This window comes from Crocodylus siamensis, chromosome 6 (genome assembly GCF_052110815.1).
Source record: "Crocodylus siamensis isolate JL-2025a chromosome 6, ASM5211081v1, whole genome shotgun sequence".
Lineage (NCBI taxonomy): Eukaryota > Metazoa > Chordata > Crocodylia > Crocodylidae > Crocodylus > Crocodylus siamensis.
Genome location: NC_143400.1, coordinates 40,869,038 through 40,941,126, shown reverse-complemented (window position 1 = coordinate 40,941,126; position 72,089 = coordinate 40,869,038). Strand labels below are relative to the sequence as shown.

General features: G+C 45.2%; 1 protein-coding gene across 2 annotated transcripts; it reads right to left on the bottom strand.

The window, feature by feature from the left end:
- Positions 1-25,627: 25,627 nt before the first annotated feature.
- On the bottom strand, positions 25,628-58,662 carry LOC149862376 (uncharacterized). Of its 2 annotated transcripts, none has more exons than XR_016443024.1 (2): positions 48,763-58,662; positions 25,628-26,655 (listed from the first exon to the last, which is right to left on the bottom strand). XR_016443024.1 is itself a non-coding variant. In XM_090052241.1 (2 exons), the coding sequence occupies exons 1-2, from the start codon at positions 49,024-49,026 to the stop codon at positions 44,222-44,224; spliced, it is 381 nt and encodes a 126-aa protein (XP_089908367.1). In that variant the 5' UTR covers positions 49,027-56,648; the 3' UTR covers positions 40,826-44,221. The 2 variants fall into 2 exon arrangements, 1 of the variants encoding a protein (XP_089908367.1); XM_090052241.1 differs by lacking the exon at positions 25,628-26,655 and adding an exon at positions 40,826-44,338 and having other exon boundaries at positions 48,763-56,648.
- Between the last annotated feature and the right edge of the window lie 13,427 nt (positions 58,663-72,089).

Below are 72,089 nucleotides of genomic sequence, written 5' to 3'. Positions count from 1 at the left end.
CAAAATCAATCCCAAAGGATGAGCTCTTCCCAAGACAGTTCGATCAGCTTGGAGACAGTAGCAGACTACTAACTCCTTTGCTGGTCTAGTAATGAAAAGGCTGCCTAGACATACTGGGACCAATGTGTTAGATGTTTTGCTGCCTCCTGCTTACAGCCTTCCCTGAATCTTGGTGACCCCTGTTCCATGCACCCTTCTTGACTTTGTGTCAGTGTGGCTGGTGAAGACAACATCCATCCCGGGAGGGGGCCAGCATAAACATTTGAATGACAGCAAGCACTTCTTGGCTATAGATGCAGCTCAGGGCCTGCCCGAATGCATATCAGAGAATGCATATTGTAACATACAGCTGAGATTTCACACAGACCTAATTGAACAAGGCAAAAATGAGAAGCCCTCATGCTGTCTTGCTGCTGGCCATGTTGTTTTGCTGGACTGTTATGCCTGGTTAATATAGAGCAGCCTTAAGTGGCTGATACAGCAGTCCTCCCTCCTGGCATGCAAGGCAGACACCAGGTGACTAATCTTACCATCATGCACTTTGAATCTCCTAAAGATGCCCCGCATTCATTTACATAATACATAGGGTGCATTGACATGTGTGGAGCTGCCTAATTAGCAAAACCAGTAAAACAAAACCATCTACACTAGCGGTTTGCAAAATAGGTGGTACTCGTTTCGGTTTTGGCTTCTTCATGAATCAGGGGGCAGTGATTCAATTAATTGATTCAGATCCCTGTCCCCATTCGATTCAGCCGAATCCTAATCTGAAGATTCAATGCTGATTTGGAGACTCAGTGGTTTGGCCATAGACACAGCTTTAAATGTTTTTTCTACATACCTTGTACCAGGTGTGGCTCATGAACACTGCAGTGGTAGGGCGGGTGAAGCATCCCATGGGAGCAATGTTCCCTCTAAGGAGTAGTCTTGGAGCTGGAGATGAGAGGCTGGGGGCCGGAGGCTGGAGCCAAGAAGCTGGGGGTCAGAGGCTGGAGCTGGAGGCTGGGGCCAGGGGCCAGGGGCTGGAGCCAGGAGCGGGGGGTCAGGGGCTGGAGCTGGGGCTGGTGCGGGCTGTGCCAGCTCTGGGGAAGTGCTCCACTCCCATGCATTAGGGCCAGGGAGTGGAGCACTTGCTTGGAGCTGGCAGAGCCCACACCAGCCCCCCACCCCAGCCTTCATCCCTGCCTTGCCTCACCTCAGGGAGGAGCAGCTACCTGCCCAAGTGAGGCTCTGCCAGCTCCAGGACACTGATCTGCTCCCCAGCCCTGACACCACATGCCTTCTCACTTCCTGAGGCCATGGGGAGCAGATCAGTGTCCTGGAGCTGGCGGAGCCTCACTCGGGGCAGGCAGGAGCTCATCCCTGAGGTGAGGCAAGGCAGGGATGAAGGCTGGGGTAGGGGGCTGGCACAGGCTCCACCGGCTCCAGAGAAGTGCTCCAATCTCCGGCCCTCAAGCGGGGGAGCAGAGTACTTCCCTAGAGTCCACGCCAAGCTCCCGCCCCCACCTTGCCTAGGAGCTGACCTTCAGCTCCTCTCTTGGCCTTGAAAAGGCTGTATGTGGCCACACTTTTAGTTGTGCACAGCCACACATGTGCACCTTAGAGGGAACCTTGCACAGGAATGCAGGGGAACCCCTGCGTGCTTGGTGGCAAACCAGAAAGTGGTGGATCGGAAGTACTTTCAGTCCACTTCTGAGTCCACCGCAGAGTGCACAGGGGACCCTCCCCCATGGTCCCCTGGCTTGGCAATCTGCCACAGGGGGTCCCCGGGTGCCCCCGAGACCCAGGAGGCACCAACTGCCAAGCCGGGGGGGCAGAGGGGTGGAATCCCCTATGCACTCCCCAGCACACCCAGAAGTGGACCCTAAGTGCTTCTGGTCTACTCCCGGGTCTGCTGCCAAATGCACTGGGGACCCTGCCACACTCCCGTGAGATGCTCCATCCACCCCAGCATCTTGGCATTCATGAGTCACCTGGTACCTTGAGGTATGTAGAAAAACATTTAAAGCTGCATCTATGTCCAAAAAATTGAATCTTTCCAAATCTCTCTGAATCGATTCAGAGGGTTCCAGTTCGATTCAGAGAAATTAAAGGGTCTCCTGATTTGATTCAGATTTGGAGATTTGTCCACTGAATTGGGCTGAATCAGTGACTGAACAGCTCTTTGCACAGCCCTAATCAACATATGAGCCAGTATTAGGGCTCTGTAAATTAATTAACTCTGCTGTAAGACAGTACTATCACGGACAGTACTGTTTTACAGGAGAGTAGTTACCTGTGCTGAAATGCACATGTAGATGGTGACAGGGGCTGGCAGAGGCATGAGGGTGCTACAAAGTACAGGGGCTGCCTGCTACTTAGCCCTGCACTTTAGAACCATTTGGCTCAGCCAGCTCCTCTGCTGTCCAACATCACTGTGAGGAACCTGAGGCTGATCATCCCCTATGCCTCCTGCCAGCCTAGGGCTGCTTTGCCCCAGCTCTAATTGCTGCAGTCCTGGGTCCGTGTGCAGACGCTGCACCTGGGAGCAGTTAACTCTGACATGAACAGTGCCAGAGGTTATTTCTTTGCTTCAACTGCATGTGTAGATGCATCTGTACTGGCTTAATAAATGAGTCCTAAGCAATGGAATGAAATGACTACTAAATATTTAGCAAGTGCAAATAAACTTGTAAATATCTTGGTGTCTTGGACTTATATGATAATGGAGTGCCAATGGTTATACCAGTTCCTATTAGCCGAGTCATGTATACATCATATTAATAAATATAAACTGATGCAAATAACACATTCATAACAGAGATTTCTCGTGCGTGTATTGTAAAGGTGTCTAGCATCAGTTGTTGACAGAGATCCTACTGTACTAGGCACTATACAAACAAACAAAAAGATGGTGTGAAATTCTTGTCTAGAATGTCTATAGATGTGCCTACATCAGTATCATGGCTATTTTTGTTTGAGAGCAGCCTAAGTTTTGCACGTACCTAGATAGTGGATGTGCTTTAACTCTGAAGAAAGGTTTAGAAACCAAAATGAATAATGAGTCTCATTCTTTATGTTGAATAAAGCAAAAGGAGGAATTATTAGCCTGTTTTTAAAGTCGTGGTAGCAGATACTCAGCTGGTATATGCTGTCATAGCTTTATTGAACTGTAGCTATGATGATTCCTACCTGCCAAGGGTCTTCCCCTTGGTTTTCTCTTTTTGAAAGCTCTCTACTGCAGAATTTAAAGTACACGAGCTCTTGTAAGCTTGATACCTTTTTAAAAGCATTTAACTGTGTTTTTCTTTAATTGCAATTAAAATTGAGCTTTATGAAATGTACAGAAATGCTTTAAGTACATCAATGATATCTGTAGCAAGTTACCCAGCAGGAATAAACATGGAGGTTAACAAACTGTTATACCCAATACTGGAAAATATACTATTGCATACAGCTACCGGTTTGCTATGAAAGAAATTGCATATAAATTTCAAGCTAATAGGACTGCAGGGTTTATATAGTTTCCTTTCCCTATAATTAAAGTTGTTAATTTTGCAAATTTTGTTAAACATCATTAGCTTGATATGAGTTAAAAATACGCAGAAAAATGGGATAATTTCTGGGTACGTTTGTCTTTATTACCATCTATATCAGCTACTCTCCTCTTGCACAAATGTAATTGTCAATCAGATCTAAGCTTCTTATTATAGCATGTTTTGGGAGGAGGTTGTGCTATAGCCCAAAATGCCTGGTGATAGCAGCAGGAACTCTGCTTGTGGACTGAGTGTAGAACCTAGCTCCTATTGGTCACAATTAATTTGTACAAATGTAATTTGTACAAAGTGTTTTGTACAAACATAATTTGTATAAAGGATCTTGAACAATCATGCCAGTATTATTTTTGCACTAATGAAAGTATATATCCCTCTCTGAATGGACATATTGGCTATATAATAGGACTGTGTGAAGCTTTGGTAGCTGATTTGATTGGGAGAAGATTCAGCCCAATTCGGGGACTGAATCTCCAAATCTGAATTGAATTGGGAGACCAAATAAAAGCTCTGACTCAATTCAAAGCATCTGAATCGATTCGGAAAAGATTTGGCCATAAACTAAACAGCCAGCTAAACAGGCACACATCCACGAGGGGCCAGCTGGGGACTGCATGCTTAGGGGCAACCAACATGGGTTCATCAGTGGCAGGTCCTGTCAGACCAACCTGGTGGCCTTTTACAATCAGATCACCAAATCATTAGATGCAGGGGTAGCAGTGGACATCGTCTTCCTGGACTTCCGGAAGGCTTTTGACACTGTCTCTCACCCTGTTCTCATTAAGAAACTGGGGGACTGCGGTGTTGACATCTGCACAGTCAAATGGGTCGCCAAGTGGCTGGAGGGCCGCACCCAGAGGGTGGTAGTGGATGGGTCCTTCTCAACCTGGAAGGATGTGGGCAGTGGGGTTCCGCAGGGCCCACACTGTTCAACATCTTCATCAGTGACTTGGACGAGGGGGTAAAAAGCACCCTGTTCAAATTTGCTGATGACACTAAGATGTGCGGGGATGTGGGCATGCTAGAAGGAAGCAACAGACTACAATCAGACCTAGACAGGTTACAAGTGTGGGCGGATGAGAATAGGATGGGATTCAACACAGACAAGTGCAAAGGAATGCACCTGGGGAGGAACAACCAGCACCATATCTACAGGCTGGGCAACTCCCCTCTTGTCAGCACGGAAGCGGAAAAGGATCTTGGAGTCATAATTGACTCCAAGATGAACATGGGCCGGCAGTGTTGGGAGGCAGTCAGGAAGGCCAACCACACCTTGTCATACATCCACAGATGCATCTCGAGCAGATCCAAGGAGGTAATTCTCCCCCTCTATGCCGCACTGGTCAGGCCGCAGTTGGAGTACTGTGTCCAGTTCTGGGCGCCACTCTTCAAGAGGGATGTGGACAGCATGGAGAGGATCCAGAGGAGGGCCACTCGCATGATCAGGGGACAGCAGGGCAGGCCCTATGAGGAGAGGCTACAGGACCTAAACCTGTTCAGCCTCCAAAAGAGAAGGCTGAGGAGGGATCCAGTGGCCTGTTATAAACTAATCAGAGGGGACCAGCAGGCACTGGGGGAGTCCCTGTTCCCCCGAGCACTGCCAGGAGTGACCAGGAATAACGGTCACAAGCTGGTGGAGAGTAGATTTAGTCTGGATATCAGGAGGCGCTACTTCACGGTCAGGGTGGCTAGGGTCTGGAACCAACTTCCAAGAGTAGTGGTGCAGGCTCCTACCTTGGGGGTTTTCAAGAAGAGATTAGATGAACACCTTGTTGGGGTTGTTTGACCCCAGTACTCTTTCCCGCCATGGCAGGGGGTTGGACTAGATGATCTGCTCAGGTCTCTTCTGACCCTAGAAACTATGAAACTGCCTCCAGCTGGTAAGTCTGTTGGGGCTGGAGAGGGGGGAGGGAGGGATTGGTGCTGGTACAAGCTGCCCAGCTGGGGTGGGGAGCGCATTACTTGGGGTGGGGGTGGGGGAATGGGGGTGCGGCGGCATTGGGAGTAGGGGTTCTACCCTGCTGTTGCTTGACCAGCTGGGGTCGGGGGGAGGGATGTGGAAGCAGCTTTCTCCAGGCAGAAGGGGGCAAGTGGCAGCATGGGAGAGCCCCCACTCCCAGCACTACTGTTCCCACATCCCATGCCCACCTTCACCTCCACACTGGCTGGAAAGTGGCGGCACGGAAGAGCCCCCGCTTCCAGGGGCTATGCCCTGCTGCTGCCCAGAACAAATTGTTTCTGCATTGCACCCCCCACCCCGTGCCGGCTGGGCAAGAGGCAGTAGGGTATAGCCCCTGTGGCTCCCCACACTTTGGCAGCAGCAGGCACAGCTGGATGAGCCATAGGAAAAGCCCCTATGGCTGCCCAGCCCAGCCCCATTACCTGCCTAGCCCAGCCTCCCACCACTTAAAAAATGAAAAGAAAAAGCCCCACATTCATTGGCTGCAGCCCCTCCCTGCTTGGCACCTGCGTGGCAGCTGCCACATGGCCCAGGTGTAGCATGGCTCAGCAGGGCACTGCACGCTGTTTCCACTGCCCCCCACTGTATGGGGGAGCTCTGCCACAAGTGCCCAAAGGCCCAGTCACTGCTGCTGCAGCTGGTGAGTGTGGGGCTTTTTTTTTAAAAAAAGCTCCGCAGTCACCAGCTGCAGGAGTGGCAACTGGAGCCTCTGGACACTTGAGGCAGCGGAGATTGCACCCCCCGCCCCGGCTGGCACCCATGCTGCAGCTGTCGCATCGTGTGGGTGCAGTGGGGCTCGGCAGGGTGCTGCATGGTCTGGCAGCTGGGGCAGCTCCAGCAGTCAGCCAGAGCCCCACAGCACTTGGCCCTAGCAGCCCCAGCTCCCGGGCAGCATGTGGTACCCTGCCAAGCTAAGCTGCACTGTGCCATGGGGCAGCTGCTGCACAGGTGCCAGGCGGGGGTGGCTATCCCTGCTGTCTCCCGCTGCCCTGTGCTGTGCGGGGGATGCTCTGTCATGAGCACCCAGAGGCTCCAATTGTCGCACCTGCAGCCAGTGAATGCGGGGCTTTTTTTTGCTTTTTTTTATTAAGTTCCAGGACTAGGCCAGCCATGGGGGCTTCTCCTGTGGCTGCCCCCACCCAGGGAGAGTCAGGCACAGCCAGAGTTGCTACAGGAGAAACTGCAGCCACCCAGCTGTGCCTGCCTCTCCCCAGCCAATCCGAATCACCGAATCTCTCTGAATCAGTGCCGAATTTTCTAAAGCTGATTCAGCCGAATCAATTCAGGACAGTGATCCAAATCTCTGAATTGAATCACTGTCTGTTGAATCAGCTGAGTCTGAATTGAATACTTCCCTGTTCTCACAGGCCTACTACATAATACTTTACCCAACCTGTATGGCCACTCGAGGTGAAATGTTGCAGTTTAAATTGCAGCGTGATGGTCCATGACCGGTTCTGTAATCCAAATGATGGAACTGTGGTGATTTATTCCAGCTGGGGATCTGGCCCACTGAGTCTTGGTGAACTTGTGTTCTATTTTTTTTAATAGGACTTGTACAAATCCATAGTTGGAGGGAAAATCAATTCTCAAGAATAATTCATTCTTGCTGTAAGCTATTTACTTATTTAAATTGCATAGTTGGGGCATGAAAATATTTACAGAAGGTTATTAAATAGTGTGAAAGTCATCAGCCTGAAGAGGACAGCCTGATATCTCTGCACTGTTTAAGTGCTGCTTATAGGTGAATTTCACTGTGCAATACTGAAAAAAAAATTTAGACCTAGTTCATATCTTGCAATTGATTTCAGTGGGATTTGGATTAAGCCTTTTATTAATACTCCAGGGATTATATTATAAAAGAAAATATTGGATATTGGCTATTCTGTAGAAACTATAAATGGACATTTTATAACAACAGGACATGAGTGCCCTTCTTTTATAAGTAATCATTGCATAGCTGAACAAACAAAGAAATACTATAAAATGGATCCTGTCTCCGATATTTTTTGATAGAGGTTCACAATTTTTTAGACGCTCCCTCGCTCTTTGTGTGTGAGTTGACACAGACTTAGATATTCATCACCAGCAAATAAAAATGTGTGGAATTGAATGGAGTTTCCAAGAAGCTGCCTCTTCAAGGTGTTGAGCCTAAGGCTGAGTTAAAAAAAATGGCTTTTTAAAATGCAGATCACAAGTTAGCTCTTAATTTTCAATCTGAGATGCTTAGATGCTTCCTGCTGTCTTATTCATTAATAAAATAAATTAACTTTAACTATCAATAAATTTAAAAAGTTTAAATCTTAATGAGGTCATGGAGATGGAAACAAATATAGAAAATGCCTGCAGCAAAGGAGCTGTACAGCAGTCTAACCGAGGAGTATTGTGCACATTCAACACATTCCATATAAGAACAACTTTTTTTTTCTTTTATGATTAAAGCAGAAGACAAAAAAACAGACCTAGGTCTAGGATTTTCCATGGGGCCCTTATTGAATTGTCATGTAGGATGCGCATATATATTAGTGCACTATGAATGTTTTTGAAGCTTTACAAAACTTGCAACTCTTTCCCACCCCCAGATATCAGCTCCTGATAAGCACCCAAAATGATTGTCCAGATTTTGTCAGGAGTTGGGCAAGATGAAATGTGATCTCATTTGAATATCTGGCCATACAGCCTGCAGTGATGGATTGCTTGGAAAATCTGGCCCTTGTTTGTGTGTGTGCATAAGAGAGAAGTGAAGTTTTCTTGTTTGAACTCATTGGATCTTACTGACTGAAAATTCTGGCTAATGGAGCTCTTCACTTTTGGCCCTGAGGGTCTAACTTGCACCAGCAGGTCTGACTGATTTCAGCTGCTGTCATCATTTATCTGTTTTACAGTCATGTAAGGTAGAGTAAAGCAGCCAAAAAATAATACCAAAAATCTTTTACAACAAATTGACAATGGAAACGCCTGTTTTCATTTTATAAATTGGATATTTGAGTGTGAAGTACTTAGCTGACTTGCCCAGTGGCTAAGTCAGGAATTATACCCAGGTCTCTGTACTCTAAATTCAATGTCTTAACCCTAAAGCCAAATTTCTGAGCCCAGTCCAACTCCAATAAAATTTGCAATGATATATGTGATGTTGTAGTCTCGCCTTTGGAGTTGGATCTTTAAGATGACAACCTGCTGGATTTCCAGTAAAAAAAAATCCCATTTGTGGCTGTTCTTGTAGATTCACCTTTTGAAGAGCAAATTCCTCTGGATGCCTTTGTAGCTTCATTATTGCTTTAAAGGCAGGAGACTAGAAGTGTGCTATCAATATGACAGGCTGGAAATGCATTGAATCAGCTCTTCGCCCAGTTTAGAGATGACAGTCTCTAAATACCTTCTGTCATTGCTTCAATCCCTTGTGTGTCTATAAAACAAATATCCCCAGAGTGCAGCTGATATTTAAATATTGCTACTGCAAAAGGGGCAAAATGAACATGTACTTGGTGTGCCACAGGTATATACACAATGTGCTCTTGGAGAGGTGATTGAAAAAGAGATGGAGAAAAACCCTTCTAAGATGAGCTTGTTTCCGAAGTGAAGTGGCTGTTGATGTGCAGCCTTCTGCTGTAGGATGAGGTGCTGTTTCCAAGAATACCAGACATCTATAAATGTAATAAAAGATAAATACCCAAACCATATTTGCTCAGAGCTGCCACCTTGCCCCAGTCCTGTCCAACCACCCCAAGTTAGAGGAGGTCTGGCTGCTCTATCTGCTACTACTGCTGATATTTATGTCTCTGGGTATTACTGTTCCAAAAAAGTAGGCCCTCTGAGGACCACAGTTGTTAGTCTCTTGAGTGGTACCTCATGCAGACCACCTTAGAGTCTGATATGAGGAAAACCTCACCCATGCAAGGGGCTGCTCCAACAGAACAGTTTTATGGATAGGAAAGTGAGAAGAATGGGGCCATGCATGTGGTTTAGTATTGGCTCTGAATTCTACATCTAACTCTTCTGTGGACTCGCAAGAAGTTTAACATCTCCCTGTTTCTCAGTTTACTTGTGGTCTGATGATGTAACCTTTATTCAGGGCTTGGCCAAACAACAATTACCGCATTTGAAAAAAAATTGGGAGCATGGGGAGGTCTTAGTAATCAGTTGTAACCATTTTGCTAGTCCATTTCTATCCTTAAATAAGATAAGTTAAATGTCAATCACCCATCTCTGGAAAAAATGGCAGTAAAGCTTTGCAGCTTAGCTTTTGCTTGCCTTGAGATGGAGAGGACAGATGAAGTGGTCTGAGGTGAATCCAACTAATTCACATACCCTTTATACGTCCTTTCCAAATTGTATGATTTTTGTCCTCATATTGAGGAAGCTTTTCCTTACACCAGTAGCCTCTCTCCAGCTACTTTCTTGGATCAGACAGTGCTTCTGAATTCAAAATTTGGTGACCATTTCATGGTGAAGGCTGTACATCTGTTAAAAGGGTATACAGCTCAACTAGGAGTAAAAGAGAGCCAGCAGTGACTCAGTCTTTTCTATTTATTCAATCCCAAGAGCACCATGTAAATTGGAGCACAGCTATGAGGAACTGAACATATGTCATTTGTTAGTGTGTTCAGTGATGATGATTAAAGAATCTGAGATGGCTGAGTCAGGAAGGCTGAACTAGTCTATGAAGTGCAGAGGGGAGAGCTGGATAAATTAGGGGCAGTCAGGTCAGTACCTGCAGGCTACAGTGACAAGATTATTATGATTATTATGCTGGCAATGAAAGAGATGAAAGAATCATACTCACAGGTTCTGCTACATTTGCAAAAAGCCTGTTTGGGATGTGTCAGATGGACCCTAAATGGACCCATCTGTTTATCTGAATGCACCCTAGTCCTTGAGGATGTTTCAATTTGAATGCTGTGATACCAGCTCCTGTGCCATTCTACTGGACGACAGCAGTCCAGGGTAAGTGTCTCGGTGAAAAATTATGGAGAGCTTGTTATTCAGCTGCTCACTGGGAAGTGGAGGAGAAAGTAAGGAAGTTTCCCACATTTGTTTAATGAGTGTTGTGATCTTGTAGTCTCCTGTCTCTCTCTCCGGTGTATCTCGCATGGGGATTCCTCTTGAGCTGTTATTCTCAGGGATGAACAGCTTGGTTATTGGAACAACTTTGGGTCAGTTCACTTTGGGTTTCATGCCATGTCTTTGATGATGATTGCCTTCAGATTGGCAGGACGATGTTTGGTCCCACCTCCCCTTGGCATCTCCCCTCAGCCGTTCCTACTGTTCCGTCTTTGTGGGGCTCTGCCTCCCCTACACCCCACCTAACGCCAACACAATGTCATCATCTGTGTTGCTGAGGCTGATGTCCTGTGCCACCTTGGTGCTCGGGTTCCTGGAATACTAGTTAGAGGGGATCAGCAGGCACTGGGGAAGTCCCTGTTCCCCCGAGCACTGCCAGGAGTGACCAGGAATTATGGTCACAAACTGGCAGAGGGTAGCTTTAGGCTAGATATCAGAAGGCGTGACTTCACAGTCAGGGTGGCTAGGATCTGAAACCAAATTCCAAGAGACGTGGTGTTCGCTCCTACCCTGGGGTTTTTAAGAGGAGGCCAGATGTACATCTTGCTGGGGTCGTTTGACCCCAGTACTCTTTCCTGCCATGGCAGGGGGTTGGACTAGATGATCTACTCAGGTTCCTTCTGACCCTAGAAACTATGAAACTATGAATATGTTGGCTGCTGGGTATGGGTGATGTTACTATCTCAAGCATTTCCCCCGGCCCTCCTCCTTTCCAATTATACGTTGTCCAGCTGTTCATCCCCTGACGCGTCGCCTCTGCCCTGGGCTTGGTACTTGCCATCCGTCAGTCTCATCTGTATCCTGGCTCTGCTGAGTCCTGCCGAGCTCCAGTCTCTGCTGCCGACTTCCTCAGTCCATGTCATCCCTGTAAACAGATCTCGGGCCCTCTCTAGCCCTGCACTCTCATGGAGAGCCCTTCCTGGGGTAACCACCAGGTCCTGTTACTGGGACTGCTTGTGTTCTCTGGCCCCTCTGGGCCAGCTGGGGATATCACTTCTGGCCCCCACTGCTTGTCTTCCACTGGGCCTTTTATCTTGGACCTGGGGTTCTGGCCGTCTAATTGGTCCCGGCACGCTGTTATAAAGCATGCCCACACCAATGGGGGTACCAATCCCAGCTCCTTTGGGCTCAGCCATTTTTTTCTCCTTTTGTATTTTCTCCCAGCATCTCCACCTGCCACGGTTTCACTTTCGCCACTTTCATCTTCTGGCGCAGTGTCCCACCACTTCTGCTCCTTATCAGGTAAGTTTTTTCCACAGATCTCTAAGTAGATTGGACTTAATACCAAATACATTTGGCTGGCTCTGTGTATGAAGATAGGCTGTGTCCTAGAAATGGGTACAGCAAAGTACTCCCTTCCCATGATACCCGGTGAGTAGGCTGCTTTGTGATTGTTACATGAACGTAAAGCAATTTAGCAGGCAGGAAAAGTTGTAAGAAAGTTATCCTTACTGTGTGCGCCAAGGCCAGTGTTCTGTTCTTAGAGACATGTTTACTTTCAGGCAGCCTGGCCTATAATCTTGAACCCTATTCAGTCTCTCTTGAAGCCTGACACTTGATCCAGTTTTGCTCACCTACAGTGCAACCTCCCAACACACATCATGGAAAATGCAGTTGCCTATCTCTTTTCAACAGTCTTTGCTAATCAGTGATCAGTTCTACAAGCTTTACTTGAAACAAGTAGCAATGTGCAAGTAATTCTTAAACTGAGCATCTGGTTCCAGAGACTTAACCTGAGAATTTGCTAAATTATTGGTAGGGCTAAAGTGGTGATGTTGCTGTGATGGTCCAGGAAATGTGTGAGAGGCAAGAATTCTTGTAGTTGATATGTCTTATTGTTCCAACTGCACAGATGGGATGGGATAGACAAAGATAGGCTTTTGGGTGTCTACATTATTAAGCAATTAGGAAGAACATAGATGCATTCCTTAGATGCAGGGGTAGCAGTGGACATAGTCTTCCTGGACTTCCGGAAGGCCTTCGACACTGTCTCTCACCCCGTTATCATTAAAAAACTGGGGAACTGTGGTGTCAACACCTGCACAGTCAAATGGGTCGCCAACTGGCTGGAGGGCCGCACCCAGAGAGTGGTGGTGGATGGGTCTATTTCGACCTGGAGGGAGGTGCGCAGTGGGGTCCCCCAGGGCTCCATCCTCGGGCCAGCACTGTTCAACATCTTCATCAGTGACTTGGACAAGGGGGTAAAAAGTACCCTGTTCAAATATGCTGATGACACTAAGATGTTACGGGATGTGGGCATGCTAGAAGGAAGGAATATGCTACAATCAGACCTAACCAGGTTACAGGGGTGGGCAAACGAGAATAGGATGGGATTCAACACTGACAAGTGCAAGGTGCTGCACCTGGGGAGGAAGAACCAGCACCATACCTACAGGCTGGGGAACTCCCTTCTCGTCAGTGCAGAGGCAGAAAAGGATCTTGTGGACATCACTGATCCAAAGATGAACATGGGCCTGCAGTATGGGGGTGCAGTCAGGAAGGCCAACCACACCTTGCCATGCATCCACAGATGCATCTCAAGCAGATACAAGGAGGTGATACTCCGTTTCTATGCAGCAGTGGTCAGGCCGCAACTGGTGTACTGCATCCAGTTCTGGGCACCACACTTCAAGAGGGATGCGGACAACATGGAGAGGGTCCAGAGGAGGCCACTCACATGGTCAGAGGGCAGCAGGGCAGACCCTATGAGGAGAGGCTACAGGACCTGAACCTGTTCAGCCTCCAAAAGAGAAGGCTGGGGGGGGATCTAGTGGCCTGTTACAAACTAGTCAGGGGGGGATCAGCAGACACTGGGGAAGTCCCTGTTCCCCCGAGCACCGCCAGGAGTGACCAGAAATAATGGTCACAAGCTGGCAGAGGGTAGGTTTAGGCTAGATATCAGGAGGTGCGACTTCACGGTCAGGGCAGCTAGGATCTGGACCCAATTTCCAAGAGAAGTGGTGCTGGCTCCTACCCTGGGGGTCTTTAAGAGGAGGCTGGATGAACACCTTGCTGGGGTCCTTTGACCCCCGTACTCTTTCCTGCCATGGATCTGATTTGATGATCTGCTCAGGTCCCTTCTGACCCTACTAACTATTAAACTATGAAACACAAAGGGCTTGGCTGTGATGGAGTTTTTCACCTCCAGTTAAAGACTGACAGCTACTTCAATGCTATAGTGGACATACTCCACAGAGTTGTTTCAGGCTATTTAGGGCTGTGCAAAACAGCACCATTTCATTTCAACTTCCATTTCACCATTTCAAAGGGACAGTGTGTTGCTTTGCTGTTTTGAAGCACTGTTCTGTTTCATTTTGTCGAAACTGTTTCACTGTTTCAGCACTATTTTGACACATTTCAATATTTCACCTATAGGCTTAATCACAAAAATGCTTATAACTTTGTCATTTATTTCCTGATTCAAATGAAAACATCAGGAATGGTAGCCCCTGTTGAAACCACAAAGTCTGTCAAGTTTCAAGGAGATAGGTGCAGGGGTTTCTGAGAAACTGTACCTCAAACAGTTCAGAGCAAAACTTGTGTCACTTGTAAGTGTAAAGGCATGGGGGAGGGGAGCGTGAAAACAGGCATGGTAGCACCTTTTGAAGCTCCTCAAGGTGCTGACAAGCAAAATTCATGTCATGTGCGTGTTAAGGCACAGCAGGGTGAAAACAGCAGGCATGATGGCCCCTGCTGAGGCCATGAAGCTTGCCAGGTTTTAAGGAGATAGGTGCAGGGGTTTCTGGAAAGCTGCACTTTGTTGAAGAGTAGTGTCCCTAGAGATGGCCGTGGTGCCCCTAGGTCCTTGTGAACATGCCAGCTCTGCCCTGTGGGTGCCTTCTTGCCTGCCATCGCATCTTCTTGGAAAAGTAATAGATAGGGAGGCTGCCCTTGAGCTTCATCTCAGTCATGGTGCTAAGCGACCCCACTAAACTTGGACCCCTTGTTGGGACCCGCTCTAAGTATGTGCCTCAAGGGGACACCCTAAGCCTTATGGGCTAGATGCGTGGTTCCAACTACCCCGTACCACACCCCATGCCTTGCAGATAGTATATCAATATCGTCCTTGTAATAAGGTCTCAGTCTCACTCGATCTTCTATTGTCACTGGGGTCTCTCCATAGTTTCATAGTTTCAAGTGTCGGAAGGGACCTGAGCAGATCATCTAGTCCGACCCCCCTGCCATGGCAGGAAAGAGTACTGGGGTCAAACAACCCCAGCAAGGTGTTCATCTAACCTCCTCTTAAATACCCCCAGGGTAGGAGCCTGCATCACTTCTCTTGGAAGTTGGTTCCAGACCCTAGCCGCCCTGACCGTGAAGTAGCGCCTCCTGATATCTAACCTAAACCTACCCTCTGCCAGCTTGTGACTGTTATTCCTGGTCACTCCTGGCGGTGCTCGGGGGAAAAGTGACTCCCCCAGTGCCTGCTGATCCCCCCTGACTAGTTTATAACAGGCCACAAGATCCTCCCTCAGCCTTCTCTTGTGGAGGCTGAACAGGTTCAGGTCCCGTAGCCTCTCCTCGTAGGGCCTGCCCTGCTGTCCCTGATCATGCGAGTGGCCCTCCTCTGGACCCTCTCCATGCTGTCGACGTCCCTCTTGAAGTGCGGCACCCAGAACTGGACGCAGTACTCCAACTGCGGCCTGACCAGTGCCGCATAGACGGGGAGGATCACCTCTTTGGACCTGCTCGAGATGCATCTGTGGATGCATGACAAGGTGCGGTTGGCCTTCCTAACTGCCTCCCCACACTGCCGGCCCATGTTAATCTTGGAGTCAATTATGACTCCAAGATCCTTTTCCTCCTCCATGCTGAGAAGAGGGGAGTTCCCTAACCTGTAGGTATGGTGCCGGTTGTTCCTCCCCAGGTGCATCACCTTGCACTTGTCTGTGTTGAATCCCATCCTACTCTCATCCGCCCACCCTTGTAACCTGTCTAGGTCTGATTGTAGCCTGTTGCTTCCTTCTAGTGTGCCCATGGCCCCCAACATCTTAGTGTCATCAGCAAATTTGAACAGGGTGCTTTTTACCCCCTTGTCCAAATCACTGATGAAGATGTTGAACAGTGCTGGCCCGAGGACCGAGCCCTGGGGGACCCCACTGCCCACGTCCTTCCAGGTTGAGAAGGACCCATCCACTACCACCCTCTGGGTGCGGCCCTCCAGCTGCTTGGCGACCCATTTGACTGTGTGCGTGTCTACACCACAGCCCCCCAGTTTCTTAATGAGAATGGGGTGAGAGACAGTGTCAAAAGCCTTCCAGAAGTCCAGGAAGACGATGTCCACTGCTACCCCTGCATCTAGTGATCTGGTGATCTGATTGTAAAAGGCCACCAGGTTGGTCTGACAGGACCTGCCACTGATGAACCCGTGCCGGTTGCCCCTAAGCATGCAGTCCCCTGCTGGCCCCTCATGGATGTGTGCCAGAATAATTTTCTTGAACAGCTTGCCTAGGATCGAGGTGAGACTAACTGGCCTATAGTTTCTCTCCGCCTATGTCACTGTGCCCTCACTGGTGCTGGGGCCTCTACATGACATAGTAGTGTGCCCCAATGAGGCCTCCTCCTCTCCTACCACCTCAGTCCAGTCCACCACTATAAATAACAACAAGTAAGTAGCACAGTAGCACTAGCATCTCAGGCAGCCAAACTGTCACAGAGCCCTTCTTTCCTTTCCTGCAGGAGCTTCTTCTCCAGCAGCTGCCAGAGAACTCTCCCTGCCAGCCCCAGCCCTGGGACTTAGATGTGCCCAGGACCCTGCCTCCTTCTGGTCAGGTGCTAGGGGTGTAGGTTGTAGCTGTGTTGGTCTAAGGACGTGGCACTGGCAGACAAGGTTTTTTGGTCAATCTCATATCTTTTAGTAAACCAACTGAATAGTTGGAAAATATATCTTAGCAAGCTTTTAGGTTGAAAACCCTTCATCAGGCTGAGGAAGTACCTGCAGTTTGTGTGTATACTCTTCCTGGATGGAAGGAATAGTAAAGGAGGCAGAGGCTGGCATGGAATGCAGGCAAAAAATCCAGTCAGTGAAAATGGAAATGGAGGCATCAGGAGGTGAGGGGCAGGCTGGGGTAGGGGGGAAGGGGTATGTATCAGGTAAATGGAGAGGTCCCTGGGGAGTCAGATGTCCGGCAGGTTGCAGTGTGTCAGAATTCCACTGTCTATACTGAGTCCATGAGTTTCTGCACCTAGGAGGTTGATGCAGTAAACTTCATAGGCTCATCTGGAAACAACTCCTGTTCTTAATTTTTATTGAGGTTTGCCTCATCAGTCAATAAATATTAAGAACAGGTAGTGTTTCCAAATGAAGACAAGGCCATTATGTTTTAGGACTCCTGACACCATTGCTATCCAACAGGACCTGAGAGAAATTTAAGAAAAGAAACTTGGAATGGCCTATAAAAAATGTGGATGATGGTGGTGGTAATGGTCAGAGATTTTTGTTGGCTTGTTAAATCTGGCCTTGAATTTACACAAGATCACAGCATTATTTCTTGCACGGATTTCTGTGTCCTTGTATCCTGTAAACACAGAGATAACACTAAATTGAAATTTTAACACTTGAATAGCTATGTGAGTTTACATAAGGCTGTAATGTAAATTCCCAAGATACCTTATTAAGAATGCACCAGTTGCCTATTTACATCGTGGAATAGGCATTTCCAGGGAAGAAACCCTCTTGGTCTGATATTAGTGAAGAATTCTCAGTTACAGGGTAGCTTCACGGATTTCAAGGCCCAAAAGGATCATTTAATCTGATATAGTGTATATTACTTTACATTTCATGAAACCCCTTGTATTTAGCTGAACAAGTTGTATTTGATTAAAGCATATTTTCCAACAGGTCTCTGGTCTTGAGTCAAAGAAAATTCAAGAAAGGGAAACTCTACCCTGTCCATCAGTAATTTGTACCAATGGTTAATCACCCCATTTGAGTTGTCTTTTGAATGTGATTTTCCTGGCTTGAACTTCTAGCTATTTGTTCTTGCTATGCTAGGGTAAATGACCCTTTGGTGCATAGTAGTGTCTCCACATGAAGGTATTTATACATACTTACTGGCATTTTCAAACTGTTGGCAGGTTTTCTCAAAACTTATAAACAGGGAGTTACCAGTAATGCCTAGCTTCTTTTGTAAAACAATTTGGAATTTACTGATGCAAGCGCCATTTATAGCGCCAAGATGTCCATGGAACAAGTAGGATTCTCAAAATCACTGCTGAACTAGAAAAGTGCACACACACCCTCCCTCACCCCTCACCAATACTTTATATAAAATACCAAAAAGATGAGGGGAGGCTGTGTGTCTGATTGTAGTTAGTGGTTATAAGGAATAACGTGAAGTTTTACTGATGGATAACACCGTGTATGAACTATGGCACAAAGCAAAATAAAAGTTCACTCATATAACATGGTTGGGAAAGCTATCTCAGCCAATAGCCTGCAATGTATATCAGGAGAGCTTGACATTTATATGACTAATTCACTGCAGCATTCCCAACTGCAGCATTCCCAACAGCTTTATAGAAAATATGGCAACAAACAGGACAACAAAATGTACCATTCAAACCCTAATTCAAGGAATAAAGGGCATATGAGAACATCCCCCAGTTGTCAGCTGCTTGCCTAATTCTTTTCTTGGTACACAAGCATTTCTCAGTTTTTGACATGGGAAAGTGATGAAAAACTCCCTCTGTTCAAATTCTTCTAAAACCTAGATGACAAGTAGTTGGTGAATAGAGGCCTAAACTGCAAAAGGTCCTGTTCCACATAGAATTCTTTAAGTGATCATTAAGTTGAATAAAGAACACTTGTACCTGATTATTAAAAATTATAGTGGAGAGAAGATGATATCAAATAAGAGAAATTAACAATGCAAAACATTTTAAAGCCTATTATTACTACTACTTAGTCTAGTTAGAAATGGAAAATAAGCACTTTTCCCCCTCTGTCATACTCCTTAAATATGGAAGTAAAAATAGAGATTACAAAGCCTAATGAAATACTAGCAGAAAGGATCTCAAAGGGGCCCTGTCAAGGCAGAAAATGTGATGATGAATTTTCAGTGAGAATGCCAAAAAATAGGCTCCTAAGCCTATATTTAGGTTCTTGTCTTTTCTTCCCATTGTTAATGCTCAATGCATCTGGAAATCAAGCGAGCTTTCTGCAGGAGCAAAGCTTTAAGCAACCCTCTTTCATAGTGTCAGCCACATAGTCAGCATTGCTACCTTCAACTATTCAAATGTCATGAGTTCATTTAAAAAAAAATTGCTGCCCAGTTTTTATTCATTTTTTTCCATTCCTTCCTGCCCGCCCCCCCACCCCCCAGCTACTATAGAGTCTAGCAACTTTAAGAAAAAGGGGATTGGGATTCTTGTATAACTGCATGACCCCATAAACTGGGGTTTGGAAAATAAGACTAGAGATTGAGGCAGGGGGGAGGGGGCAATCAGAAAAGTTGCTAGTAGTGCAGCTTTTTTTAAAAAATCCAGTAACATTTTACCGATTGAATCATCTGAATCTAGTTTTTTTGTCACAACTTATTTTGTTTATGACTTGCCATTCAGTCAGTGGAACTAGATAGATCAATTTTACTTACTCTTTGTGTTCAGTTTCCCTTTTTGATTCTTATACATCAGCACAAAACAGCAATTCTTTGGTTTCATATAATAACAAATATTTTTTTCCTGCTGGATTACTGCTGAAGCACAAGTCTGGGAACTAAGTGATGTGAGTTGTATCCTGGTATGTGCCACAGCAGGTTTAAATAAAACAATAGATTCAGCAAAGTGCATCACTGAAAGAAAGCATGAACTGTGGCTTGCTGAAACTGGCTCTTTGCTCCTGAATTAAGTGGCATTCTGTCATTAGATACAACTCTGACTTGGACCTGAACAATGATGATGTTAGGGTATTCAGAGGATGACTTTACTCAATTTTTTTAAAGTGAAACATTCTTTTTTTCTGCTTTTAGTTCCTGGATGCGTTTCATTTCAATGAAACCTGAAGGACAGATGCAACTTGCAGGGCGAACATGTCCTTCATTTTCTTTAATCTGGTGATTTGTTAAAAGGCCAGGAAAAAGATGGGGAAGGGAGTGCCCTTTTCAAGAGAAGTCACTTTTTTTTATTAAAGTCTTTACAGTTCATAAGCAATTGCTTTGGCCTGCTCTGGGGATTACCTGAGGAATTGTTGTAACCAGTCAACACACACAAGGTCTTGACTTCCACTTGTATTTCTTGTGTCTTGTTTTAAAGTGCTTTGCTTTGCACATTTATACTTTATATTAACAAGGAATTGGGGAGAGAGACTCTTCTAGCAACTCCAGCATCCCTCTGTACCTCGGATGTGGAAATTCCTGTTTCCTAATTTGAAGTCTCCTGACAACTCATTATTAATGCTAGGAGATCATAACTAATTTTTTCATCTCTATTCTCTTCACTCTGATCATTCAGGAACATAGCAGGGAAGAGTCTGGCTTCAGGAGCAAGCAGCAGAGAGAACAACTTTAGTTGGACTGTTTGTTTTCAGGAAACCAGGTGCTTCTTCTTGGGACATGACCCCTCAAAAGCTAAGAAGTTTGGAGACTAGACCCTTGGACAAGTTGATCTCCTAGACTGTACTGTGGGTTTGCACAAGAAGGCAATTTAGCCTTTTGTGAGTTTTAGTTCTTTACTCCTTGCTGCTGCTTAGATGAGTTGCCTCTTTTATTTTATTCAAGTAACTCAAGGATAAAAGAAAGGCACAGCTGACACAGCTTGTACCATTAGAGTTCAAACCGTTGTCTGGCTCAGCCACTGCCATAGATTCAGATTATTCTCTGTTTTTCTAATGGAATATAAGCTCCTCATTTCACCTTCTTACCAGCCAGTTTAGAGACTATGCACTGCAAGAAATCATAGTGACATCATGATTGAAACCCCACAGACTTTCAACTGGAAGTTGAGGTTGATAGGAATGGATCTGCAAATCAAATTAATCATCTGAAATTTAATTACCTCTAATTGAAGTGACCTATAATTCAGTTTTACCTGAGTGGAGCATCCATAATAGATTTTTTCTTTTAACCTTCCAGTTTCCTTTTTCTTATAAATGATGTTAGTACTAGTCCCTTCGCTGTGGAATTTGAGGGGAGGAGGGAAAGAAGGAAGAGGAGGGAAAATGCTTGTTCCACTTGTAGCGTATATTGAATGCAGCACCTTTCTAACTTTTACTTACAGTGAAGGACTGGTTAACTCACTGTTTAATATACTGGTATTATTGCCAGTGGAGTCAGTATGGGTATTTGTGGAATAAATTGCTCCTTATTGTGAAAAACAGTTTGCAAGTCCACCTCTAGGTAAGACATGCTGGATGCATCTACATGAGACATTTACTATGTTGACTAGTTAGCTCCGCAGTAAATGTCACACATCTACATGCGTGCCCCTATTAGGCTGGAGTAAGCTAATTAACTCCACAGCAGGATCGTACTTGTAAATTTAAGTACTGTTCTGCTGTGGAGATGCCCTGGCTGACTGGAGCATGAGGGTGCTTCAGTGCAGGGGCTGCCTATCAGCTAGCCCCACAATGAAGTACCCTCATGCTCCAGCGGACTCCTCCACACCATGTTAAGCCAGGAGAACAGCCCTGGGCCTGCAGGCTGGCCCCCAGTGCCCCCTGCCTGCCAGGGTTGGTCCAATCTGAATCAACACAGTACAGTCCTGGGCAGATGTTCAAACAGCATGCCTGGGAGCAATAAACTCCAAAGCAATAAACTCTGAAGCAATAAACTCAGGAGTTTATTGCGTCACATTAATTGCATGTGTACATGTACCCAATCAGTAGGACTTTTCAGGCAGCTACTTACTACTTCACAGAAGGGAAGGGAGGCACCATTTCTGTATGAGCTATTTGGTAAGTTCAAAAGCCTTGCTGCTTTTCTGTTCTAGGAAATAAGGAAACATCTTAGTCCTGTGAGATCATCATGCATGTGCTTTGACTGGCAGCACTAGCTAGAAAAGGGCTTTGCCTCCAACCTGCCAGTAGCATAAGTGAACTGCAATGGAGAGGGAAAGCCTGACAAGGGTTATTTCTCCTGGCACGGCTTACCTTCCTCCTTGGAGACAGCAGGGGCTGTATTGAGATTGTCAGGACAAAACCAGCTATGACAACCAGTGCTAATTATCATATTTATTACTGTGGTCCCTAAAGCCCCAGACTATAATCATGATCTTATTGGGCTAGGCATTTATATATACATAGTTTGATACAAGTCCCTGCCTTGAAGAATTTACCTTCTAGATAGGCAAGAAGGAAAAAAATCATTGTGGCCTCCCCATATTTTACATATAGGAAACTGGAGCTCAGATTGCTCATAAACACCTACATAATCTCATTGTATTTTCTACAGTGATCCAGGCCCATAGCCTTTAGGTCTCTGGCTTTCACTGACACTTGAGCTTCTAAGTGCCAAATTCAGTTGTAACAGTACTTAGATTTCTGAATCAGCGCATACTTCTGGAAAGAAGTTCATCATGAGACTTGCCCAAGGTGCCAAATCTGTGACAGACCTAGGAGTAGAAGATGTTACTTCTGAGCCCCTGCTCATTACTTAAACATAAGTCCCAGCCTCTTTCCCTACCTTGCCATCTTCACCTTTTCAGGAGGGCCTATCACTGTGGTTTCCAGTTTTTCTCCTGGTCTCCCAGCTCAGTATTTTTTTACCTTGAATAAAGCATTTCAAGGAAGGCTGTGAATTCCCCTGTCCCTTCCAGTGAGTGAGCAAGCTCATCAATCTCATATGGTAAGTGTGTGCATTACAGCAAGCACTAAAGTAAATCCTGTGGTCAACAGCTTCCATCTGTTGCTTTACACTGTTACTTTAATTTCACCTCCAAAATATATATAAACTTTGTTAGCTTTACATGCAGTGCCACAGCAGACGGATGGCAGCCTTGAAAGGATCTACATTGTACCTGTCACAACGAAAGAAGTGATTACTATTAAACGTTTTGCTTTGCAATCACATTGGCATGTCATTAATTGTTGTTGTAAATGTTTTGCCGTTCTTGGCAAGAAAGCTCTTGGTCTTTGAGTGTGCAGCAGCCTTTAAATTACTTGATACTGTAAAATATTTGTGTTGTTCTTCTGGTTGGTCTTCATTTTGAAGACCAAAAGTACCTATTTAATAGGATAACACAAAAATGATAGGTCTTTTCATATTCTTTTACAAAACATTAGTGCTGTTTGCATCTCATTAAGGGCCAAAAGTTTCCAGGTTTATTTTTCGTTCAAGTAAAAGGAAAAAACAAACAACTTGGGTTTTTTGTCTGAACAGCAATGAACCTATGGAATTAGGCTGAAAACAGTACTGAGTGGGTGCCTATGTCTTTCATTTGTCTTCTATGCAAGAGTGAATTTTACATTTACACTGTGTCTAAAGACAGTTTTTGTACCTGAGGATTGGAACCGAATGGTATTTTTATTTTACCAAAAACAGTTCATACCAGTACAGCTTTTAATGGGACATGGTTATTTTGCTGTGAACATGTCTTATTACTGCATAGTTTATTGCTTTTCCCTTTTGGGGAGCATGCCAACCAGTTGAACCTGGGGGTTTAGACATACCCCTATTCTCAGCTTTTCCCTGTCGGCCAGCTTGAGGAGGCTTTCTGCTCAGTGTATGGATAATTGGGTCCTTCTGGGGTGCATATCTTTTCAGGTACTATACAGGTAGTACACAATTAACTCTGGGCATGAAGTTCTGAAATTTTAAGTACCACAAACTCCAGTGACTCTCTTTCTTGGTCATTTCTACCCATTCTTCTATTCTGCCAGTTAAAATAAGCAGTGGCTGTTAGAAATATTTGAACTTTCTGTGTATTTAAATTGCTGAAAGGATGTAATCATTAAAGCCGTACTAGGAGCCTTCACTGGGAGCCACACAACAATTTGGTTTGATATATTTGTTAGGAGGTCTACACTGACAACATTCTCTGTGATCTAATTGATTGCAAAAGGAGCAGTGTTCTCTTTGAAGGGTAGCAGGTAAATATGCAAGAAATTAATAAGTGAAGGTGACATGTACCAGGAATTATAAAAAGGGGGGCCTGTGCAGGTGCACCACATCAAGCTGTTCACTTGTCAGAGCTCATGAGCTAAGCAGCACTTGGCTGCATTTGTGCTTGAAATGGGAGACCTTTGAAGAAAACCCACTCCCAGTGTAGTGTTTGGTGATTCAGCAGGTGGCCATTCTTTTGGCTTGGCATTGAATCAGTGTCCTAGCAATAATGTGAAGAAACATGATGCTATCTATGTAGCTGATGGGAAGTAAATCAAAAGGTCATGCTGCCCCTTGGCACTGTTTGCAAGAGCAAAGCAAGGTATCCTTGGCACTGTTCATCTTGAAGGTAGTTAATATAATTTCAGCTTTCTTTAATTCCCCACTTTAATTCATTTAGACACTACAGCTTCCTTCTCCTTAATATTTGGTGTCTGTGTGCTCTCTTAGAGATGCCAGAGGTAGCTGGACTTTTCTTTGGCAATCAAAATGGTACTTAAGTGGAGTAAGAAGCTTGTATGAGTGGTAGATAAATTAGGAAAAAATCTGTAGGACAAACGGAGACTTTGCTAGATCCCAGGTAGGGCTCTGGATGTTCCCATAATAACATACTAAATGGGGAAAAAACTGGGGGTGGTTAGGGCATGATGTAGTGTTTCCCTTGACTTTAGTGGGGCCTAAATCATGTTCTAATCGTATTTCCCATTACAAATAACTCCCAGAATTTGGGAAGCATTTTGGATCTGACTGGAGTTTACCCAGAGATCCGCTTTGGTATTACTTTGAATGCACACATTCCTAACAGTGAGCAAGTGCCAAAGGTAAACCAAGTTCTAATCTAGAAATCTCACTGTTAGGAAAAAGAACAGTAAAAGAGGAACAACAGCATTAGCATCCCCTCCAGACTGATTTCAGAGGATGATAAGAATATATTTTGCATAGAGTCTCTATTTTGCGTATACTCTATTTGACAAAGAGAGAAGGAATATATAGAGTGATATGGACACCTATATTTTTGTTCACAAAGTGGGATACTACATAGTTTTAAGAGGGAAAAATACCATCTTGTTACAATCATCCTTGTTCTTCCTGAATTCCATTACTTGTGCCACAAACCCTTCCTACATTTTACCTTCCTCATTTGTATTGTACATGTTGACTTGAGATCTGGTTTCTGTGCGCAGGACACTGAGGAGCACTGAACTGCCTACTGCTCTGGAGTTAACTGGAGTTACAAGGAGATTGATGGGAATCCTGTGCCTTGGTGTAGAATGTTAGCTGCATAAATTATAGCCTTACATCAGGAGGAATACCTAGTTTGAGCTGAAGCTTAGCTGTCTCTGCTTTTGTTCCTCGTTTAATAACATAAATATGTGCAACAGGAAACAGAACCCACAACTGAACCAGGTTATAGTTAAAGGGTTCATAGTGGTGTGCCTAAATGAATGAAAATCCACCTGAATGTATGGAATTTCACTGTACACAGCTCCACTGAAACTTGAACAGCTTGGCAGTTGTAACATTGCAGAATGTTTTATTACGGTGCATTCCCACAAGGTGAATTAAAATAAGGATTAAAAGGCCCTATAAATCAGATTTTATAGCTGCCTAAACCACCTGCAAACTGTTGGTACTTGTTTTCAAAATCCACCATCATTCTGCTGTCAAATTGATCTCAGTTTCATTAGCAGAGCTGGCATCGTCTCTGCTGGCATAATCTACGGGATGCATAAATTACTGGGAGTGTAATTGTAAGCAATGTCTTAATTTTGTCAACAGCATTCCAGAGTGCCAACGATACCCTTTATGTACTATTTTTAATTGTCTCGGCTGGATGTTTTTTCAGCAAATTTTACCTCAATGGGAAATAACAGAGAGAATTATATGAGCCTGCGGCACTTTGTGTATGTGGATAGATGCTGCACATGAAACCAAAAAGGAGATATCACAAAGGGAATCAAATATTGGCAAAATGCTTCCCATTCAAATGGTAACTTGGTCTAAGTAGTAAGGACAACAGAAAGGACATGTTTGTGGGACCTTGTACAGTATCACTTTGCTGGCAGGTATTGGTAAATAAAAGCTGGTAACATTGCTTTCACTGGTGGAAACATCGGGGGACTAGGCGAGAAGAAACCAGAAAAAGAAAAAAAATCCCTGTGATATCATTTCATCCTGTTGCCAAGCCCAAGTCTCAGTTATTGGAGGTATAATCACTTGAGAGACTTTTTGAATCCTGCAGGAGGCTTCTGATTCTCCATAGCGTTATCACTAGTATCCATGCAAAGCAGGGATTCAGACAGTATTTTATACCTACCTTGTTCTGCACAATAATAAACAACCATGGAAAATAGAAAGGCAGCGATGACCTCTGTATCCCCCAGCTATATAGTTTCCATTTATTTGGCCAAGGTAAAATAGCCAGGACTTTATACTTTTCCTGTCATTAAAGATTCACAGCTATTTGTGTCTGCATAAATTAATTTTTACCATATATGGAGGACAGTAATGGTGCACTATGTATAAACATGGCACAACAACAATTTTAACAATAGTTGTCACAGGGGATTTCAGTTTCAAGAGCTGATGTATTGACAACATGTCCTGTTCTCCTTCTCCTCTTCAAGCTTTTAGTATTGACTTCAGTAGGATCAGGTTCATATTCTTTATCATGTCTGGCCATGTTTAACATCTTAAAGGAGACTCTTTTCTTTTTTATATACTCCTTCTAAAGTTTTCAGGGCTTTACTGCAGGATTCTGAAGGCATTCAAAACTCTCCCTCCCCAGTATGAATCAGTCTACATGACCTTTAGTAATCCCAAATACAGTTCTGGTGATGGTAGCATATGGAGAGTCTCATCCTGTGAGATTCTGGGTGCCATCAGTTCCCAAGGGGTTGAGATTTCAGAAATGCTCCACAAATGAAATGTCTGTATCTGTGTAAATACTAGAGGTGACACGTATTTCAATTCCTGGATTTTTCAAGAGCAATAGAAGTATTAGTGACTTCAAGTAGCTTCCTCTCTGGAGCCAGTCTTCTAAAGGGAAGATGTTCCACACTTGCTACAACATGGAGAGTATAAGTGGTCAAGATTGTCCCCGTGGATTCAAAGGAAGTATTTTACCTTATCTGTATGAAGAGGATACACTTCCCTGCATTGCTGAATGTAAAGCAAATAATAGGGTTGTCCTGTGATTATCCCCTCCATCTGCTTCTAAAAATATTAAGCTTCAGCAATTCCCCTCTACAATAGCTAAGAGAAAACCTGATCTGAATGTCAAAGTCTGATATGCCCCTTTTGTTTCAATAGAAAATACTGTACAAGGTACCGCTCATCTCAACTGTGTGAGCTGTTGACTTCTTGGGCGCTAACTTCTGTATCTTTCCTGTTCACCTCTTGTGAGGAAGAGAGGAAGGGAAAGTAATGTACAAGACCTTTAACTCCCTCAGAAGCCAATAGGATTAAGAAAGTCAAGAAATCCAGTGGAGATGTTTTGCATCTTCCCAGATTAGGTCCCATGTTGGTAGACCCACCCCCTGGCTTTGGAATGATTTCATGTATATGGTTGAAGCCTCAGTGCTGTTTGGGCCTGATCCAAATCTAACTGAAGTGACTTGCATTGACTTCAGTGGTTTTGGGGATGAATCTATAAGCTCACATAAATTTTAGAAAAACATCCAGATACTTGTGCAGCCAGACTAAAGCTCTGAACTGTCATCTCCCCATTTTTCTCTCAAGCCAGGGTTCTTCAGTGATAAACACATAGTTCTAGTTATCTGGAAGGTGGGGGTTTGTCAGTCTGGATATCCTAGCTACTCTTTCAGCGGCAAGAAGTTGTTCTTGCTTGGCGTTCTTCCAAAGTTATTTCACAGAGTGAGAGCGAGAGAGCTGCGCACCCACTGCAAATGCATTTTCTTATTTCCACTACTTCCTTGTTCCCTGTCATCTTTTGAGTTGTAAATTAGAGGGACAAACATACAATATATTGTGGGAAGGCATCCAAGTCAGGCACTGAAGAATGGGTGCTAATCTTTGACAGAAGTGGCCCTTCTGCCCTAAATGGTGCTACTAGAAGTACTGAAAAAACATTCTCGATACATGACTGGTTGCTGAGTAATTCATGCACGGCGCAGTCCTGCCACCACTGAAGTCAGTGAGGAATTTTCAATGAAATTCAACTGATACAGGATCAAACTGATAGAAATGATCAGTTCTGTTCCCATCAGCTTTGAGTGATGTCTCTAGCAATAGACGTATTCTTTCACAAGTCTTTGACAAAAAAGACAAGACACATTTCAGAATGCTGGCACAACTAAATGGTATACCTAAGTGCAGAAAGCCAGCATGTTGTAGTACATATGTTGCTAACTTCATTAGCTTAGCGAAGTTGCACTAAGTTCAATTGATAAAGAGCAGGACCTTCCCACTTAATGTGAAATTTGTTGCGACTCTGCATTGATATATCATCTAGGACCAGATCTATGAGGCTTTAATCTTAGAAGGCTTTGAATTGGAGCTACCATCGGAGGTGGTTCAAGGCACCCACTTTCAAACTAAACTGGACTCAATGATCTTCCAAGGTTCCTTCCAGCCCTAACGTCTATGAAATCTATGAAGTGGAAGAATCAAAACCAGTGCCTGCAGTGGACAACTTAATACAGTTAGTCGTCTAATTCACTTGCTGCAATGGAATAGATTGTGAAACATTTCTCTGGTGTGTGCTTACTCATCTAGTCCCATTAAGTTAAATTGGACTACCCTTGTAAGTGCTCAGTGATGCGAGTAGGAGTCCAGCAATCTTAGCCCAAAATGATTTTTTTCTCAGTGATGTAGGGAAGAGCTTAATCTAACAAGTTTTAAGATTTCTGTCCTATGAAAAATGTGCTAAAGATGTGAAGGGAAAAGTGTCAGGGTAGACTGCAAAGAGTAGGAGGATGAATATGTTGGAGGATCAGCAGCTTCTTTCATAATGTCACAGGAATGAGAAAGCATCTGAGATTCTTTGTACAGTTGTTCATCTGTGTCTTACCAGTGTTACAGGATTAGTGATCTCATGCTTGTGGGATTTGCAGCATATTACAATAGTAGTCTCATGGCTGTCATGGCGCGGGACCCTAGGAGCGGCCATGATCTCTCTAACGCCCCTACCGTGCCAAGCTGCCTGTCTAGCACCCTCATTCTCGGCCGCCACGACTTTGATGGTTCTATAATATTAATGGGAGGCTGCCTTCCTTGATCCCTTGGGCCCAGTGCTCTTACCCTTCTGGTCCCTGCTCTATATGGATAGATACTGGTGCACCCAACCCTATGGGCGTCGCGTGGCTCCTTCCACCCCAATACCATGCCCCAAGCCTCTCGGTTGTTCCGGACGTTATCTCATCTATGCCCTTTCCTTAGTGGCCCCATCTGGGGCCTCTACTCGTATGTTCACCCTCACCGGGCTCCTTATTCCCGTACTTGCCCCACCGGGCTATAGTCATATGCTCACCCTCACTGGGCTCTCCAATCTTGCACTCGCCCTCCCCGGGCTCTAGTTGTACACTTGCCCTCCCTGGGGCTTCTCCATGTACTCACCCTCCCCTGGGGCTTCTCCTGCCCAGACAGTGCCCCTCTGGGGCCTGTCTCTCCGCGCTCGCATGCTCTCGCCCGCTCTGGGGCCTGTCTTCCCGCGCTTCCCATGGTCGGGGCTCAGGTGGCCGTAGCCAAGCCTGGCCCCCTGACCCTCCTCATGGGTCTTGTGCCCTGCTCAGGCTCCTCACAATTGGGCTTAGGCAGCCTCAGCCTCACCTGGCCCTCTAGACCCTTTCCTGGGGCTGGAGTCAGTGCCCCCTGAACATTGTGCCCTCACTGGGCTTCTTGCTTGCATGCCCCTTCCTAGAGCTCTGCCCACACTAGGGCTCCTGCTCACACTGGGGTCTGTCTCGCCCACGCAACTGGGGCTCAGGCGGCCTCGGCCTCACCTGTCCCCTCAACCCCCTTTCTCAGGGTCCTATGCCCTGCTGGGGTTCCTCCCGATACTGCCCCACTGGGCTGGGGTTGGGACACCCCCCAAAACGCTGTGCCACTCTCCAGTGCTGGGAACCCCTCCCTCTACTGGAGAGCTCCCATGAGGCCTCCTCCAACCCCTACAGCTTCACCTGGTCCTCCGGTGTTCCAATAGCAAACAGAAAACACAAAGCCATGAGCCAACCAGCTGCAACACAAAAGAAGCCTCCTGGCTCCACGCCACCCTGGCTAGTCTTCATCCCTGTCAGGGTTCTCTCCACCCCGTACCATCATGCAGGCGATTGGGCTGGGCTGGGCTGGGCTGGGCTGCTCTGCTCTGCTCTGCTCTGCTCTGCAGCAGAGCTCCCACTCCTCAGGCTGCCAGAGGGGAACTGCCTGGGCTGTTTATATACTCCAGGCCCTGCCCCCTCCTGGTCAGCTGACCAACTGCAGTTGCCCCAGCAACCGGTACCTGTATCCCTTCATAGGAGCAGAGCACCAGAGTGCCCCTGTGACAATGACTTGCAAATGCTTGGAGGGAAATGAGTATTAATTATGCACCTGCTTCACAGCCCATTGAAGTCATTGGGAATCTTCCATTGACTTTCCAGGGACAACCCCATAGGAACTTCCTGTTTTCACTGGCATAAAACTTTCACAATGCAATATTTATACTTAAGAAATCAACGGAGCTACTACAGAATTATTTTTTTTAATATGCCCTGATTTTTTTTAAATATGCCCATTGATTTAAGTCACAATGTTAAATTCTGTTTAAGTTGTACTTGGTGGCTTTATGCTGTGAGAGAGGAAAAAAGTTTGCAAGGTGATATTACAAGACTCCATCTGTTAGGCAAGCTGAAGGAACTAGAGGACATCTTTAAAGGATGAATGCAAGAGGTTTTGTTACTACTGTCAATGAGTTTAATTATAGAGAATAGGGACCATTAAATATGTCCACAAGGACATACTGAATGCTGAATGAATATACAAATCCATTTAAAGGCAAAATCAGAGAAGTTCCCCTTTAATTATATGAGCCATCAAGACAGATTTAGGCTTGAACAAAGACATATTTGGTGAAGTGATAGTTTATTTTTTGTATTTCACCTGCAGTGTATTCTAGGTAGTTAGGAAGGTTTAAACTCACCACTGATTAGACGAGGTACCCAAAACAAATGCCCCACTTCAGCCTTGCTGTAAGGATTGAGTAAGATCTAAGATGTCTCTGCAGACGAGCTTTACTGCAAGTGATGTATTTGTTTAGGTGGTTAGAGAAAGGTGCTGGGATTTGAGACATGGGTTCTAGTCACAACTCTGTAACCCGATGCAAATCATTTGCCGATAGCCTTAAGAATGACCTACCTTTGCAAGTTTTTTTTTTTTCAGACTTAGTCTTTGTCAGATATGTGATTCTTGGATAAATGCTGTGATACACTTTCTGGGTGCTGTTTCTAACAGACTTATTTCTTCATTTTTCCTATGGCAGGCTCTGTTTTCCTTAGGGGCTTTGGACATGATTCTCAGGTGGTTATAAATCATTGAGTCTCTGTTTACATGAGATTGTGATCATGTATTTCCCCGTAGGTAGAGAGGGGGCAATGGTCCTATTGGTTGACTATGAACAAGTCAGTATCCTTCTCATTTTCCTCACCTTTGTAATTAGGATAATAATACCGGTGTCCTTGGTAAATAATTTTGAGATCTACTAGTGATAAGCACTACGTAAGAATCAGATGTTGCTTAACTATGAAAATGTTTAGTCTATTTAGATTACATTTTTCTTGCATTCATACAGTATCAAACTACCACTTCCCTTATCAGAGAAAATTCCATATTCCAATACATTTTAGTGGAGATTAAGCTTTTTCCATGTATATGCAAACCGCAGTCATGTAACTATTTTCATTCTGTATGCCCTCTTTGTCCTGTTCCTGAGGAAACTATTCAAAAGAATGTAATAGAAAAGGATGATGTTTTTTATAGGCATTATGGATAATTCTCTTATATTTAATGGAGAGTTCTAGCCTCGTATTGAAATTCTTCATGATGGTTATAAACCTTTTGGATGTCACTCTCCCTTTTAATATACAAGCTTTTAGAGTAATATGTATAGAAAACTATAAAAATAGCTATATATCCTTATTAGTCTAATCCGTAATAACTTTAATCATTTTTTTCTCCAGGATTCCAGACTGTAAGTACAATAGATTCCTCAGTCTCTTGAAATGGTGAGTTCTGGTTCAGAAATAACAGCCTTAATTCTCAATTGACTTGCATTGTGGAGTAGCATTGTCTCCAAACTTCTGAGAAAGGGATTGATCCTCGCGTCAGTAATATGCTAAAATCCCACTGAAGTCCGTTTCATCATTTTGGGATCGTTTGTGCCAACCAGGAAGGTATGATCATGATGATGCTTGTTATGTTTTTATACTCCTACTGCTAATTGTTTCCCCAGCTACATTATTCCTTTGGGATTTGCACTGCAGACACCAAACACACCCACTGGAAGATTGGATTAAAATAAAAGCCTGCTTTTTGACCGACTTAGTCCACTCTACTGTGCACAGAACCTGGAGGAAATAGCTGCATCTCAAAATTAATGTTGTCAGGTAGATTAAGGGGTGAACTGAGTGTACTGACTTGTTGTACACCTTCTTTAAAAAAGAAAAAAAAATCACTGTGAACAGTCACATTTCTGAGCTCAAAGTACCTGTACCTTCTGTTAAACAAAACATGTAAGACTAGCAGCAAGATTTCCAGAAACACCCACGGCCTGCTCTTGAAATGTACCTTTGCAATTAGATTTTGCTCTAGTCAATGAAAGTCAATGAGTCTTAAGTTTCTAGCTAGCTCATTCAGCTAAACCAAAGACAGGGTAGCTGTATTTTTGCAGTGCTCTTTCTGGGATAATTAGCCCTGTACAGAAATGGGCTATATTTCCCAGGGTGGCCTGTCTTTCATGCATGGTACAGGGCTTATGATAACTCAGGTAACTTGGGCCTGTCTGCACAAAACTGCAGTGTCCCATGTAGACACATTCCCTGTACTGAAAGCACTTTTGAAAACAGAAAAGATAAACCTATTTAATTTAATGAGGTTTAAACCCTGTTATTAGGGCTGTGGAAAGATTTGGTCCCTGATTTGATTCAGCGGAGATTCGGCTCATTTCGGTGGCCAAATCTCCGAATCTGCGTCAAATCAGAGGAAACTTTAATCTCTCCAAATCGAATTGGAACCCTCCAAATTGATCCAGAGATTTGGACACAGAGATAGCTTTAAATGTTTTTTCTACATAACTTTAGGTAGCAGGGGCTCATGAGTCCCACAGAAGCATGGGGGTGCTCCCCAGTGCACTCAGCAGCAGACGCAGAAGTGGAACAGAAGCACTTCTGGTTCACTTCCGGGTCCTCTGGGGAGCACGCTGGAAGCCCCCCGGCTCGGTGACTGGTGCTGGGGTCCCCCTGCAGCTGATCGCCGAGCCAGGTAGGTGCGGGGGGCCCTCCTGGCACACTGGCTGACAGACCAGTACTTCCAGTCCACTTCCGGGATCGCTGCTGAGCACATGGAGGGCCCCCTGCACTCCTGTGGGACACTCCATCTGCCCCAGCATCACAGCGTTCACAAGACATGCTTGCTACCTCAGGGCATGAAGAAAAAACTTACAAAGCTGTGTCTTGGTCTGAATTGCTGATTCTCCGAACCTGCATTGAATCTTCAGATTTGGATTTAGGCTGAATTGAATCAGGGACAGTGATCTGAATCAACGAATTGAATCACTGTCCCTGATTTGGACCAAATCCGAAGCGAATAGGACCTGCTTCATATACCCCTACCCATTATGTGTACAGGAGCCCCTGAATGGGGAATTGTATTTGACAGTGAGACAAATCAATCCCTTTTTAAGTGGAAAAGTCATAGAGAAAGAACGCTGCCAGGGGATACTGGAGGCGGAAGTTTAAGACCCTGGTCTGAACCGGGCAGATTTGGGACTTAAGCCTAATTGCCCTAGGTGAATGCCCTAATTACAAGCCATTGCTATTCTGAGGTGTCTCCCATTTTCAAGATCAATTCTATTGCTACATATGTTTCTACCATAGGAAAAAAAATAGTTTTGACTAATCCACATTTTTAGAAGAAAAATAGCTTTGCCGGAAAAATCCTGACCACCTTCAGCACTTCTGAAAATTCTGTACAAGCTTGATAATACTTTCTGGAGACTCCCTCCCCCCACCCAAGAGGGCAACAGTTATTGCTATCTTATCATATTCCATAATAAACGGTAATCGGATTAAATTTTACTACTAATAAATTTCATTCCCATTGAAACTTAAGGAGACGATTTTTATTTTTGTTGCTGTTTTCATGCAGGAAATTTATACCTTTTTTCTTCTAAGAACCAAATGCCCCAAAGACATGGAGGATTGCTTATCCAATTATGGCTGCTCTCCTAACTAATAGTTTTTAGATATTCGTGTTTAATGATTTTTATGCCTCTTGAAAATGCCAGCAATATTGCTCATATATCATTGTCCTTTCCTGTAGTGGTTCTGGATTAATATAAATTCAGTTTAATTACATGTATGGTTGGAGCAATTATACTTAATTCCACCTGTTTTTCTAAGTAGGTGTTAAACCAGTGCATCTCATTAAATAGCAGTGCTATGGGACTAGATATGGATTTAGATTATATAAGTTTGGGAAATGTATGTGCTCCTCAAGGTATACAAGATACCTGAAAGAAGGCTGAGTTATGCTAAATTTCTTTTTGGTTGGTGTTTTCCATTTAGACCAATATTTCTTTGTGTCAGCTTTGCCTTTTGTCTAGGATTTGCTAAATATTATCATCCTGCAAGTTAGTCCATTTAGGTATAACTGTAGGGGAAAGGGGTTATATTTAAAGAAAAATAAACTATTTTTCAATTAATAAAGAATTAACCTGAGAGTCATTTATTGTTAATAAAGTTGGCTCTGGCAGGTAATGATTTGCATACATGGTCTGATGAATCAGTTTTGCTCTATGTTTCATAGATATCAACTGCGTGTCTTTACCACCAGGATGTTCTGTAAGGACAATGTAAGGACCTGACTCGAAATTGTTCAAGTCATGTGAACCCCTACATCAGTTTGTGATTCCAGCAAAGTTCCAGTATCCTTTCAGGTCTGCTTTGTACCCATGTAAACTAGTGCACAAGATCATAGACAGCCACAAATCAAGTGCACATGTTCAAGTGAAACTGGTTCTGTTTTTTAGCAATGTGAATGAGATGAGAATAAGGCCTTGAGTGAGGTTAGATGTGTGCAAACCCTCCACAGAGCCCAAAAATAAGTGCCCTTGTAAGCATGCCTGTGCACATACATTGAGGCCTCTCCGATGCGCTGTAGTTTCAGCGCAGATTTGAGATTCAGAGCAGATTTGCTTAATCAAGTCTTCTGGAGTGTGGTAATTACCGCACTCCAGCAGGTTCCAGTGTCACGTGTATCAATGTCCCTGTGCTGAAAACCGGTGGCAGGGGCACTTTAAAAATCTTCTGAGCTTTTAGTTAAAGTGCCTTCTGCCACCATTTTTCAGTGCGGGGATGCTGATACATGTGATGCTGTGGGTGCTTTTATTAAAGTGGCTCTCGGAGATGCTCTAATTAAAGTGCCCCCCCCCGCCCCCACACACACGCACGTACCTCCTGGAGCATACGTAGAAATGCCCTAATTTTTGTTGGCATTTTGATGTGGTTTTAATTCAAAGTATTGCAAAGAAATAATTTCAAGGTGACCCCTCAGCCAGAAAACAAAATATAAAGTTGTGATCCTCAGAAACTAACAGCATTTTTTTTTTTGAAGTAGTACAAGAATAATTCCTTGCCATTACAATCCTCTTTTGTTCTGGATGTTAAATCACTTCTTCATTTGGGAGACCTTTGTTAAGTGCTGAATCGCTTAATGCTAGTTGACATTAGTAACCAGGCTAAAAGAATTATACTTTCTAATACCTTCAAAAGTTTGATGACCAGTTTTTGGACAGAAGTGAGGTGTTGGGTTCTGAGAAGGAGGAGATTTACAGCAGTGAAGATATTCTAGCACACTCTAATGAATTCAGTCCTTCAACCAGCGTATGTTCTTCTGGCAAATAGACCCAACATTTAGGAGTTTAATTTGGACATGATCTCAGTGATGGTTTTCAAACAGTGCTTCTCTATGGCCTTGCATTGCTACATATCTCACTTTGGCTTCCTTGAATTTCCTTTGCAAGTGTCATTTGGTGTCTTGGATCAAGATTTTTTTTTAAAATGCCGTTGTAGTATTTTCAACAGACAGTCAAAGGAGAGGATAAACTAGTTTGGACTCTGATTTTGTTACAAACTTCCTGCTTGACCTCAAGCAAGTAATTTGGGGGATTTTCAGAAGTTTGTGAGCAGGGTTGTTGCTTCTTATTAAATGATTTCCCACTTGATTTGATAACTACCATTGAAATCTAGCCCTGTTGTGAAGATAGACTGTAGTTATCTCATTGCAACTCATTAAGACTTAACCTGTTTAGGTCATTTTAAAATCCTAATATCATATTGGTTCTAAAAACCTTTGGAAATTTAGCCCCTAAGTTCTGTCTCTCTCTTTGCCCTGTCTTTATAATATAGGACACCAATACTTCTGCCCCCCACCTCCCACACCTACTATTTGTCTCTCTTGTCTTTTTAGGTTAAGAGCTCTTCTAGGGGAGTGACTGTCACCTCCGATACTTCTGTATACCATGCCTTGCATAAAGGGGGCCTGATCTCAGCTGGGGCTTCTCAGGGCTGCTGTAATACAAATAATGTTATAAGAATTGGAATTCATTCCCATTACATTGTATAGGATGTAATATAAAGGAAGAGCTCATGAGATTTTTATGCTTATTTCCAGACCAAAGAAGTACAGATACCGAACTGCCTATCCTTTTGATCTTCCACTCATCATCATGAGTCTGTGCTTTACACAGACAAAGCAAAGGCATTTTTAGTTTTGCCAGCCTGAGTAATGGGGCTTGTTAGAAGAGAGCTTGCTTTTTCTTTTAATTTATTTAAACTTCACAAAGGGGGGAACTCCAAAAGCAAATGACAAAGTTTCAAAGTCCATTTTGATTGTGTAAGTTGCACGATATGATTGTATACCCCTGCAGGGGATAGGAAGAGAGGATGAGGAAAAGGCCCAGAACAGAAAGGAAGATGTGCCCCTGTTCTGAGCTAATGAGAAGGCGATGGAATATTACTCTTCAAACTGACAAGCAGGCAAGTTCTTTGATTAGAAGGAACAACCTGAACCCCTGGTTTCTACAGGTTGAGGCCTACCAAAGGTGCTGTGTAAGATCAAATCCAATTGAGAAGCAAAGGGGCTGCTCTGGAAGTAGGCAAAGGAAGAAAAAGACAAACCGTTGCTGATGCTATTGAGGCAGCATTGGCTGGTATGGCACTTAACTAGGACACAAGAGACTATGTTATTCCTAAATCTGTTGCTGACCTGCCAAATGACCTTGGAAAGTCATTTTACCTCTGCTTAGATGACACGCTTCATTTTTCTGTTCAAGTATTATATTGGGACTTGGAAGATATGGGGTTCATTTTCAGATATGTCATAGATTGCCCATGTGACCTTAAGGATGCTTCTGTTCCCTGCAAAATGTGGGTTATCTTTGTTTAGATTGCAAAGAGGGGCAGAGACTGCATCTTCCTGTGTATCTGCATGTCTAGTCCTAATCCTGGCTAGGGCCTCTTTGTGCTCCTGAAATGTAAAACAGTAACTTATAATGAAAAAGAAAGGTAATTAATGCAAGGTAATCACACGAGGTATAAGCTTGAGGCTCAGCTATTATTAAAGCCACTTGGGATGGAAACAGATTGTCACTTGCTTGCTTTGGGGGTTACATCCCCAGCTGGTGTAAACTTCCACCAACTATTTTTACAAGGAAGAATCTGGGATTATTTATTGTCCAAATCCCAAACTCTTCCATGTTCTCCTTCTCTTCTTAATGCAAGAAGTTGACATACGATGAAAGGAGGTGTAGGTGGGCTTTATTGTTGGTCTGTTTTATTTTAGCTGTTAGGAGTAGGATACTTGGGGAACAGGAGGTTCTATTGCTAATTCTCTCATTGTCTCATTTTCTGGTCTTGAAAAAGCCACTTGAAAGCTACTTACTCTCTGCGCTTCATAAAATAGAAAGAGTACATGAGGCAAGTATTTTTAGACTTGTTTCAACAGAATCATTGCCCAGTAGAGCTATCTGGTTGTGTTGCGAGCCTGGATGGGGGTTTTGTTGGTGAAGGCAATCATCAATTCAAATATAAATATTCTTTTTTTTCTCTGGTCCCCTTTGCTTCCATGTTTTGCATCTGAGAAAACCAAAACTCTTCACTTCATTTCTCTCCCGAAGTACATGATGAGTTCAAGAAGCTAGCTTGTTAACAAGTAGTGCTGCAAAGTTACTTAAGCCTTTCATTGTTACTGATTCTGCATGCATTGTACTGTGCTTATAATAATAATGACCATGTGCATGCATGCATAGAAAAAATGGGGAATTAAATCACAATCTGGTCACTGCAGGTGTTATGAGAAGTCTGTCTCCTGTGCACAGCACTGCACTTCCAAACAGCTGATTTGGGTTTCTTCCTTAATCTCATTCCCATGAAGCAGAAGATTGTTCATTTCCAGAGGGAGGATTCTAGAGTTGGTGGACCACAGACCTGATCAACTATAGCACAGTCCCATGTTGCATATACATTGCAAGACAGAGACTTCAACCATGACCTGACCCCCTCTGTACTCAGCCCTATGCATAGGTATTATGGCAGAGAGTTTCCACTTGGGAAACCTTATAATCCAAATAGTGGAAGGGGGGGAATTGTAGATGTCTTCATTTTATGGAAGGACACTGAGTTGTAGCAACTAAATGACAGACTTTCCTAGGTACTTGGGTAGCTAAAGCTATAGATAGGTACCCAGTGAGATTTTCAAAGGTGTCTAAGTGGATTAGAAGCCCAACTCCTGTTAAAATCAATGGGAGTTAGGTGTCTTTGGAAATCCACCCCAGACATATTCACATCTTTAAGTACCTGAATCTGACCCCAAGTAAATTGCTCAGGCTCGTATTGGAAATCTGTAGTGGTGCTAGAAATTTAATCTGTATGTACTCTATCCTGGTCAAGTACCTTACCCAGAATGCCACCTTTCCTCTTAATTCATTAGCACAAGAGCACAGTGGGTTTTTTTTCCCTCTTCCCCTGACAGAATGGTGCCTCAACAGCTCATATCCTTCATAGCAATGAAACACTTGGTGCTAAGTCTTTAAGAATGCTAAGAGCACTACAAAAGTACTTAGGCACCAGCATCTGAGGTGACGGATAAGCTGTTGGTACACAGTTGTGATGTCATAAAAGACTTTCAAGGCTGAGCCTTATGACAAATGCTTGTTGACAGATACTTCCCCTCCTTTTGCATCCACAGGTAGCTTATTGCCAGATGAACAGTGCAGACCTGTGTGGGTGAAATCAGGTGATTCTTGAAGATATGAGAGTTGACAGTGGGGGAGGGCAGGGGGATTTGAAGGTGAACGTGCAAATGAGGGACCAAACTTGCCTATAGATATGTGAATAGGACTTAGCTCCCCGTCAATACAGTGTGCGTGCGTGTGGCTGCTTTATTTCTTAGTAAGAAGTGAGATTCAGTCGTATATCAATTAGCCTTAAGCCAGATTAGTATTTGTGGTTTAATTTACTAGATAATATTGGAAGCTGGAAAGATGCAGAGAATTTGGAACCTATTTAAAGTATTCTTAATGTCCCTTTTTAAATACACAGAGAGATAACAGAATTGCTCCCAAAAAAACTTTTAATGACAAAAGGAAATAAATATTTAAGACCAGATTTTCTAGTTGCTGTGACTTGGCACAGCTCCATCCTAGTCAGAGGGGCTGTGCTGAGTTCGTTTTGCTGAGGATGCTGTGTTTGTATTAGAAGAACAGTTTGGAGTAGTGGCGCACACAGGCACAATGCCCCCTAGGATGCTGATAAAATCTCATGCTGTTAATAGAAGCCCATGTGCCAATCTCAGTGGCTGTATGCTTACACCTAGGCGGGGATGGGGTCTGTTCCTGCAGTGCACCGAGTACCTCTTTGCAAGGTCCTGAGCTTGCACATCTCCCACTGGCTTTTGTTAAAGTAAAGGGCACTCAGCTCCTTCCAGGATTTGGTCCCCAAAATAGATTTTCAGCAGTGCTGCCTGTTTAGCCTTTCGGGCAAAGTGCATCTTTAAAAAATGTAAATATTTCGAGTGTTAATTTATACCCTTGGCATTTGGGCAGACTTTTAAAAATGATTGACATGCCAGCTGATTAGCTGCTTGTAATCTCATAATTAGCAGAAATGTCATTTTGCCTGGCAACGCCTTGTTGCAGCTTTTCCCCCTGAACTCTTCAGCAGTTCACCCATCATCTGTTTGTCTTACATGTCTTACTACATATATAATCACTGGAGTGAAGAGCACTTGCCTGGAAATGGCAACAGCAACAGTAGTGTCTATTCTGGGGCAGTGATTCTCTGTGTTTAGTCTTCTAACTTGCCCACAGTAGGATGCCACCTCATACCCTCTCTCCTATCTAATTGAAGTTTAGGCAGGACACGATTGCCACCACTTAGTATTTTGTGAAAGGAATGCAGATGCACTCTAATTTTATTATAGTTAAACTAAGCATGAATTTGGCCAAGAATGGCTATTTTACTCCAGCTCTGCAGGCAAGACTCCTGAATCAGATTAATTGGATATTTGTTTTCAAATAGAGCGTGTTTTTAACTTGGCTGTATTCCTTCTATTTCTTCCCCAGCAATTCCTAAGATGTTCTTTTTGCATCGTAGGAGTTGCTGGGGAACAAACAGAGCATGGGGGCAGAGATTCCTTCACTGACAGCCTGTATCCTTCCCAGGCTTAAGCAAAACAGGAAATGGACTCCTTCCTGTGGCTATATTTCATCACATCCCATGGAAAAGGTAGCAGCCATTAGCCAGTGGTATGACATGCTTCCTACCTCCAAGGGATTCTGTTTTTAGGGCAGAAAGGATTGTTACAATCATTTTAGTCCAACTTAAGATGAACAGAGGCCAAATAACTTTGCCCACTGATTTCTGCCCTAATCGCCTAACACTTGAACTATCATCTCTCTTTCAGGAAGATGTCCAGTTTTGTTCAAAACAAAGAAAGATTCTAGTAATGGAGAATTTGCAACACCCCTGGGTAAGCTATTTGACTTGTCTTCTCTGGATCTTGATCTACCGGTTAAAGTTTCAATTCAGTGGAGTACTTAAGCACATGCTGTCCACAAGAGTCTTTATGCATGACCTTTTGCATGTGTTCAACTTGCACTCAGTGGGATTTAAAGCAACATAGGATTGAAAAGGCTTCAAGGGTTATCTACTCTAGTGTCCTGGACATCCTAAGGGCCAGATTCTGAAGGTATTTAGGCATTTAACTGTCATTGAGATCAATAGGATTTAGAAACCTACATATATTTGCTGGCCTTAAGGGCTTTGATTCTTAGTCCTGAATTATTTGCTCAAGGTTATGCTGCAAGACAGTGGGAAAAGAGTAGGGTTGTACAAAGCTTCAGTCCACAATTTGATTTGGCAGAGATTTGGCCCAATTCGGTGGCCAAATCTCCAAATCGAATCAGAGGATGCTTTAATCTCTCTGAATCAAATCAGAACCCTCTGAATCAGTTCAGAAAGATTTGGAGATTCAGACATAGAGACAGCTTTAAATGTTTTTTCTACATACCTCTAGGTACCAAGGGCTTGTAAATGCTGCAATACTGGGGCTCATGGAGTGTCCCACCAAAGCGCAGGGGGCTCCCCAGAGTGCTCAGCAGCAGACACAGAAGTGGACCAGAAGCACTTCCGGTCCACTTCTGGATCCACCGGGGAGCACACAGAGACCCCCTCCCGCCCACGCCCCTCCCAGCTCAGCAACTGGCCTCCTGGGTCTTGTGGGGGGACACCTGGGGGGACCTTGTGGGGGGACACCCTCTGGCCAATCACTGAACCAGGGGGGCGGGGGGGGGTGGAAGCAGTGGACTGGAAGTACTTCCAATCCACTTCCAGGTTCACCACTGAGCATGCGGGGGGCGCGCCCGCACTCCTGTGGGATGCTCCATCCTTCCCCAGCATCTCAGTGTTCATGAGCCACACCTGGTACCTCAAGGTATGTAGAAAAAACATTTAAAGCTGTGTCTATGGCTGAATCACTGATTCTCTGAATCAACATCGAGTCTTCAGATTCAGATTTGGCCGAATTGAATCGGGGACAGTGATTCAAATGAATGAATGGAATAACTGTTCCCAATTCAGACCAAATCCAAATCCGAATCAATTATAGCTCATTTTGCACACCCCTAGAAAACATCTCCTGGCTGCCTGAAATCCCACCTTTTTGGTGAATAATCGCTATGGCATACTGTCTCCCAAATGCGCATGCACATTATCATACCAAAAAGATAACCATACACTACCCATAATTAACACAAAGTGACAGGCAGCAATATGTTGAAATCTATTCTGATGTCATACTTCTGTGTCAGTGATATTCCACTTGGCTGATGCTGTAATTGCTGAAACTGGGAATCTATTGTATAGACCAGTGGTCTCCAAAGTGGGGTGCGTGCACCCCAGGGGGTGCGCAAGATGAACCATTGGGGTGCAGGAAGAAAATATTAGAACTTCTATTTATATTTATATCAATATACATATATTGGGGGTGCGTGCTCAAAATTTTTTTACTGATAGGGGTGTGCAAATATAAATATACATATATTGGGGAGGTGGGCTCAAAAATTTTTTACTGATGGGGTGCACGATCAAAAAAGTTTGGGACCACTGGTATAGACTCCAAACTCTGAGCAACCCATGGCACAGGGTGCTGTGCAAGAAATGAAGCATTAGTCAACTGTTGTTAACATGTCTGTAGGAGAATCCATCAAAACCCCTGGCTGTCCATTTATCACTGCAAGTCTAACTGGAGAAGCCAAATTATATAGGAGACGTCCTTTTGTCATCACTGTTACAGGAAGAGAGAAAGAGCAAGATGGTATTTTTACCCCTCTGTGGGATGCGAAAGTGCCTCTTCCTTCCAATTTCTCTATAAACGGATTTCATGTTACTCAAGTACAATGCACTTGAATGATTGGAAATGTCGAAGTGATTAGAGTAAGCTGGCGTTTCTAAAGTGCCAGAGCCTCTCTGGCTACATGATCTGGCAAGAAGTTTCAAATTATCCTAAGCTGCTAAAACACAGACTTTTTATCCCGTGAATGTAACATGTTAATTTCTCTTTATGCCATAGATTATTATAGAAAAGAAAGGCTCTTCTGAGTGGTTTCTGATTATGTTATGGATTAAAGGCAGTGTGTAAGAGAGATGAGTGCACACCAAATATCTTGGGTGTGAAATAGCTGTAGTCTTGTTGCATCCTGGACTCACTTGACATGCTGTAATCATAGCAGTCATAAAGTTTTCAGAGGCATTGCTGGTGACCTGTATAAGCATCATAGAATCACAGAATCACTGAGTGGGAAGGGACCTAGACAGATCATCTAGTCCAACCCCCTGCTGTGGGCAGGAAGGAGCACTGGGGGTGGGAGGGGTCATAAGACCCCAGCCAGGTGCCTATCCAGTCTCCTCTTGAAGATCTCCAGGTAAGGTGAGAGCACCACCTCTCTGGGGAGCCTATTCCAGGCTCTGGCCACCCTTACCGTGAAACAGTTCTTCCTAATATCTAACCTAAACCTATCCTCCCTCAGCTTGTGGCCATTGCTCCTGGTGACTCCGGTGGGGCCCTGGTGAACAGGCTTTCTTCGAGTCCCTGCTGCTGGCCCCTGATAAGGTTGTAGGCAGCCACAAAATCCCCCCTCGGTCTCCTCTTGTGGAGGTGGAAGAGATTCAGGTCCCTCAGCCTCTCCTCATAGGGCTGGCCATGGAGGCCCTCAACCATACGAGTGGCCTCCTCTGGACCCTCTCCAGGTTCTCCATGTCCCTCCTGAAGTGCAGCGCCCAGAACTGGACACTGGACTCCAGCTGCGGCCTGACCAACGCCGCATAGGGGGGGAGCAAGACCTCTCTGGGCCTGTTAGTGATGCCCCTGTTGATGCAGGACAGGGTGCGGTTGGCTCTGCCTACTGCTTTGTCGCACTGGCATCTCATATTCATCCTGGAGTCAATCCTGACTCCAAGATCCCTCTCTGCCTCTGCGCTGCCGAGAGGGGCAGCCCCCAACCTATAACCATAATGCTGGTTCCCTCTCCCCAGGTGCAGTACTCTGCACATGTCCTTGTTGAACTGCATCCTGTTCAGATCCGCCCACTTCTCCAACCTATCCAGGTCTGCCTGGATGCGGTCCCTGCCTGCCGGTGCATTCACTTTACCCCACAGCTTGGTGTCATCAGCGAACTTGAACAGGGTGCTCTCCACACCCTCGTCCCGGTCACTAATGAAGACGTTGAACAGCACCGGCTCAAGGAATGAGCTCTGGGGACTCCGCTGCCCACACCCTCCCAGGTCGATATCGACCCGTCCACCACCACCCTCTGGGTGTGCCTCTGGAGCCAGTTTGCCACCCATGTGACTGTGCATTCATCAATGCCGCAGTCCCTCAGCTTGTCCACCAGAATTGGGTGAGACACCATTTTGAAGCCTCTGGAAGTCCAAGAAGATGACAGCGACTTCCTCCTTCACATCTAAACTCTTTGTTACCTGGTCATAGAAAGAGACCAGGTTAGTCAGGCAGGATCATCCTTGCACAAACCCATGCTGGTTACCCCTCAACATCACTTCCCCTGCAGGGGTCTCACAAATATGGCCCTTGATAATTTTTTCAAAGACCTTCCCCAGGATAGAAGTGAGGCTGACTGGCCTGTAGTTGCCAAGCTCTTCCTTCTTCCCCTTCTTGAAAATAGGGACCACATTGGCCCTTTTCCAGTCCTCAGGGACTTGGCCCGAGCACCAGGAGTCCTCAAACAGCCATGCCAATGGCTCCCCAATGACACCAGCCAATTCCCTCAGCACCCACGGATGAAGGTCATCCAGGCCCACTGACTTGGACACATCTAAGCCCTCCAGGTAATCTTTAACTAGGTCTGAACTAACAGTCAGGGGACTCCATCCTTCCCAGGCCTCTCTACGCTATCACCCAAGAGCACTCCATTGTCAGCAGACAGGAACACGGAGGCAAAGAACTTGTTGAAGAGTTCTGTCTTCTCTCGTGCATCCATCACCACTGCCCTGCCCTGCCTCGTAGGGGTCCAATATTACCCCAAGACTTCTTCTTGCTATATATATACTTGAAAAAGGACTTTTTGTTATCCTTAATCCCAGAAGCTCATGTAGCTCCAGTGCTGCTTTAGGCTTCCTCACCAAATCCCTACAAGCTCAGGTCAGGGAGGTGTACTCCTCCTTTGTCCCTGACCCCTGCTTCTACTGCCAGTACACTTTTTTCTTTGCCTTCAGGCCAGCCTGGATATCCACGCCCAGCCATGAGGACCCTTTTCCTGCCTTCCTGTGCAGAGGAATTGCGTCCTGCTGCGCCCCAAGCATAGCCTCCTTGAGGAAGGACCACCTTTCCTGGACTCCCATACTAGCTACCCCCTGGGCTCTGAGTGCCTCCCTGACTACTGCCCTGAAGTTGCCCTGACTACTACATCAAAGTTGGCTTTCCTAAAGTCAAGCATTTGCGCCGTGCTAGTTACCCTCCCCACCTTCCTCTGAATGGCAGACTGGATCATTTCATGATCACTGTCCCCTAGCCTCCCTTTTACTAGCACCTCCCCCACCAGGTCGTCCCCAGAGGCTAACACCAGATCCAGTATGGCGTTTTCCCTAGCGGGGATGAGTACCTCCTGCATGATGTGTAGGTCCTGTACGCACATCAGGAACCTTTGTGAGTGGTTCGACCTGGCTGACTGCTCCTCCCGGTTGATGTCAGGGTAATTCATATCCCCCATGACCACAACATCCTTTGCATGGACGGCCTCCCCCAACTGCCTGGATTATTCCAGATCCAGCTGTTCCTCCTGATGTGGTGGCCTGCAGTAAACGCCTACCGCCAGATCCCTCTCCCCCCGCCCTCCTTGAAGTTTGACCCACAGGGTCTCAGTTAAGTGTTCCTCTGGTCCCATTTGGAAGGTAGAACTGGTATACTGTTCCCTAACATAGACTGCAACCCCCCACCTTTTTCCCCCTTCCTACCTCTTCTAAACAACCTATAGTTTCATAGTAGCTAGAGTCGGAAGGGACCTAGGTAGATCATCTAGTCCGACCCCCTGCCTTGGCAGGAAAGAGCACCGGGGTCAGATGACCCCGGCAAGGTGCTCATCTAACTTCCTTTTAAAAATCCCCAGGCTAGGAGCCTGCACCACTTCCCCTGGAAGCCGGTTCCAGGCCCTAGCCGCCCTGACTGTGAAGTAGTGCCTCCTAATATCTAATCTAAACCTACCCTCTGCCAGCTTGTGACCGTTATTCCTGGTCACTCCTGGCAGCACACGGGGGAACAGGGACTCCCCCAATACCTGCTGATCCCCCCTGACCAGTTTGTAGCAGGCCACAAGGTCCCCCCTTAACCTTCTCTTGTGGAGGCTAAACAGGTTCAGGTCCCGTAGCCTCTCCTCATAAGGCCTGCCCTGCTGACCCCTGATCATACGAGTGGCCCTCCTCTGGACTCTTTCCATATCGTCCACGTCCCTCTTGAAGTGTGGCGCCCAGAACTGGACGCAGTACTCCAGCTGCGGCCTGACCAGTGCCGCATAGAGGGGGAGGATCACCTCCCTGGACCTGCTCGAGATGCATCTGTGGATACGTGACAGGGTACGGTTGGCCTTCTTGACGACCTCCCCACACTGCTGGCCCATGTTCATTGTGGAGTCAATGACGACTCCAAGATCCTTTTCTGTCTCCGTGCTGGCAAGAGGGGAGTTCCCCAACCTGTAAGTGTGGTGCCGGTTCTTCCTCCCCATTTGCAACACCTTGCACTTATCAGTGTTAAACCCCATCCTATTCTCATCCACCCACCGTTGCAACCTGTCAAGGTCAGCTTGTAGCATATTGCACCCTTCTAGTGCACCCACATCCCCCCACATCTTAGTGTCATCAGCAAACTTGAACAGGGTGCTTTCTACCCCCTCATCCAAGTCACTGATGAAGATGTTGAACAGTGCGGGCCCGAGGACCGAGCCCTGCGGAACCCCACTGCCCACGTCTTTCCAGGTCGAGAAGAACCCATCCACTACCACCCTCTGGGTGCGGCCCTCCAACCAGTTAGCGACCCATTTGACCGTGTGGGCATCGACACCACAGTCTCCCAGCTTTTTGATGAGGACAGGGTGAGAGACAGTGTCAAAAGCCTTCCGGAAGTCCAGAAAGACTACATCCACAGCAACCCCTGCGTCTAATGATTTGGTGACCTGATCGTAAAAGGCCACCAGGTTGGTCTGACAAGACCTGCCACTGATGAACCCACGTTGGTTGCCCCTGAGCATGCATTCCCCCGCAAGGCCCTCCTGGATGTGTGCCAGGATAATTTTTTCAAAGAGCTTACCCGGGATTGAGGTAAGACTAACTGGCCTGTAATTTCCCGGGTCCTCTTTTTTTCCCTTTTTGAAGATAGGGACCACACTGGCCCTCTTCCAGTCCTCCGGCACCTCGCCAGAGCACCACGAGTGCTCATAGAGCCGCGCCAGGGGTCCCGCAATGACCTCGGCCAGTTCCTGTAGAACCCTAGGGTGAAGATCGTCCGGACCAGCGGACTTGAACACGTCCAGCCTCTCCAGAAGTACCCTAACTAACTCCTTGCTAACCCCTGGCCCAGGCGTGTCTCTCCCGGGGCCCGAGGGGGGCCCAGCAGGGAGGTGGCTGAACTGGTCCCTACTTAGGAAGACAGAGGCAAAGAAATCGTTAAATATGTTAGCTTTGTCATCTGGCATGACGACTAAGTTGCCCATCGTGTCCTGCAGGGGCCCCACATTACCCGGGACCCTCTTTTTACCCCCTATGTATTTGAAGAAGGACTTCTTATTGTCCTTAATCCGGGAAGCTAGTCCTATCTCCATCTCTGCCTTGGCCTTCCTGACTGCCCCCCTACATCCTCGGGCGACTGTAACATAGTCCTTCTTGGTGATGACCCCATCCCTCCATTGGGTGTATGCCTCCCTTTTAGCAAGGAGACAATCCCAGATGCTCCTAGTGAGCCATGGGGGTTTATGTGCCCTCCTGCTCCCTTTGACCCTTGTTGGGATTACCTCCCTTTGGGCATGGAGGATCGTCTCCTTAAGGAGCAACCACTCACCTTGGACATCTGGCTCCCTTCCCCTCTGGGTCCTCAGCGCTTCCCCAATGATCCTCCTTAGCTTGTTGAAGTCAGCCCTCCTAAAGTCTAGGGCTGTTGCCTTGCTGCAGCCCTTTGCCACCTTACGCTGGATGGTGAATTCCAGCAAGCGATGATCACTGTCTCCCAGGTGGCCCATCACCCGCAGCCCCCTCACCAGGTCGTCACCCGTGGCCAGCACCAGGTCCAACAAGGCATCTCCCCTGGTGGGGCTGTGCACCTCCTGGGTTAGATGGAGGTCCTGCACTCTGGCTAAGAACCGACGTGAGCGGTCAGACTTGGCTGACTGCTCTTCCCAGCAGATGTCTGGGAAGTTCAGGTCCCCCATGATGACCACATCCTTAGCCCTCACTGCCTCTGTGAGCTGACCTAAGAATTCCTGGTCGAGCTCTTCTCCCTGGTTGGGAGGTCTATAGTAGACTCCCACCGTTAAGTCTCTATCCCCTGGACTGCCTTTTACTCTAACCCAGAGCACCTCAGAGTGCCCCCCCTCTATCCCCTTGCTAATTGATGAGGAAGTATATTCCTCCTTGATGTAGAGTGCTACTCCTCCACCTTTCCTTCCTATTCTGTCCCTCCTGTATAGCCTATAGCCCTTGACACTCACCGCCCAGTCATGCGATGAGTCCCACCACGTTTCTGTGATCCCCACTATGTCAGGGCTGGTGACAGCTAGGAGGAGGGCGAGTTCCTCCTGCTTCTTCCCCATACTTCGAGCATTCATGTAGAGGCATTTGAGGCCTCCAACGGTTGTGCCCACTGACCCCCTAGTCTCAGCAATGCCCCGTCCCCCATCACTTACCTGTTTCTCCCTTTTGACCATTGGTCTGGGCTCGCTGGCTGTTGCTGGGCCTGGTAGTTCATCGTCTCCTCCGCCCTCATCTTCCCCCTCCCCCGACGAGCCTAGTTTAAAGCCCGCTGAAGGAGGTTCACCAACCTGGAAGAGAACACACTCTATGTCTACTGCCCAGTCAAAAGTTTCATCCCACCATGTCTCAGCTAGGCCAACCAGGTCGATTTTACTACTTGCAAGCAGGAGAGCAAGCTCCTCCTGCTTGTTCCCCATGCTTCTTGCATTAGTGAAGAAACACCTTAATCCCCCTGTGGGAGCCCCCTTCCTGAAAGACAACTGTTCCCTTGGTATATACCTGAGCTCTTACCTGGGCAGGTCCTACACTTGGTTGAGTTTTCTCTTGCTCCTGTGGCTCCCCATCCCCCAACGAACTTAGTTTAAAGTCTGCCAGAGGAGGTCAACTAGCCTGTAAGAAAACAAACTCTTACCTTTGGGGGAGAGATGGAGACCATCACACCCCAGGACGCCCTCTGCTCTGAAGCGTGGGTCATGGTCCAGGAAGCCAAATCCGGTGTGACGACACCAACTCCAGAGTAATATTGTTACTCTTTTTACCATAAGCAATTTGGCAGTGTTCTCATCCTCACTAGATTCTTTTTGTGAGCGTGCAAAATTCATGTTGGACATTGGCTATTATGTTAGAATAATCCTGTTTGTTTACCCAGGGCACATCTACACAAGATGCTTAATGCGCAGAAGACTAATTCTACTGCACATTAGCCCAGCTGGCAAAAACTGTACTAATGCAAAATAGACTTAGTCTAATGAGCATTAATGTCACAAAAAAGCACTCATCTGCACTAATGCGTAGTAGTGCTGATTATGGCACATTGTTAGTACCTGTTATTACAGGTACTAAACTTAATGCACCATAATTATGTTGCATTAATGAATATGTAGACACCCACACAGACCTATTCCTTAGCTTTTACTTGGGCCTCATCCTTCTGGCCCATCTTTATGCTGTGGCTTCTATTGTGTCAGTTATCACTAAACACTGGGAAATGTAATTGCTCCTCTATTTAAATTGAATGATGGGTGGTCTCTATCTTAGTAAACATTGCAGCATCCATTCAACATTGCAGAACCACTCAAAATATCTTGTAATAATTAACAGAAGATTTTAAAACTACCTGTACTGTTTTGCCCGATCACCTGATTTTTTTCAGGTGCTTTTGCAAATCCCATTGTTAAGTGCCATAAGATGTTTTGGAATGATTTCTTAAGCCTTGTTACACCAGGAAGATATTGCTATGCCCATTTGACGGTCTGTAGACTAAGATACAGAAAGGTTAAACCAATTTCTCTAGTCCACAGGAAATGGGGAGCCTGCTTTTTCAAAAGAGCTTGTCGCAGGGCACTTCAATGCCCTGCTCCTAGAGAGAAGGACAGGTGTTGGTTTCCGGGGTAACCGCAGTCGGTCAACTGACCGGAAGGGGGCAGGGCCTGGCCTATATAAACAGCCTAGGCTGAAGCCAAGCAGGCAGTTCTTCTCTGGCAGCTGATGGAGTGAGAGCTCTGTGGAAGCACTGCAGTCATAGAAGCCTGAGGGCCTGAAACAGCTTCTGGGTGAGGAGAAACCCTGGATAGGGGTTTGAAGGAGGTTTAGCCAGAGGGCTAGAGTTTGTATTTTGGCCAGGAGGCTTGGGTTTTGTGTTACAGCCGCTTGGCTTATGGTTTTGGTTATTGTTACACTGGAGGACCGGATGAGGCTGTAGGGATTGGAGGAGGCCTCATAGGAGTTCCCCAGTAGCGTGGGGGTTCCTGGCGCCTGAGAGGGTGCTGCATTTTGGGGGTTGTATGGACCCTGGCTCCGGTGGGGCAGTGTTGTGCAGGGCGAGGAGCCCCAGTGCGGGTGAGCGACCTGAGAAGGCCGGTCTGGGGGCCAGGCACGGCTACGGCCACCTGAGCCTTGGTGGGGGTTGTAGACCTGAGGAGGAGGTGCACTGATCCAAGCCCTGAGAAGGGGCACAGTGTATTGGGGGGGCCAGGCATGGCTATGGCTACCTGAGCCCCAATTGTGAGAAGCCCCAGGGAGGGCACACACAGGAGTAAAAGCCCCAGGGAGGGCGATTGTATTGTATCAGGATAAGCTCCAGGGAGGGCAATTGTACAGGAATAAGAAGCCCAGGGAGGGTGATTGTATTGTATTGGGATAAGCCCCAGAGAGGGCGATTGTATAGGAATAAGAAGCCCCAGGGAAGGCAACTGGATAGCCCCAGGGAGGGTGATTACATAAAGAGAGGCAGATAAGCCCGGAGGGTGTCTGAGAAGGCGCAGGCACCAATAACTGACTTGACAATGTCCGGTACATCTGAGAGGCTTGGGTGTGGTATAAGGGGTGGTAGGAGCCATGCGTAGCCCTGTGGTGGGAGTGCACAGAATCATCGGTAGACGGGGTACCGGTGGGAATACGCCAGGGGGTACCGTATCCAAGGGGGTAAAAGGCAGCCTCCCTTAATACTTTTGTCATCAAAGACGTGGTGGGCGAGAACGAGGGTGCAAGGACACCCACTTGGCATGGTAGGGGGCACCAGGAGAGATCACGGCTGCTCCTGGGACTCCGCCCTGTGACAGAGCTCTACTCTCACACCTAAATAAACTCACTGGATTTTCAAAAGCATCAGACCCCCTTAGTGTTCTTGTCTGAAAATCATCAGTCTTGTGGTTAAATGGTTTCTATGTGGGTTTTGTTGTTGTGGCCACAGGAGTTGTACATTTTAGGCCTTTAGATCACTGAATGCATCCTTCCAGCTTTGTTTAAAAACAACTGCATTTACTGTCCCTTCCAACCCTAATTTTCTATGATTCTATACTATCAGCACAAGCTTTCTTCTGAAATTGTTCACCTAAGTTAAGGGAAACGTAAGAGGGTTCCAAAATGCTTTAATAAAAAATCAAGATATGGAAAAAAATTATATCAATGTTAGAGGATTTTTACTGCTGCCCTATTATGGCAATATCAAGGACACTGTATTTAAAATTAATTATGAAGTTTTTAGATTATTAGCTCCAGATTGGATTTGAGAGCAACGTCGTGAACATCCTCTTTGAAGGATGTTTTTTTCAGCATTTTCTGAAGATGTCCCAGTCTCCTCTGGATGTGTGTTCTAGAGCTGATGCTTCCTGGTAAAAGATGCTTCACCTCCAGGTGCACCCGGGTTTTGTGATATGCAAAATGGGACTGCATATCACATGAAGACAAATGTGATTTTTTTTTTCTCTTCTTTTTTTTTCAGGTGAGACACCTACACTTATAAATTGGAAAGAAAAAAAGGGGGGATGGGGGGGCAGGGACAGAGGGGAGAAAGGTATCTACATTGTTTAGTTCCATTTTAATTAAAAGTCACTTACTGATTTAAATTATGTCCTTGTCAACTCGTGCTCTGCTTTGAGAGTTACTTTTACCCCAGCAATGAATCAAGGCTGCCTCAGGGTCAGAGCCAGCTTAGTAAGAGACCTCAGAATGGAATCATTACTGCTTAAGTAAGCATAAAACATCAGCTTATTTTTACCCCTCTTCTGTCTGTCACAGGAAAATAAAAACTAGTTATTTCTCCCTGCTAACTGTAGTGGGTTACTGGTAATCACCACTTATGAAATCACTCGTAAGAAAATAATAACCTGAGTAGTGCTTTGGGATTAAAGCCGATCTCTAAATGACCCTGTGAGGAAGCATGTATGTAATGTAATGCTGAACTGAAGCCCTAGAGATGGGTTTACATCTCATGATTGACCAAACACTGGCTGTTTTATTGCCCATGATGGTATTTAGCATTCCCATATTTCTGGTTCCCATATAAAAACTAGCTTTTGTAGCTGGCAATATTTAGCATTGGTTAAACACACCAGAATGATGATGGCCAGCACCTTCTAGTGACCTCACTTGAGTAATCAATGATTGAACAAGACTCTCTCACCAGCTCCTGATCAATAATGAATTTTAGTTGTGCCAAGGAGCTAAATTTGCCAGGGAAGTAAGAAAAATATGTAATTAAAAAAGGTTGAGAATGAAGTAAGTGAAAAACTGGAGAACATCTGAATTGCCTTTTTTAAATAAAGATTTTAGATTAAACGTGAGCTTGATGGAACACACAGTGATTCATCAGGGCTGTAGCTAGGGGACTTTTGACATTTTTTATTATTTATTTGTGTTGTAGTAGTAGTTGGGAGCACCATCTATGACCCAAGACCCTATTGTGCTAAGCACTATACAAACGTAGAACAAAGTGGTGGGTTTTGCCCCAAAACAAGTGTGTTATGATATTTGTGGTTTTGGAATGGTCGGTGAACTGTTGGCTACACAAGCTCAACTGGCAAGTCCCCAGTTCCACGAATCCTAATTTGAAAGGCTGTTCGTAGCACACTAGAGTTCGTGTAAGTTGTGGTTATAGGTCACATGCTCATATCTTTTATTGATATATAGCTGTATACCTAGATCTATATATCTTTGAGCTATATATAACTAGATTACTGGTTTTTAAACTTGTTCATACTTTTTTCCCCATACTGGGGACTACTTAATTTTGGGGGGTGTGTGTGTGTGTGTGTGTATGAGAACAAATTTAAAGTATATTGTACCCACCTGCTTTCATGGAGCCTTTCTCTGGCAGCCCTGGAGTGGGCACCCGGGATCTGCCGTGGAGACTGCTGCTACTGCCATGATGCAGGTTGCACTCTCCCTGAGGGATACTCTGATAATCTCCTGCCACATCTTAAATATTTCATTCAGTAGTAGGGTTCCCTCTTACAGCAGGACACATACCAGGCATCGTCACCAGTGGATGTTCCTGGGGCTCTACCTCCCCTACACCCCAGCCATCTGTCAGCCTCTTGGGACAGCTGAATGAAGATCAGCTTGACTATACTCAGGTGTTCCTTCCCTTCCCCTCTCCATTGTTCCAGCCCTTGTGGTTCACAACAGTCTTCTCCATTGCTTGGGTGTATTCAGGGCAGTGAGGCAACCCTGGTGATTTCATAGATTTCATAGACCTTAGGGCTGGAAGGGACCTCAGAAGATCATCAAGTCCAGCCCCCCACCCAAAAAGCAGAAAGTCAGCTGGGGTCATAGGATCCCAGCAAGATAAGCATCCAATTTACTTCTGAGGGTGTTCAATATGGGTGCTTGAACCACCTCCGATGGCAGGCTATTCCAGACCTTGGGGGCTCAGACAGTAAGGAAATTCTTCCTTATGTCCAGCCTGAAATGGTCTTCCAGGAGTTTATGACCGATTGACCTTGTCATCCCTTGGGGTGCTTTAGTGAACAAACGTTCCCCCAGATCCTGGTGGTCACCCCGATAAACTTGTAGGTGGCCACCAGATCACCCCCAAGCCTGCCCTTTTCCAGGCTAAAGAGCCACATGGTTCACAGCCTGTTGGCGTAAGGTCTGTTTTCCTGACCTCTGATCATGCGCGTGGCTCTTCTCTGGACTCTCAAGCTTCTCCACATCCTTTTTGAATTGTGGAGCCCAAAACTGGACGCAGTACTCCAGCTGCGGCCTCACCAAGGCCGAGTACAAGGGGACGTCCCGGGATTTGCTTGAGAAGTATCTATGGATGCAAGCCAGCATTTTGGTCACTTTACTAGCCGCAGCATCACATTGCAGGCTAATGTTCATCTTGTGGTCAATGATGACCCCCAAGTTCCTTTCATCCATAGTGCTGGCCAGCGTAGCACTGCTGAGCCTATAAGGATCCTGCAGGTTTTTTTCCCCAGGGTGGAGAACCTTGCATTTTTTGGTGTTAAACACCATCAGGTTCTCATCTGCCCATTTGCTGAGCCTGTCCAGGTCAGCCTGGATCACCCGCCTGTCTTCTGGCATGGATGCTTTGCCCCAAAGTTTGGTGTCATTGACGAACTTGGCAGTCCACTCCTGACTCTGATGTCCACATCATTAATGAAGATGTTGAACAGTATGGGTCCCAGGACAGAGCCTTGAGGGACCCCATTGGTCACAGAGCACCACGATGAGTGACTGCCATCAATTACAACCCTCTGGGTCCGACCACGGAGCCAATTTCCTAGCCAGCGGATGATGGTGGACCCAAGGCCACAATTGGCCAGTTTTGCCAAGAGGTGATCGTGGGATACCAGATCAAAGGCTTTTTTGAAGTCAAGATATATAACATCAATCTCTTTTCCCTTGTCCAGGTGATAGGTCACCTGGTCGTAGAAGGAAATGAGATTGGTCAAGCAAGACCTACCTGCAACAAACCTGTGCTGGCTACCCCTTAGGATGTTGGCGTCGGCCAGTCCATTAAGGATGGCCTCTTTAATAAACTTTTCTAAGATCTTCCCCAGGAAAGAAGTCAGGCTGATGGGCCTATAGTTAGCCAGATCCACTTTCCTCCCTTTCTTGGAGGATGGGTTGGGTCTCTCAGTGTCGGGGTCCTCTGAGCAGTCCCAGCTCCCTTAGCCCTCTGAGCATTATTTGTGGGTTTTTTTCCTGATCCTGTGGATTAAAATGAATCCAAAAAAACCCAGATAATTGCAATTTCAGGGAGGAGCCTCAGCCCACCCCACACTCACATGTCCTTCATGTGATGACCTTGCCATCCCTTGACACCTTCCTCTGGCCCAGTTCACTTGCTGTGCAGGGTGGCGTGTCCTTTAATTAGCTTCCAGACCCCTCCATTGGGTCCTTTCTTGGCCTCTCCTCCCTTTTGTCTCAAGGCCATCTCTCGGCTTTGGGGACAGTCCAGCAGCTCCCTCTCTGCCACATCCCCCCAGCTGCTTTTATCTCTGCCGGGCAGCATCCTTCAGTGATGTCATCCTGTTGTGCCGGGCCCAGCTGCAGTTAAAAGCGGCTGACGAGCTGCATGGGACTTCCATCCCTCTGCAGCTCATTCAATCTGGCTGTCCCTGCAAAAGGTAAGTTTGCCCTGTTTTTAGGGCTTTTTTTCCTATTGTCATGGCGGGCTGTCCCCGTGTCACAGGGCACTAAGATGCCTGCTTCTTTAAGAGAAGAAACTGCCTAGAGAGGGCCCTAGCAGCCAGGCAGAAACCCCACAGGTGCAGGTTACTGTGGCAGCAGGCTCATGAGGGAATTAGCCTACACCTGCACGCAATCAGCTGACCGGAAGAAGGCAGGGCCCTGGGCACATATAAACCCCATGGCTGGGCCAAGAGGGTTAGTTCTTTGGTAGCAGACAAGGGGGAAGGAGCTTATAGAGGAAGCTACTTGGAGATGCTTGACTGCCTGTTCTGCTTCTGGTAGGATTAAGAGGCTATAGGAGCTGACAAGTGCTGGTGGGGTGGGGTGGAGGCCTATTAAACTGAGAGAGAAGTTTGCCTTCTTAAAAGGGATAGAATGTGGACTCTGTCGTGTTGTAGGCCAGGGGCTTGTGCTTTTTGTTGTTATTTAAACCAGTGGACCAGGCTGAGGCTATTGGGGAGGAGGAGGCAGAGTGGAGATCCCAGCAGCAGAGAGGGCGCAGCGACAGGGCTGCAGCTATCCCAGCAGCAGAGAGGGCACAGCGACATGAGGCTGAGCTAGAAAGAGGTCGCATAGAAAGGGACAATGGTTAATTGCCACCTCTGAGGCATGGGGCATAGTAAAGTTTGCCAGACGTTTGGAGGAAGATGGAGGGTTTACTCTCAAGGGTCTCAGGGTCCATTTTGCTGCTTTGATTTATTGGCTGGCTGAGTTAATTCATTATTTGTTTAGCACTCTTGCTTTTATTGATGGATGGTCATTATTTAGGAACCTAAATGTCATTTGTTAATTTGTATAAGATGTTTTGAGGGGCTTTTTTTTATTTTTGTTTACATCTCAGGCAATGATTAGCTAGGAGAAACCTTCCTATTTTGTCATTTATCCCTTGGCAGGTGTAGGGTTAAAGCTGGAGGCAAGAAATAATCTCCAAGAAGAGAAACTGTAGATTAGAAATGAACTCCTCAGTACTTGGGATTGCGTCAACCATCTACTCAGTACTTGTTGGGAGAGTGCATCTGTCTCCTTGCCTTATTAGATGAGAAGGAAAATATAAACAGAGAAGAGTGCCAGTCTAGTCCCCTACGTTTCCTTCACCTTGCCAGATGTCACTCTCCTGAATGTTCTAGCGGGCTGCTGCAGCTGTGAATACATCTGCTGTTTCATTGCTCCTTACCATCAGGGGAGTCCCAATAGAGTTTCTCTAAAACAGCAATCTGCCAATGCAAATATTGATACGCACCATCTTCCCTTTCTGTATCTTGTCCAGATTCAATTCCCAGAAAGAAAACTGGAAAGGAACTGCATGCACAGAAGTGGAGAGTAGTAAACACCCATCTTATTCGCAGATATATTGTATACTGGAAGCAGACTCGCACAGTGGAGGGAAGGACACCTTCTTCTTGGCCTCCCTTAGTTTTTTGCAGTTAAATGGGCTCTCTCTAGTCTGACTTCAGGGTTAACACTAGGTTTGCGCTGTCCTCACTTGAAGGGTCCGTTTGACTTGGATGAACTCTGTCACTTGAGGCATGGCTGTGCTTACTCTTAAATCTGCTGGAAGCAGTTGTTTCTCTCCAAATGGATGCAGATGTTTAAGCCTCACCAATCTGTTGGGCTTTTATGGGAAAGGGATTACTCTATAGCAGTGTTCCAAAAGATGCCTGTTAAGAAAGATGCTGTTAAAAAGGGCGGGTTGAGGAAAAAGTGGCCTTTTGGCTGAGGAACTAAAAGAGATTCTGGGCCCAGCTCCTCACTCTTGTCAGGCTTCCTGTGCAGGTGACCGATTTGTTTTGTCTCTTTTGTCGTAGTTCCTTTGCTTGTTCTTCAGGCTGCATCGTTTGTATTTGTACATCCCGTGAGAGCCTCTGTGCACTACATGAATACAAGTAATTGTTGATAAGAATGAGGCCTCCACAAGTTTTCTTGAAGGCTGACTGATGTGATCAAGTACCAACTGAGTAAGCCACCACTTATTTTGTGGTGTGCTGGAGAATACTGTTTTAGCAGCTATATAACCCAGATTGATGGCTGGGGAAAATGGAGCGTTGCCAGTGTCAATGCTGTGACCGTGCCTGCCCAACAAGAAATGTACACAAAGCCCTTTTTACTCTAGTCATAAAAAGCCCAGACCAGTATTAATGAAAATGTTACTGTAATCACCTTGCATAAAAATTTAGCTTCTGCAATACGTTTCGATGAGTGTAATGACCCTGTCAGCATTTTACATAATCCTTAATGAAATTTTGATTGATTTCTTTTAGAGAAGAAAAAATCCACAGGTTTAGTGGAGACTGATTCCAGTGCTTGCAAGAATCCAGTGGAGTGAAGCAGTTGTTCCATTTCTCAGTGGAGAGCCTGTGCATCATGGCTTCCATAATCAGCCATTTAATGGGCTGATTATTAGAGCTGTGCAAAGCTTCGGTCCCTGATATGAGGCGGTGGAGATTCGGTCCGGTTCAGTGGCTGAATCTCCAAATCTGAATCAAATCAGAGGACCCTTTAATCTCTCCAAATCGAATCGGAACCTTCTGAATCAATTTGGAGAGATTCGGAAGGCTTTGGAGACTTGGACACAGGCACAGCTTTAAATGTTTTTCTACATACCTCTAGATACCAGGTGGCTCGTGAATGCTGCGATGCTGGGGCTCATGGAGTGTCCCACATGAGCGCAGGGGGCTCCCCAGTGTGCTCGGCAGCAGACCTGGAAGCAAACCAGAAGCACTTCCAGTCCACTTGCGGGTCCACCAGGGAATGCACAGGGGGCCACCCCCTGTGTCCCCCCCAGCTCAGCGACTGGGGGGGTCCAGGGTCCCCCCATGGCTGATCGCCAAGCTGGGGAGCATGGTGGGCCTGCTCTGTGCATTTCCCGGCAGACTCAGAAGTGGACTGTAAGTATTTCCAGTCCACTTCCAGGTTCGCTGCCAAGCACATGGGGGGGGGGGAGGGCCCTGCGCTCATGTGAGATGCTCCATGCGCCTCAGCATTCACAAGCCACACTGGTACCTCAAGGCATGTAGAAAAAACATTTAAAGCTGCATCTATGGCCAAATTGCTGATTCTCCAAATTGGCATTGAAGCTTCAGATTTGGATTCGGCCGAATCGAATCGGGGACAGTGATGCGAATCAATGACTCGAATCATTGTCCCTGATTTGGGCCTAAGCTGAATCTGAAACAGAGAGGGCTTGCTTCGCACACCCCTACTGATTATGCTGGCAAGTATCTTGATTTTTTTTTCCCCTACTTCTTTCCTTCTCTGTAGGGTAAATAGTGTGTCTGGCAGTTTGAAATGCATACAACACTTCCTTTTGCTTCACCTACAATCATGAGACAGTTATGGCCTCATTCCCGCCTTCTCCCGATGTTAACATTTGTGGGAGCTACTGGGATATGTAAACTGCTTTCTGGATTTATTGCTCTTTTGCTGTTACCTTGGGCTTTGTTTTCAGAGATACTGGAAAGAGATGCTTTGTTTTCAGAGCCACTGACATCGGCTGGCACTAAGGGACTCCAGCACTTCTGAAAATCAGTCCCTTCACTTCTTGCCTGATGGATGGGAACATATGGCACATACAGGAGTCATGGGGCTAGAAGGAGGGAGGAGCAGGGTTTCAAATCCCTGCTTTTTCAGGACCAGTCGTTTTGGGCCAGATGCATTAAAAGATTTAGGTGCTTATGCACAAGGCTCTTTTCCTCAAGCTTTATGTAGACATCAGCATCTAAAATGTTGCTAGTACTCTATCTAGTTGCCATGGGTACCATGACTTATGCTTATACGAAACTGGGCATTTCAAGCCATATTCCCCACCTGATATCTCTTGCAGGGGCCCTGTCTAGTCAAGTGTGCTCAGAATTTGCTTTATGCACATGATTAAGATACCCTTTGGATTACATCATCAGGACTCCATGTGAAACAGGAAAACACTTTTTTCCTTCAAAATCATGATGAAAGTGTAGGTGATGGTATCCCTTCATGCAGTAAGTTAGTGCTTAAAGCATCTACCCATGATGCTGGAGAACTAGGTTATTTTCTCTCTCTCTCTGAGGAGGTTCCTACTTCAAGTTGTAGCTCGCTCACACGTGTGCGCGTGCTCTCTCTCCATCTCTAGAGCATTTTCAGCTGAGGTAGGAGAAAGGAATTCATGCTTTTCCACCAGAAGTCTCACACATAGTCCCCTTGCTGCACCAGGAGCATGGTGTTAACTCTCCCAGCTATTCTGCTTCTCTGGGTGGCCGTTGTGTATTAGGAATCTATACGTGGGACAGGTCACAGGTCCCCTCCCCTTGAAAATCAGTGCTAACTTTGCTGCTGACTTCCAAGGAGAACAAGTTCAAGCCTTTTTGTGTGGTTGTTAGAGCTTCTTGCACCAAACTTTGAATAAACGCCTCTTTATATTTATTTGAAGAGAATCGTGAGGCATTTGCTTGTCACTAAATATACCCTGGATGTTGTATGACTCAAAGAATGTTTGGGTCCAGGAAGTGCGCTATAAAATGTCACAGGCACTAGGTGAATGATCATTACATCTCTACGGCTTGCTTCACACTTAGAAATTGCAAGCAAACATCCAATTTCAATAAGAAGAAAGAAGACAGCACATCAAGATTTTTCCTGTCATTTTGGAGTCTGTGAAGCAGGTTAGTGATGTCCAGCCTTGATTCAGGAGATCATTGCAATTCAGAACAGCCTTTTGACATGTGCTTACATTCCCTTGAAGTGAAATTGCATTTAACATGTATTTAAAAGTTGTAACTTCATTTAATGCTACCCTGAACAGGAATGGTCTTACGGTTATCTGCCTAAATGCATTCATGAACTGAGGCTTCTGTTCAGTTCTTACAGGATAATTGCCTAATATTCCATCGCTAGGAATACTAGATGTTGTCCCTTTCTTGGCATTCAACACCAAAAGTTTGAAGCCTGTATGGACCATATGGCCAGGTTTTCAGAGTTGATTAGGTGCCTAAATCCCTTTGTGATTTTCAGAAGTGCCTTTTCCTGTTTAGATGCCCAAATCCGATTTATCTCAACTCGCTAAGGCACATTTGCATTTTTTAGGCACCTAAAAATATCTTTGAAAATCTTGCCTACAGGGGATCCAGTCACTTTTTGCCACTGTAACAGTTGCGATGGGGGAAGATCCTTATTGTAGGTAAGCAAGAACAACTCCACAGGCATGAAAACACCTAAATAAATTGCTTTTATAATTTGGTTTTTCCAGACCCAAATTAAGGCATGTAGCTAAATAAAGTACTTGATTCTGTCTGTCAAGGCTGTAATTTCAGCCTTTTCAATCAGTATCAGATTAGGTGTTAAAAGGTCTCCTCACAAATTATATAGATTGATTTGTTTTTTTTGTAATTCAAATGAACTCACTGATTTCAAATTGGGCTTCCAACTTCATAGGTACAGTTTCATTTTCTTACATTTGTTAGGCTGTGTTAAAAATCAGGTACTTAAACTTAAAAACTGTACCATTTCTGCCAATGAGTCACAGGGTGGCGAATATACAGATGCAGTTCCCTGCAAGTACTAAACTGTGCTGGCAGAGAGGTCCTGTGGATCTGACTAAATATGTTCACTTGTTCACAAGACAGACATTTCTAATTTGGGTGCATTCTTTGGGAAATGACACACTTGTAAATGCTAATGAATATTCAACATCTAGGAAAAGAAATGAGATGTTTCTCTTCTGATAGAGGTCACTTTATTCACAAAACTGTAGGGGTTTTTATTTTTGACAGTGCTTGCAGTATGCCATTTTCTGCAAATTAACGTTGTTGTAGAAGACAGTGGATAAACTAAATTTACTGCATTAAGAATAATTCTAAACGACGCTAGAAAAGCAGCTGAGTTCTGAAAGAAGTATTTAGTACTTTGTCTTAGCTTCTTTGAGGCATATTAAATCAGAACAGTATCTTGAGCATGAGTTGGGGAAATTGCAGGGTCCTGTGGAATAGAAAATGTTTCATTTCATGTTTCAACTGCGACTGAATTTTCTTTCCATGCGAGTGCTGTGAGAGGAACATCTTTTCCACAGGAATTGCATAACATGATTAATGTATAGTTTCACCTTGTGCTGAGGAGCCAGTAAAATGCCTACACACCACTGAAGTCCTCAGAATCAGTTGTATAGAGGCTGCAACCTCAGGCTGGGAGGGAATGTCACCATTAGTGCATTCTGCAACTCAGTCCATATCTAGTAAGCGACTGATGCTTATTTCCTCTGTGACCTCTTTCTACTCCCAGAATGGTGGAAAGTTCCCTTAGTATAAGTCAGAATCATGCCCATTTCCTTTATTTTTGAAGTTTTGGATCCTGCCCTTGAATTTTGATTTGGATTTTTAGGTTAAGAATACAGATTTACAGTAGCTTAGGGCTGGAAAGGACCTCGTGAAATCATTTGGTCCTGCTCTCACTAGAAACCATCGTTTCCCCTATTTTCACATCATGAATGAAATCGTGTCTTGCCCTTGGCTTGAAGAAAGGCCCCCCCACAGAGATTTGCCAACGTTTGTTCCAAGGGTTTATGAATCTTACTTAATCTTATTCAAGCTGGGTTTGGGTTTGAGTTGGTAACAAAACCTGGACCAGGTGCAAGTCACATGATTTCAGGTTCTCTTGCCAACAGTCTGTGCATCTTTATTTTGTTGACTGTCTGTTTTTATCTGATCTAATCTGTTTTACCAATCTCTATGTTGTTGTCATCCCCATGGTATCTGAGCTCCTGTCTGTTTCTTTTAGAGTAACATTTGATAGTGCAATTAATAATCTTGTGTCTGTCTGCTAGGAATAATTTTCATATTGACAGACTATGCAGTACTATTTATTTAGTCAGGGCTATGTTTATCTTGGCAACACCCATATAAAAACAAGAACATTATGCTACACTTTTGCTGTGTCAGTGGCAGTTCTACACATGGGCAAAACTGGGTCTTACTTGTGTAAAGCAAAGCAGATACATTAGGAAGTCCAGAATCCTCAAGTCTGAAGTTTGGTTTTATTCATTTCTTATCCAGCAAGACTTCCCACCCCAAAACTGGAACTGGTGGGTAAAATTCACCCCTAAGCACAGAGATGGTATGGGGTCTGAAAGACCCTGGAGGGACCCTAATAGTGACCGCCCAGACCACCGCACTGCAGTCGTGGTGTGGGAACTCAAGTGACACAACGTTGAGGTAGCTGCACAGGTTGAGCCCTGGTTAGTGGAGGGAAGGGCGGCTCAAAGAACATGGAGGCGGGCTGCCTTCTGGAAGGAGAATGCTGACTTCACAGAGTCGATTTTGCCATTTAAGAATGAACCCGTAGACCAACCTAATTAATTGAATTAATGAACATCGCATGACCTGGGATCCTGGTTTTCTCTAATTAAAAAATTGCAAATTCTCTGATTTAACGCCCCCCCCCCAAATCCTTGCTTTTCTGTGATTTAAACCATATTTCATATTTTTTATATAAAAATATATTTTTTATATTTTTTATATTTTATATTTTATAGATATATAGATATATATATATCAGTTGAACACAATGTTTTATTGATATATTTACCCTTTTAAAGCATTTTGGCAGCCTACCAGTGCCTCAATCACTATAATAAAATAAATTCTAAATACCTATACATTTTGGCATTTGATTTTCAGCTTTTATCATAGAAAATCTGAGCTTTCTTTGCCCTCTTCTCTCACCAGGATGTGGGTGCAGCTGCACCTGTCCGCCCCTCACTACTGTGTGGACTGGGCAGCCCTGATATGCCAGTGCCCTGCCCATGCCATTGCCTCTCACTCCCAAACCACAGCCCCCCAGCCATGCTGGTGCCACTCACTCCCCACCCACAGCCCCCTGGCCCTGCCAGTGCCTCTCACTCACCACACACAACTATCTGGGCCCTTCAAATCCAGTGGGAAGATGGATACACCAACATTATCATCTTTTTGCAAGCAAACACCATGATGATCATCCAACATGAACTTTGTTGAGCAGGCCATGTCATCCAGGTGTCCGACTCCAGAATCCTGCAGCATATTTTATTCTCTCAGCTCAGCCAAGGCTTATGCTCAAGAGAAGGGCAGAGAAAGTGCTTCAGGCATGTCCTCAATGCCAACTTAAAAACATGCACCATCAATGTTAACACATGGGAGACTATCACCTGGGACCACCTGAAATGGTGGAAGAGTCTGCTGCAGGAATTTCAGTACTTTGAAGTCTCATGACAACAACAGAAGATGGAGAAGTGGGAGTGGCAGAAACAGGGTGTCACGGCCAAATCCAAGAATCCAGCACTGTCTGTCCCATGTGGAAACACATGCCTGAGCTGCAGCAGGGTCTGTTGATCCCGGCTAGGCCTCCTCAGTCATCTTTGGCCACGCACAAGATAGTCATGGACAACAGTCATCCTCGACTTGGAGGGATTGCCAAAGTTTAATTTCAAGTTGAAAGGCCTTTTTAAAAGTACACACTGTAAATTGCTACTATTATTAGGCATGTAGACATGTCCACTTTTTGAGAGTTTTATGCTTACCAAATGCTGTTTTTTTCACCACCCTCTAAGTACTGAAGTGGCCTTTCACTACAGATTGGTGGTGGTAGAGCACTAAAGCAATTCACACTGCCATTTGTTACCAGCCCAAGTCAAACTTGGGAGGTCCAAGAGTGTCTTTCTGTTGATTTGCAATGGGCTTTTGATCAAAACTTGCATAAGCAGAGGCTTTGGTACCTGCTGCTGTGGTGTTTCTGGCACCCGTCTTTTGTCCTGCTGCTCCTTATGTGTAAAACAAGGTTTACAGCCTCAAAGTACCTAGGAATAAGACCGAGTGTAGATGGCTGAGCAGTGACTTGTTTTCATATTGCAGATAATCCTGCGGAGTTATCTGTTGCCAATTCCTCATGGTAAGAACAGGATATGTTTTATAGCAGCCAATTCAGGCTGCTGTCCATCTGTATGTAGTTATATAGCCTATGTCAAAATAGGGCTTAGATGGGACTGCACTAATGCAGACACTTTGTTTTAGATCGTTGTACAGCGGTGAATCCCACTATAACACAGTTTTTAGTATTGTCAGTCTTTATAATTTACTCTAGCCAAAGTATTATAATCCTTACTAAACACCTGCCTCTAGAAAGATCACTGTAAGATTCATGCTTTTAGGCTGGCCACAGGGGCTGGAATAGTGAGAAGAAACATTTCATTTTTCTTGAGGTTTAAAATTAGAAAGTTTTCATCTTCAAAACATTAGCTTTTTCCAGGAGTTCTCTAAAGAAAAAAAATAACCTTGGCATGCTACTGTAATTGTCACTTACTGCTGTTTCCCTTGGCGCTGTTAGGACAAGTGTTGCTTGTACCCTAAAGGCAGACAGCAGTGCTAAATTCTACCCAACTGTGACTATTGCTTTATTACCATGAGGACGTGGGACTGAGCAGACACTGTGAAGGAAGATATTTCAAATTCCTCTTATACCTTCAGTTTAGGAAATTACATTTTGCCATGTAGTTTTTAATCTGTCGGTATAGACCATACAAAACGACAAGTGAGCATGATTTAATTTTACGATAGCACTGCATTAGATGACCATTTTATGTTGCACTAACAGAGGGATTTGAAGTATTGGTGTGCTTTGCTCTTCGTTCTACTTTTGAGGGCCTTAGTTCTTTGAAGTTTGACATCAAACCCTCAGCATGTTTTCATAGCCTTGCTCTTCATTCTGGGGGCCTGATCCCTTGCTACTAGCTGATTTACACTTTTGCAAAATACGTATGAGAGGAGCTAAGGAGAATTACACTCCAGCCAATTTCAGAACACTTTACAATGCACATCCCACCATTGCACAGATGGGGAAGTAATGTATAGCAAACAGAACAGGCCAGAAACAGGCAAGAATAGAACCCAAAGCTACAGTCCGGCATTGTAGCCAATCAATCATTCTGACTCCTACATAAAAAACCAAACAAACAAACAAAAAAACCACCCTCAAATCAAAATCTTGTGCCAAGGGACTGGTGGTACAAGGTAGAGAAGAATTAATCCCTATCTTAGAGTTATTGTATGAATCACATATAATTGCACAGTGTTCCTAATAACTAGACCCTCATTATGTGTTGCCATGTACTTTATGCAGGTATTTATATTACTGTAAGTCACTATGATATATCAGCTATATCAGCTTTACACTAATGTAAGTATCTGTGCAATCAGGTTTGTGTTGCAGTTCAGGTCACGGTTGAAGAAAATAACATGGAGTTAGCTGGCCTTTGGATAGAAGCTATGTTGAGCTATCTGGTCCTTTTCTAGTCTTTGGATAGAACTATGGGACAAATTCTGTATGCATGCAGGTGTAAGTCAGTTAACAGCAGTAGAGTTATACTGGGAAAAATGAGATGTGAATGGAGCTCTGGAGACCGAAAAGACGATAAAAAGGTGCAGGAACATCAGGGTATTTTGCTTTCATTCAACTCTCCTCTATTTTGATTATATATGGTCCCAAATTTAAACTGATGTATCAGCGGATTGATAATGGTCTGGTGACTTAACAACTGAAGCCTTTCGAGAGTTGCCTCAGTTCTCAGCAGCAGAGGAGTTCACCTCCTGTTTTATGCTCTCGTTGGAATTTTCATGGAAGTTCAGCAGTATAAGCGAGCATTCTTCGTTATGCTTTTTATCCCCCTCTGATGCTGCATCCAGTAGAAAAACTGCATGTGCATTTGTAGTTGCAATCACTAACCCCCTGGCATGCCTAGTATGTGGATTTAAAGCAACAGAGGGTTGTTATGCAATGGCTTTACATAATTGTCATGTAATGTGTTGTACTGCACCACAGAAATTGAGTCAAATTTAAGGCAAGCTTCCACTTCAGAATTCCTCAAGGACTTCTTGAAAGCCTGCCAAGTTTAATTTGTCTTCAGGTGCCTTAAAGTTCACACAGAGAAAACTTACTCTCCTGCCAAAATTTATTAGACCTGGCTGTTATTGGAGCTCTGAGAAAAATTGCTTAGAAGGCACTTGTTTCTTCATTCACCTTCTTAATTATTGAAATGATTGAAGTCAACAAGGCTAATCTGATTTGTGGGAATAATTGAGGTCACTATGCACAGGGTAGAGAGAGAGAGAGAAAAGAAGGCTTGGTATTAAATACAAATGAAATTATAATCTTCACTTTGACTGATAAGCAGAGAGCAACCTAGAAACAACGTGAGCAAATTTTCCTCTAAACATTTATAAGGCTTCAAAGATAAAAAAGCACAGAGGTTATAATACTCTGTAACATTTCATGGGAGAGCAGGCAGAGGGAAAGAAATCATTACAGCACAAAATAACCAATTACACCTGAATTATTTCACATGCAATATAATTAAAGGAATCATAATAAATTAATACAAACCATTATGGAGAACGCAGCAGAAACAAGTGTATTTCACAGTCTGATTTCTGCAACTTGTACTTTTCTCAGGAGAGGCATTTAGGTGGTTTGGAAAACTTCTTTGGCAGGGATCCAGTGAAAATCCTTATCTTTCCTGCCTTCTTTGTGTCTTAGTTGAAGCATCCAGTCCACAAAGAGCTTCCCACTTCTTTCAGTAACATTCCCAGTTCATTCGGTAACAGGCCTAACATTTTCACTGTGATGCAAGTTTAAAATAAATTGTGTTCATATCTCCAGCGATCGTTAATTTATTTAGTAATCAAACTAGACTTGATCCATATTCAATTGTCATCATGTTGAGATATATGTATATCTATCTATATCTATAGATATCTATATAGATAGATATTGATATATAGATACCTATATCTATATAAAATCCTTTTTTATGTTATATGAAATCTGGCTAAATCCTTAAGGTAAGCTCCCACTTCAGAAGTCCAGGCAATCTAGGTCTCTACTGCACTTTATGTAGCTTGCCCTTGGCCACAGTAGCTGTGCTCTTCGCAATCTTTCATGTCTTCATCACAAGTCTCAAGATACTTGAGGTCATTTATACTTTTACCCTTAAGGTCTGCCTACCTGGCTCTTGAAACTGCAACAGAAAAATAATCCCTGCCCATCTAGTCCCTTGCCAAACACTCCAAGCCTGAAAGAGTGGCTGTAAGACCTAGGGGTGTCTGCCCCAGTGCTTTCAAGCATACTGTGAGCCTGCATATCCCTGGAGCATTGTGACTGTTCTGGTTTGAGAGCAGTTGGGCAGACTGATTTTTTTCAGCAGCAGTCTCAAGTTCAACCCAGGTGTAGACCTGCCCTTGAAGTCCCAGCTGGAGTCAAGTGATTAAGTGAGAAACTTTTAACTGGAGTGTAGTATAAAGGCAAAAAGCCCAGAGGGTAAGGAAAAGGAAGCTAACTATGCATTGTATATTTTTAAATGTCACAATTCAATAGCCACTACATGGAAAAAACAGATTTAGTTGAAATGGATAGGATGGAACAGCTTAGCTTTGTAAGGGTGGATCAGAGAACAACTGGGGCATAATTTACCTGGGATTTCTATTGCCACAATAGAATTGAAATGAGCGGATGGACATGTGCCTTCCCTGTTTGATCTTCATTTAAATATGGTTTGAGACGAAGTACCAGCATTTAGTATTGCCCTTTTAGTACTGAGTATGCTCTCAAATACTGTTGAGCAATTGAGGATTCCTGATCTTGAATTCCTTTCCAACTCGCAACAGGGTACAGGGTTTTTTTAACTTCATAGATTTCATAGACATCAGGGCTGGAAGGGACCTCGGGAGATCATCGAATCCAGCCCCCTGCCCAAAGGGCAGGAAGTCAGCTGGGGTCATAGGATCCCAGCAAGATAAGCATCCAATTTACTCTTGAAGGTGTTCAATGTAGGTGCTTGAACCACCTCCGCTGGCAGGCTGTTCCAGACCTTGGGGGCTCGGACAGTAAAGAAATTCTTCCTTATGTCCAGCCTGAAACGGTCTTGCAGGAGTTTGTGACTGTTCGACCTCGTCATCCCTTGGGGCGCTCTGGTGAACAAACGTTCCGCCAGATCCTGGTGGTCACCGTTGATAAATTTATAGGTGGCCATCAGATCACCCCTGAGCCTGCACTTTTCCAGGCTAAAGTGTCCCATGGCTCTCAGCCTGTCATCGTAAGATCTGTTTTCCTGACCTCTGATCATGTGCATGGCTCTCCTCTGGACTCTCTCAAGCTTCTCCACATCCTTTTTGAATTGTGGAGCCCAAAACTGGACGCAGTACTCCAGCTGCGGCCTCACCAAGGCCGAGTACAAGGGGAGAATGACGTCCCAAGATTTGCTCGAGAAGCATCTATGGATGCACGCCAGCATTTTGGTCGCTTTACTAGCCGCAGCATCGCATTGCAGGCTCATGTTCATCTTGTGGTCAATGATGACCCCCAAGTCTCTTTCTTCTGTAGTGCTAACCAACGTAGCACTGCCGAGCCTATACGGGTGCTGCAGGTTTTTCCTCCCAAGGTGGAGAACCTTGCATTTATCGGTGTTAAACACCGTGAGGTTCTTGTCTGCCCATTTGCTGAGCTTGTCCAGGTCAGCCTGGATCACCCGCCTGTCCTCTGGCGTGGATGCTTTGCCCCAAAGTTTGGTGTCATCGACGAACTTGGCCAGTCCACTCCTGACTCCAATGTCCACATCGTTAATGAAGATGTTGAACAGTATGGGTCCAAGGACAGAGCCTTGAGAGACCCCACTGGTCACAGGGCACCATGATGACTGACTGCCATCAATCACAACCCTCTGGGTCCGACCGCGGAGCCAATTTCCCAGCCAGCGGATCGTGGTGGAGCCAAGGCCACATCTGGCCAGTTTTGCCAAGAGGTGATCATGGGATACCAGATCAAAAGCTTTTTTGAAGTCAAGATATATGCCATCACCCTCTTCTCCCTTGTCCAGGTGATAGGTCACCTGGTCATAGAAGGAAATGAGATTGGTCAAACAAGACCTACCTGCAACAAACCCATGCTGGCTATGCCTTAGAATGTTAGCCTGGGCCAGTCCCTCAAGGATGGCCTCCTTAATAAACTTTTCTAAGATCTTCCCCAGGATAGAAGTCAGGCTAATGGGCCTGTAGTTAGCCGGATCCACTCTCCTCCCTTTCTTGAAGATCGGCACCACATTGGCCTTCTTCCAGTCTTCGGGCACTACACCAGAGCGCCAGGAGTTTTCAAAGATCCGTGCCAGGGGCTGGGCTATGACGCTCGCCAGCTCCTTGAGTACCCTGGGGTGCAGATTGTCAGGGCCAGCTGACTTGAAGGTATCCAGCTTCTCAAGGTGTTCCTTCACGAGGTCAGCATTTATGGAGGGTAGGGGATCCCCATCACCCAGATTTCCCTGTCCCATAGCAGGCATGGGCATCCCATGTGACTGATGAAAGACTGATGCAAAGTACCTATTTAATAGGTTGGCTTTTTCCTGGGCGTCAGCTGTCAGTTGCCCCATCTGGTTTAGCAGGGGTCCAACATTGCCCTTGCTTTTCCTCTGGCTCCCCACATATCTGAAAAAGGACTTTTTGTTGTCCTTGATGCCTGAAACTAGTTGGAGTTCAGTTGCAGCCTTAGCTTTCCTGGTTTGCTCCCTGCAGGACCGGACCAGTGCGGAGTAATCCTCCTTGGAGATGAATCCTGTCCTCCATCCTTTGTAGGCTTTCCTTTTTAGCCACAGGAGGTCCGCTAGGTCCCTGGAGAGCCAGGGGAGCTGCTGCGCCTTCTTGCTGCCTTTCCTCCGTGTTGGGATAGATTTAGCTTGTGCATTGAGGATCGCTTCCTTGAGAAGCAACCACTCTTCTTGAACTCCCATCTCCCTGGGGTCATGGTCCCTGAGGGCCTGACCGACAAGCCTCTTGAGCTTGTCAGTGTTGGCTTTTCTGAAGTCAAGGACTTCTGTGTTGCTGACTGACTTGCCAGCTTTACGGCGGATGGTGAAGGTGATCAGCTCGTGGTCGCTGTCACCCAGCTTCCCATCGATCTCTAGGTCGCCGATTAGGTCGTCCCCCGTAGCCAGTACCAGGTCGAGCAGCGCTTTGCCTCTCATGGGCCCACAGACTTCTTGAGTCAGGTAGAGGTCATCCACACACGAGAGAAAGCTTTGCGACCGCTCGGATTTTGCTGAGTGATCTTCTGAACTTTCTGAACTATAGCAGCCGGTTGACCCCTGCTGACCCCATTTCTTCTGTTCAGTGACACTAACCAACTAACCCTGCTGCTTTTACTGTAGAGGTAAGTTTGTCCTTTGAGTATCCACCTCCACAAAGCTATTAGTCAAAAACTCTTCACTTCTGTATCTTTGCTGTCAAATGTAAACTGGAAATGTATTTATTTAGAATGATACCAGAATGAGCTGGAATAATTGGGGGGCGTGGGAGGGAACAGGGGTTTGGGGGAAAGCTTTAATATTGGGGAAGCTTTTTTAGCAAGCTTTAATTTATTTATTTTGTGTGTGTGTGTGTGTGTGTGTGTGCATTGAAAGGGAATTTTGTGCCTGGACAGTGAATACTATTGGATAACACAGAGTTCCAGTCACAGATGATAGAGATGGACAGGGAGGATATCTGAGTGACTACAAAAGGGCACTTTGTATCCCCAGTGACTTAGTGCTACTATAAAGAAGGGTTGAGCAAACTGGGCCTTATTCGATTTGGATTCGGCCCGAATCAAGGACAGTAATTCACTTTGTTGTTTCGGATCACTGTCCCTGATTCAATTTGGCTGAATTCAAATCTGAAAATTCGATGCTGATTTGGAGAATCAGTGATTTGGACACAGATACAGCTTTAAAAGTTTTTTTCTATATACCTTGAGGTAGCAGGTGTGGCTCATGATCGCTGTGATTCTGGGGTGCATGGAGCGTCCCACAGGAGTGCACAGGGACCCTCCACATGCTCCGTGGTGAACCCGGAAGTGGATTGGAAGTACTTCTAGTCTTCTTTTTGGGTCTGCCAGGGAGTGTGTGTGTGGGGGGGGACCCTGCACCCCCCTGGCTCAGTGATTAGCTGCCGGGGAACCCCAGGTGCCTCTCAGATCCAGGAGGCACCAGTCACTGAGCTGCGGGGGGCGGGGGGGCCCTTGTGTGCTCCCTGGTAGACCTGAAAAGTGCTTCTAGTCCACTTCTGAGTCTGCTGCCGAGTGCGCTGGGGAGCCCGCTGCACTTCTGTGGGACACTCCATGAGCCCCAACATTCCGGCATTCATTGGTCCCTGCTAACTAGAGGTATGTAGAAAAAACATTTAAAGCTGTGTCTATGTCCGAATATCTGTATCTTTCCAAATCTCTCCAAATCAATTCAGACGGTTCTGATTTGATTTGGAGAGATTAAAGGGTCCTCTGATTTGATTCAGATTTAGAGATTTGGCCACCAAATCAGGCCCACTCTCCA

What these genes read in the sequence shown, in the direction of transcription:
- LOC149862376 (XM_090052241.1), bottom strand. Translation starts at nt 49,026, where the DNA reads ATGGGGAACAAGCAGGAGGAGCTTGCTCTCCTGCTTGCAAGTAGTAAA. An exon ending in TGGTCAAAAGGGAGAAACAG is followed by an intron (nt 44,339 to 48,762) that starts GTAAGTGATGGG and finishes TTCTATGACCAG; the next exon opens with GTAACAAAGAGTTTAGATGT.